Below are 57,935 nucleotides of genomic sequence, written 5' to 3'. Positions count from 1 at the left end.
CGCACAACCTTGAGGCAGATGGGCTACAACAGCAGAAGACCCCACCGGGTACCACTCATCTCCACTACAAATAGGAAAAAGAGGCTACAATTTGCACGAGCTCACCAAAATTGGACAGTTGAAGACTGGAAAAATGTTGCCTGGTCTGATGAGTCTCGATTTCTGTTGAGACATTCAAATGGTAGAGTCAGAATTTGGCGTAAACAGAATGAGAACATGGATCCATCATGCCTTGTTACCACTGTGCAGGCTGGTGGTGGTGGTGTAATGGTGTGGGGGATGTTTTCTTGGCACACTTTAGGCCCCTTAGTGCCAATTGGGCATCGTTTAAATGCCACGGCCTACCTGAGCATTGTTTCTGACCATGTCCATCCCTTTATGACCACCATGTGAGCAGTGCCACAGACTGATCGACTCCATGCCACGCCGCATTGCTGCAGTAATTCAGGCAAAAGGAGCCCCAACTAAGTATTGAGTGCTGTACATGCTCATACTTTTCATGTTCATACTTTTCAGTTGGCCAAGATTTCTAAAAATCCTTTCTTTGTATTGGTCTTAAGTAATATTCTAATTTTCTGAGATACTGAATTTGGGATTTTCATTAGTTGTCAGTTATAATCATCAAATTAAAAGAAATAAACATTTGAAATATATCAGTCTGTGTGTAATGAATGAATATAATATACAAGTTTCACTTTTTGAATGGAATTAGTGAAATAAATCAACTTTTTGATGATATTCTAATTATATGACCAGCACCTGTACAGTCACTGTCCGGGTAGTAGGTAGCTATGAACCATAATCCTGTACCTAAACATATCCCTATTGCCCTATGTGAAAGAACATTTGGTTACAAGTAATTTTGGTTCCAAGTAATGTGTACTGTAAGTACACAGTTGCACTGTAAACTAACATGCAAACAATTAAACGGTGTAAAAATGTCTAAAAAATAAACGCGTAAATAGTTTTATTTTAATACATTTATTTGTTTATTTTTGTTAATGTTACAGAAATGTGACGTAGCGGTTAATCATTTAAAATCTTATTCACAAAATAGAGCAAATTTACTACATTTTATATTACTTGTTGTAGATGTTAAAGGTTCAGCCCTTTAAGCTTACTAGAACTTTTCACTATGAATGCACAGGGCTAGAAATGGGGTGGGGGACGCAAAATGTTGAGGATTTACATCTTTAATCCGTGTAAATGCATCCAAACCCCATTTTCTCCATCTACTGCAAAAAAATGAATGTCTTTCTAATTTATTTTTGTTTCGTTCTCTAATACAAATAACTAAAAATTCTTAAATCAAGATACATTTTCTTCACAAAGGAGATATGAGGTGTTGTTTTATGAAAGAAAATATAAGAATGAAGATTATGTTTAAAACAGGCAAAAAACTAAATTATATAAATTATACCATTCATTATAGCGGAGAAAATAAATGATGAAAAACAGCTAGCACATAGCAGTGGTCAAATTTCGCGTATAGGTCTCAGAGGGCAAAATCATATTTCATTGAAAAGCATTAAAGAGCCCGAGAGTTGCTTGAGCGTTTACGCTTTCTGCTGCAGACAAATTTAGGTTTCATGAAAGGAATACGATTTTTTCCAATATATAAAAGACAGCTTAATGAACTACCTTATATTTTGCATTTATCAGTACAGTAGCGTATACGTGGTTTCGTTTTCCACACGTAGACACTTAGGCAAGCAGTATACGTTAATTTTATTAATTATAACGCCGTAAATTCAACATGTCCTATACATTCACACCGTTTTGCTTCACGTCATGTGAAGAAGACATGAACGCAATGTTTTAATTCAGTAACGCGCACAAACTTACCGTTCGCTCCTGCAATATTATGATGATATTCGGCCGTCGCGAAAATAAATATAATCAGCACATGCATGTCAACTTCTCCCGGAACGTTCAGATGGAAATTTCGCAGAAAGATGCGACATTTGTATCCGTGTGAAGGGAAACGCCACTTTGAGCTCACACCACCTTTCGCTTTCACTTGAGGTGCGTCCTTGAAGAAGACCAAACTTGCACTTCCTGAAGGAAACACAAAGCAAAACAGCAAGATTAAAGTCGTAGCTTAACTTTTATTTTCATTTCATGCTTTGGTTCTGTGTAAATAAAAAGAGCCGCTCTGCCGATAGCTACGCTTCGCATATAGGTTGCAAGGTTGTGGTTTAGATATGTGGTTTAGTTCTGTTGAACACAACGAAAGATGTTTTTTTACTATGGTAGTCAATGATGTCTCAGAAATGTCAGTTGCTAACATTTTTCCTAATATCTTTCTTTGTGTTCATCAGAACAATGAAATGTATACAGGTTTGGAACTATACCTTTAATGGTTCTATTTGTTCTCATCTGCCAATATTCCATCAACATTATACCCAACACATTACGAGCATAGTTTCCAGGAGTCTGATGGCTGGAATACACTACAAGATTTATAAAATCTGAACAGATTTTTTTTAATTAGACATCATACACTTGCAGACTTTTGGAAAGTTTCAGATAGAAACACACTAACTGATCAAATCTGCAGACTGAAAATGTGGGCAAAATCTGAGCAAACGTCTTGTAGTGTATTATAGCCTTAAGTCAAATTTGTCTAAACACGATTTGTTTAATATTATACAATATTACACAATATCTGTACAATAGTTGCCTTCAATGCCCCCTCAGTTTAGATTAAACCAAAATATGAGGCGTATCTATGGTAAAAAAATGGACAAGTAAACCTTTAAATGTGCCATTAGCCAATAGCCATGTCAGTTTTTTGGCACAACTGTACACACATTACATCAGTAACTGCACAGAACAATCAATAAATCTTGGATTTGACGGTTGCATATTAAAAAACTTCTGAAAAAATCTTTCTATGAAAATATTTGGGGAACATGCTTATACATGACAACTTTTCTTCAGTCTTTCAGATATAAACTTTGCGTGACACAGAAGCACATCTAAATGTCACCTAATACAGGTACAAAAAATCTCAGATTTAAAAGAATTTGGAAGTAAACACCATTGTACACTTCACTCCTATTAATAACTCCTGGATACAACAGTCAGAGAAACAGTTTTGTTTCTAAATGAAAAAAATATTGAAAACTTTTACAGACATTTACAGATATTGCAGTAACTTAAATAATAGTTAGACATGTGTTTTGTAGGACTATGTTTGCGGTAGATCTATATTAAGTACTTCTATACTGATATATCAGTAATGTATTTCCTGGAACTTGACCTTTTGTAACTTATATAACAGCACCTTTGTAGCTGGGTCACACTATACCTGCCCACGCTGTGTCTTGGGCCAAATGACGCATCTTAATTGAAATTTTATCATATACTTGACTTCAGGTTGTTCACCTATGCCAGAGATCTGCAACAAAATTAGATTCTAACACTTGGTTTTTGAAAAGTCCCATGACGGTCAATGACTTAATGGAGAAAATGAAAATAGAAGGCCACTTTTAAATTTCCTCTTTATCTTTCCTGTTTCTATATATTTAATGCATGTAACACCAACCAACACACACGACTACACACTTTGCTATTTATGACAATTATTTTTGAATTTAACCCACTAAATTCTAATTATAACATTCAGTGGGTTTTTTTGATAATGCGATGACCATGGTAACGCAGCAAAACAAGTCAATAGTCTAATAGACAATAGTAGCTATGATAGGGTCATTTACATTCAACCAACGCCAACAAACACTGTTTCTAAAAAATGCAAATTTGGAATGTTTAAAAGTCAGATTTTTCATTCTGCGCTAATGTTCAGCCAGACATGAGAGCTTAAATTGGCCACTGTTGCTGTGCCATTAAATTTTAGCAAAAATTGCTTAGTTCTGTGCTGTCTGTGGAAGACCTGATTTAAGTTTTTAGGGTCCATAAGAATATAATTCCTTCATCAAATTGCTGTCTTTGATCCACCATCTTGTTTCACCAATAAGGGCGAGGAATCATTGAGGGTTCTGTTTTGTTTTGTCATGCCTAGTTTCATGGCCTTCGTAGTCTTCTCATGTTACCCCGTCCTCATTGTATCCAGGTGTGTTTTGTTTCCCATGATTGTCATATGTATATCCAGGGATGCACATAAGTGGTGCGCAGGTGCGCATGCGCGACCAAAATTAAAAATGCTCTATGTAAATAAGTTTAGAACGCTCATTTGCGCACTGACATGGTTGAAACCTTTTGATGCACAATCACTGTTTTAGACCGATTAAATGTAATACTGGATAAGATTTCCGTTTGTACTGAATGCTGCCAAATCTACTGATATCTCGTTTGTTCCCGGTGATAAACGGGACCTGGGTGTAAATGATGAAAAGCGGAGTATTGGTAGCTCCGCCTTTGTTGGTTCTACTTTCGTTACTAGAGAAGCACGCGCTGCCTCTGTGAATGTCTGGAACTGCGCTGCACGTCTACCAAAACACCGCTTCTCTTAAACTCTCTAAAAGGACAAGCTGTGTAAACTTGACACTTGCACGCAGCTTGTGTTTCTCTATGCCATACTCGATCCTAGCTCCGCACCGCAAGTCTCCATGTGCGTTCGCAAGTGCACTTCCCAGCAACCTGACAAAAACCAAAAAGGTTGTCGTTTTAGGTTTCAAAATTGGTGTTGAAAATTAATATTTACTAATGTAAAAAGAAAAACAAGAAATACATTATCATTGTATTTTAAGTGTACTTTAAAGTAATATAAATATAGTATTATCCCACTTTATTATTTTGTTTATTGTTCATTAAAAAGTAACTACTTTTTTACTTTTATTTTTAATAGGTAAATATAATTTGTCACACTATGTGCAATGTGAGCACCAAACCGAATCTCCAGGTGCTCTTTTGAGAACCAGATAGAAAAACTTATGTGCACCCCTGTGTATATCTATATCCCTCATGTTGCAATTGTCTCTTTTCTAGCTTTGTTCAGTCTTTTGCAGGCGAGTCTCGTGTTTGCCAAGTTGAGGTCAAGTCTTTTTGTTTGTTTCGTTAAAGGGGTCTAAAACGAATATTATCGTTTGTTTTAGGTGTAATGCAATGCGTATACACGATTTAAGGTTAAAAAACGCTGTATTTTCCACATACCGTGCATGTTTGTATCTCCTCTTTGCCCCGCCTCTCTGAAACACGCAGATTTTTTACAAAGCACAACGCTCTGAAAAGCGAGGTGTGCTATGATTGGCCAGTTATCCAGTGCGTAGTGATTGGTCGAATACTGCAATCGTGTGACGGAAATGGCCCACAGGGGGCCCCAGTTTAGACAAAATCAGCATTAAAGAATTTTTTTTATTCATTGTCCATTTTGTGTTCAATAAACACTTTTCCGGTTAATATCAAGCTCTGAAATATTTTATTGGGTAGACATTTTCAGTTTTTGTGAGCAGGAGGGGGGGCTTTGAATATTATTGAATAAAATGGGGGCTTTGGAGTCAAAAAGGTTGAGAACCGCTGCGCTGCACTTATTTATTTACACTCAGTGCCCCAAAAATCGGGGGCAAATCCTATTTTTATGAACTATTAGGTGGCCCTATCTTAAAACAATTATATAATATAAAAATGAGGTGTAAAATTGCCCTTCTTTTGTTTATTTTAAAAATATCACAAAATTATTTTAAGTTCTATTGATGCCCCTCATGTTGGCGACAAGGTTAAAGATAAAACATCTCTAAAAAAAACACTTTAAAGACTTTCAGATCATAATCGTGCTATTTTAGGAAAGTATTTAACAAGAACTTGAAAGCACCAGCAAGCGTGCTGTTTAACAAGATCTTCATATTTATTTATTTAAAAAAATAACAAACATGCACAAATTACATTGCCAACAAAATTCTAAATTTAGTTTTCAAACAAAATTGCTCTATATTCTGTACAGAATATGCGTCCTGTCATGACGCGTGTTTGGCCACTGCTGATGACGTCATCGGCTTGCGACATAGCCGCAGCGCTCTCGTAGCATGTTGCGCTAACCTACAGTGCAAACATTTGTTTCGATTAAAGGTATGTTCATATCATATTTGACATTTAAGAATTTTAAGTGCGTTCATTACTAAACAATGACACGTAGCTTCAAGTAATACGGTGCAATAAGCTTGCCCACTCCCAGAGAACTGCGAATGTAAACGACGTTAGATTTAATGATAATCGTACTGCATTGTTATATGTGTATTTTCATATAGTTTTAGTATGCATCTTTTAACACCTGCTAAAGTAGATGAATGTGATTTTTATTTCACATACACGTAGACCTAAGTAACGTTACATTTATGCTGTACAGAATTTTTACAGCCTATCATGCTTGGAGTGCATGTTTTTATGTGTGTAAAATCAGTTACAGTAAAATGTATACATTTGACAGGGGATTTTTATGTATATTGTATGTATTTCAGTATTTTTGAGTGTGAAAGAGATATAATGTCTTTATACGACGATCTGGGAGTCGCAACCAGCGACACCAAAACAGAAGGATGGTCGAAAAACTTCAAACTGCTTCAGTCTCAACTGAAAGTGAAGAAAGCTGCACTGACACAAGCAAAGGTTGGTGTCATTTTTTATGTTATCATTCGTAATAATGTATATTATTAATACATTACAGTAGGCACGTTTCTTACGTACTGGACGTTTGATTCATAAGAGTGAAGAAGAATTTTTCCGTTTGTAAAAGATAAACATTGTTTTGCAGACTCAGAGGACGAGGCAGTCTAATGTTTTGGCCCCAGTTATTGATCTAAAGAGAGGAAGTACATCAGATGACAGACAGATCTCTGATACACCTCCACACATCGCTGCTGGAGTGAAGGTAAAAAGTGTATGAAATATTAATGCCATGTAGGGTGCTAAACAAACTTTTTGTCATATCTGCCACCAGTGAGTAATTTGACTATGTGCGGTTGTGCCTGTGTTAGGACTCTGTGTCTGGTGGCTTTTCATCGGGTGAGGTGCTGATCCCATTGGCTGATGAGTATGACCCCATGTTCCCCAACGACTATGAGAAAGTGGTTAAGAGACATCGAGAGGAACGACAGAAACAGAGAGAACAGGAGCGACAGAAAGAGATTGAGGAGAGAGAGAAGTATGTGGCATTAATACTCAAAGTGATAGCTCACTCAAAGACTGAAACCTCACATTGTTCCAAACCGTTTCTTCTTCTTAAAAACACGTTTTCCTTTAATTATGTTGTCTTCCAACGTGTGTTCACGACTTGCTGTGCTTGTGTTCACTACTCTCTGGATGGGTTAAATGCAGAGGTCATATTTCGGGTATGGGTCACCATATCTGACTTAGGGCTGTCACGATTATGAAATTTGACTGACGATTAATTGTCTAATAAATCATTGCGATTATGACGATTAATTGTCTGTTTTAGGGCTTTGACGATTATGACAATTAATTGTCTGTTTTTGAGCTATGACATTTAATTCTCATACATTTTTTATTCAGCGATGAAACGACCATATTGTTCTGAATACAAGACTATGTTTTTTTCTTGGAAATACATAGGAAAAAATTGGGTCATCATATATTTAAGGTTTAGGCTTTTACCTGTCAATAATACAACCGCCAAATACTTGTAAATGAAGTAAATTGATCAGGGGTGAATTGAAGCCACCATTAAAATGCTATCAGTCATAGAAAAGTTTCTAGTCTGTTTTTTTCTCACTTTGCAAGACTACAATAAAATTTTACTTGTGTGTTAATGAAATTTTGGTAGACTGGTTTTCACACTGAGATTTGCTTAAATAATATTTAATTGTACTGCAGGTAATTTGTATATGTTTTTTTTTTTAAGTGATTGTGTTTTGGTGGTACATCTTACAAGTACTGTATTACCATGCTTTAGTAAATATATACACTAAAATATGCAATATGCAGATGCACTACAGCTCCCCCTAGTGTCTTCTATAGAGATGTGCAATAATTGCGATGATCTGAAACCATCGTGATGAGACGATTATTTAATAATCGTGACAGCCCTAATCTGACTAATAGGTCACTTTCACTTTCCATGTGATGAACACTACATAGTTCACTAAATGAGAAAAGAGTACATTTCGAGTGCTACGATCAACACTATACACAGATGTTCCATATATGTGTTGTGTTAATGATAAAGCACTTGCAGGTAATTCAAATCTCAAAGTACAGATTTAAATCTTAAAAATGAATTTGATTTGGTTGATGTGATTTAGGAAACGTAAAGAGAGGCATGACGGAGGAGGTGGAGCTCCCAGTGGATTTTCACGTTTCCCAACGGAGGGCGATTCAGACGAGGATGAAGAGTATGAAAGAGAAAAGAGGAAGAGGAGTGGGTGTCCTTATTTTTTCCATTTCTTACTTGATTTCTTTCTCATAATTATATTGGTCATTTGTGTGTTCAATCATGTCATGTCTTGTCTGGTACACAGGTGTGGGTGGAGCTGCCATTGCCCCTCCCACGTCACTGATGGAGCAAAACTGTGAGTAAACCTTTATGCTCTTTCATTATTTTGTGTAGGTGGACTGTGTCTTTCTGACTGTATTTCATTTTTGAAATGTGAAAATTGTTTTTTTTACTAATGCGTGGTAACGATGGTTGCCAGAATGTGTTGTCGGTGTATCAAAACTAGGTCGCAGTATTGCATTCTTTAATCAGGATTTGGGATTGAAAGGGAACAAACATTGCGTATTTGTTTCTGCAACAGCATCGTTCTCATATGAAGATGATGGTCGCCAGCGGTCGAAAGCAGCGATACCACCTCCCGTGTTTGAGGATTCTGACAGACCCCGATCTCCACCGGGACCCACCAATACATTCCTGGCCAACATGGGGTGAGAGCGTATTTGTAGAATTGTAGAGTTGCAGAATTTGGGTTTAACTAAAGAGTCTCAATGTAAACAAAACATTTATATAACAGAGTTTTCGATTTTTGGATGTTGTCCAGAGGTTGTGAAATGTAGTGTGTTGCATTAACTCTTATGCAATGCTCATGTGTGATTGTCTTACAGGGGTACAGTGGCTCATAAAATCATGCAGAAGTATGGATTCCGGGAAGGGCAGGGCCTGGGGAAACATGAGCAAGGTTTGAGCACAGCGCTCTCGGTGGAGAAAACCAGCAAGCGGGGGGGAAAAATCATTGTTGGAGACTCGGCAGAAAAGAGTGAGATCACACACACTGACACACACAAAACCCACATGCAAGCCCACATTCTTGGTTTCTTCCTTTTCGTTGATTTTTTTACTATTTAGTTTTAATGCTTTTTTTTATGTCTTCATGTCTGTCATATTTGCTCAATCATTTGCATGACTTTGTTCATTCATGTTTATGTGTGTTTCAGCGGCAGGATCAAGTCAGAATGTGGTTGATCCACACGGATCAGGGGCATCAGGTTTGGCTTTGTTCTTTGTTTTCCATTTCAGTATTACAACATCGATTGTTTGTTCTTTTGGCATCTATTTATTTTAGTTTGTTATATCATGATCACCAACATGAATTCGCCGATGCTCTAACTTCAGTCAATACCACAGACACATATGTAACAGTAGCTAGCTTTCCTAAAAAGGGCTAATAAAAGTCACACAATCAATGATGATTGAAGATTTAGTGATAATGATGAATACAAATTTTTGTATGTTTATTTCAAAAGCGGACGCATCAAAGAAAAACGAAGCCAACCCCCTTACAGAGATTCTCAAGTGTCCTACCAAAGTGGTGTTGCTGCGGGTAAACTGTTTGTCTTATAATATAAGAAATATAGATATATAAAGGTTTCAGGATGGCCATACGCTATGGTTTAACAGTAGTGAAGTATTTAATAACTGACTTGCATCTGAACGCTACAATTGAATGAAAGGATCAATTTCCAATTGACATATCACCTTACTATTTATAATTTACAGGTCAGTACAGTGACTAAATCTGTACTTAATGTGATGTCTGTATAACTATGTAGAATAGAATAGAACAATATGACAGGGTTTTTCCTGGCAGTGGGTGGGGTGGTGCCATCCTGATCTTGTACACACACACACACACACACACACACGCGCGTAGGCCTACAGTACCTTTAAGTGGATTAACCAAAGTGACTTCGAGTTTGACATTATAAAATTTCTAATAAAATTAGATAAAAATGACAATTATTATATAAAACATTACTTTTATTCAACCAAACAGATATGTTTTTTTATCAAATAAAGCTTTTTTATCATTTCAACTAACTTTTCAGCCCACAATAGCCAACTGAATTAACCAGTCTTCTAAATGAGCAAAGCTCATTCACATCTTGCATTCTCTGTGGTTCACTTTAAATGATTCAAGGATCTCTTATATTCGCTAGTGACTGAAAAGTTCGATAGTTTAAATGAATCGGTTCAAATGAGTCGTTCGTGTGCGAGTCGTTCTGAACGCAATGCGCGTTCATACTGGCGAACTCGCTGTGTACAATATACGCTGATTCAACGATCCAACTGCACAGCTAAAGACATTACAGTGATGTACGTCATGTTAATTTAATCAATTTCAAGAAATTAAACGTACTTGGATGCAAAACAAACAGCCGTGAAACACAGGCTGGCTCTTGTTCTGCAACTCTTTTTAGCGGCTCAGTGTGCTGATAACGAAACAGCGCCTTCACTGTGGCGTAATGTCGCAACTGCAGTTACAAATGACTTAAAATGCACGCAGCATTCCTTGTGAAGACTCGCAACATAATTTTGGCGAGAGCCTGAGGCGGCACGACGCCTCCAATTTCTCTATGCAGGAAAAACCCTGTATGAGCAAAGAAAAATACAACACAAGTGTTTAAAATTCTGACCTGGTTGTTTGTAATATGTGATGCAGCTAATATTAGGGACACTTTAGCAGAAACAACTTGTTGGAAGTCATGTAGACTAGTGTTAAATGCATCTTTACATCAAAACTGTGTTTGCGCAGAACATGGTTGGAAGGGGAGAGGTGGATGAAGACCTTGAAGCCGAGACTAAAGAAGAGTGCGAAAAATATGGCAAGGTTATCAAGTGTGTCATCTTTGAGGTAAGTGGCTTGTCTTGTATGCAAATACAGAACTTGTCATTTGCTGATGCTGAGACTTGTATGTTTGACTTAAATTCAAGATCGCCGGTGTGTTAGAGGAGGAGGCCGTCCGCATTTTCCTGGAGTTTGAGCGGGTCGAATCGGCCATTAAAGGTAAGCAGTTAAAGGACTCACTTTGAGAGTGAATGTGTGTGCTGGTGGTCTTTATTTCTCACTTTTTAAAGAAGGTAAGTGTGTAAGGACCATCCCTTAAGTGTTCCATCACCTGACTGGTTACATCACGTTCTCAGGGGAACGCGTAGACTAAACTAGATTAATTCACTCGCTCATTTACTTTCTAAGGTTAACTGTGATAAATGAAAGTAGTTCACTTGAAAATTTAAAATCTGTTTTTGTCTATAGTGCCTTTTATAGTTTTGCATTGTTGCAAAGCAGCTTTACAGAAAATAAATTTTAGCACAATATTGTAGCAACATAAGACAGTATAGACGGTTTCATCTTTACAACATAAGCAAACGTTACTGCGCATGCGCACTTTTGTGACCCCACCTCAACTTCCGGTACACATTCACAAACAATAGAGTGCCTACAATAGAGTAGATTAGTTCTGATAACAACCAAAAGAAACCGAGAAGAACCGTTACTTGGCGAAACTTGTCTCTCCAATCTTTTGAATTTAGACTCCGATACAAAGCTCAACTACTACAAGATGTCTATGTACAATACGGTTTGTTTAAATGCGACCAAATTACAGGACCCATTCAACAAATAGTTTATTTAATAAAATGAACATACAACAAAATTCAACAAATCGATTATGTAATATACAGTAAAATAATTATACAAATCAATATTAACATAAATAAAATAATATATAAATAGTTATATTATTAGACACTAGCCAAACACAACGGAAGCTTACAAAACGGTCTGTATGGAGTATACAAACAGTATAGATAAAACATCTAAAAAACAAAAAGTTTGTAATAGTATGTGAAACATTTGCAATAAAATTATAAATATATTTTAAAATTATAAATATAGTTAACCCATGTTTTTGCAAGCTCACATTTATTTCCTATTCCTATTGCTTTCACAACCACATCTCACGCTTTCGACTTGATGGTTCAGAGCATATTACACAAACTACATGGTTTTAGTTGTTTGGAAACTTAAACTTAAAATGCTTTGTGTAATGTGTCGATGACATGAATTTTCATAAACTTGTACTTGTGAAACGGGCAGTCATGGTTTTGGTACAGTTTATACAGAGGACTGAAAGTTATTATTACACTTTCTGATTTCCTTTGGGATGAAAATAAATTCAAACTCTTCTTTATTAAATAACAACAGAACTACACTACACCTCCGGGGAGAGGAAATCATATTTAAAAATTAGTCACATTTTAAGTTTAAATGCACATTTGTTCACTATGTTGTCATATTTCTATGCTTCCAATACAGTTATTTAGACCGATAGTGTCGTTTAAAGGAAGATGCATTTTCATTCTCAAGACTTGTAGACAAAATTCTACATATGTCGCCGAGTACAAAATGAGTTGTGTTTTTCCTGATAAGAAAAACTGTAATGTTTAAATGTTTATAGCTTTTTTCCATGTTTTGAAATGCACTATTGCATACAGTAGATGACCCTTAAGTTAGCAGACATAAATTAAAAGGCGGAAAGCACAAGATTTAGGGATGTAAATATTGTTTTTCATTTATTTCTAATCCTGTAATTATAGGTCAGGCAAGCACCAAAGGTTTTTTTTAGTCTTATTCTTTGGATGTCTTATTCTTCCATTTCTACAGTTTTCTACCTGCAAGTCTATGGCAGTCTCGTGACCTATATCTTGAGCAGTTATATTTGGGATACTGATTGGGGGAAACGTCCGTATTGTAAAAATACAAAATCCTATTTCCCATTTTAATAATACAAATGCAACTATCAAGGTTAAGTTATAAGAGATTATGTTTGGAATGCTTTTTGTTGCCAAATTTGTAAATTTCATGTATTTATTTATACTTTTTTATTCAACTGTCAACTTAAACTTTGAACTACTTTTCCTGAATGTATTACAGATGATATATTCAAATATGGAGTGTGTAATCCACATGATGTTTTTTCTCTTTTTTCAGCTGTGGTGGATCTGAATGGGCGATACTTTGGAGGTCGGGTGGTAAAGGCCTGCTTTTATAATTTGGATAAATTCCGCATTTTAAATTTGGGTGAACAGGTGTGAGTGGGAAATATAGATTAGCACTACCAGGAAAGAAACGGGAGGAAATAATGCGACTGTCTGTAAATAGCATGAATAATTTTATACACCTTTGTGAGTGATTTCATCTGTTGTCTCAGATACAGATCTGTGAATCAATTTGTCTCAATTTGTCAGTTAAAACTAGCTCATTTTGTCCTTGTGAATAAGATGTACTGTGATGAAACAACCCAAAAATAAAAGGTGCTTTTGGGAGAAGAATGATTTCTAAAGCTGGTGTGTAATTTTTCAATGTTAAAATACTTCGTCCCACAGTTTAACGCAGATGGCTATATATACAGTAAGTCATTCGTAGGTTGACTTCCTGAAGAGTTTTTTCAAAAGAGTTTGAGTTGTCCATGTCAACGTCTTAACTAATGAAACCAAACTATGGCAAGCGTCCGGCATACACCTTCATTGTAACATTCAACTTTTATGGAAAAGAAAAAACTAAAATACATTTTAAAATAACCTAAGCTGCAACTCGACTAGAACACCAGCAAGCAACAGAATAAAACTTAGCATAGCTAATATCATACTATACACGTGTACTAAAAGGAATGAGTTTGACTGGGGCGATGATGATTTATATAATCAGACACGCTAGTCCCGTGCGACTTGTGAAAGTAGGAAACCTATATTCTTCTGTTGTGACATAATAGCAACTCCCATGAGCCCTCACTCTCTGATCCACACACTATTGAAAGACTTAAAGAATGAAACCTTAATGCATGTCTTGACCTGAGCAGAAATTGAGTTTTGTAAGACTGCGTTACTTAAAAAATGTGAAACTTTACTGCTTCAATGTGCACAAACTTATGGCTTGTGCACAAACTTATGGCTTGTCCACACCGGGACGATAATCGCACACGTTTATCGTCAACGTTTAATGCCTCGTGACTAAACAAAGGGCGTCAATGTGAGTTTGCACACTGACGCGCAAAACGCTAGGCGTAACAGCGTAATTTTTTTTAAAAGCCTCGGTCTCGTTTTTTTTGGTTTGATGCGCCGTGTTAAAAACTGGCCGACCAATGAGATTGGCGCTTTTTTTCACGTGCCTGGAGCTGCTGAAGTTACATTAAAACACAACTTGGTGGCGCTCGTGTACAAAACGGTCTTGCCGAGCACACATTGACGAAGAGGAAGCAAGATGAATTCTTCTGTGTGACAAGCGAGTGCATTTGTGCAGCGCCACCTTATGTACCGGGGTGTTTCTGTTTCTCATTAAGCGGCAACTATTTCAGGGAGTGAATTTGCACGTTCACTCGCTCATCGCCAGTGAAAATCGTCTGGGTATGAACACCGAAAAATGCTGGAGATAAGCACGTGCGACAGGCCTTTAAACTTAAAAACTGCAAATACAACTTGTTCCCCCAACAAAGTTAACAAAGAACTGTAAATAATTCATTTCTAGTATGGCAAAAGACAAAATAAGCATGCATCGACGACCTAGCATCATTGACACAATTTGTTGTTTAGTGAATGTCCAATAAGACAAGTCTGTATGTTGCTAACAAAGATTATTTTGTTGACTGGACTTGTTGACTTAAATACTTGAAGTGTTTTAAGCTAATATTTTCTAAAAAGATCATTGATTTAGGGAACTCTGCATTTGGCTGTTCATTTACAGTGTTGTTTTGGGGGCCTTTGTGTATGTTTGTGTAAATGGTGATGTCATATGCATGCTTATTTTGTGTTTCTTTATAAGCTGGTAGTCAGTAGAAAGGTTTCTTATACATTTATACTAAGTATTGTAACTGTGACCTTAGTTGCCCTCCACCTGTGAACTGTAAGTGCCGTTCCAGCAATCTAAAAATACATACTGTACCTAAAAAGATTTTTCTGAGTTTTTGTCCATTAGCACATCATTAAAAAATAATTTGCATGTATGACTGTATAACTATGCATTCATTATGCATGCGGGTATATGCATAACAGAATGTGTGTATGTGCCAGACTGGGTCAGTGATGGTGTGATGTTCTGGTTTGGTAAGAATGAGGGACTTACGCAAGATGAATGTGCTGGGAATAAAGGAAAGAATAGATTGAACTCCATGAGGATTTGCTTGAACAGGACAGATTGTCATTAAAGAGCGAAACAAGGCAGAACAGGGATAGGTTGTTCAGGTCTTAAAGATCAGTGATACAAATTAGGTGTTAAGTTAGTAATGGGTCTAAATGGATTTTGAGCATGTATGGACAGTTTATGGCATTGGTTTTCAGTACAGAGTTTTGAAACATAAAGATCGGTTTCATTCTTAAAGGAATAGTTCATTCAATAATGAAAAATCTGTCATCATTTACTTACCCTCAGGTTGTTTCAAACCTGTATAAATTAATTTTTTCCAATGAACACAGAGAAAGACATTTGGTAGAATGTTAGCAATTTTCAGTTCTGGGACAACATCCACTACCATAGTAGTAAAAATAGATTGTATTTTTTTGTTCTGTTGAACACATATTTCGAAGAATTTAGGAAAACAAAGAGTTCTCTGGCACCTTCTTTAATTCCCTGAAAATGATGACAGAATTTTCATTTTTGGGTGAACTATCCCTTTAATATGTCTAGTTTCAAGATGACCATCTATAACTTTCTAAAGAATACATCACAATTACTATTGCTTGCAGGGTTAGGGAATAAAGAAAATAACCTGCACTGTTTTGTGCCACAGACAAGAATGATGCACTTATTTTTAATTTCTAAGCAGTTGGACTTCCGATTTTTCATTGAAAGAGGACACAAATCAAATCCAGTATTAAGAATATTTCAGAGGCCTGGTTGTCTTGACAACTCAACTTTGAGTAGCTGCTTACAAAAAAAGTTTAACATCTCAACACATGCGGTTGTATTAGCAGGCAAATTTACCACTCGCATCTTCAAGAATGGTAAAATTCAACATTGTAGATGTTTTTTGGTATTAAACCATCTAAACAATGACATGTCAGGCTTTTGTTTTGCTGTCCAATGACATGTGGCCATACCGATGATTCATCTTGATGTGTGGGACAGTGTTGAAGGTAGAGGGAGTTTGTTCTGTGTTTGCGTTTCTGTATTCTCTTGCTATTTATAGTTGTGTGGGTGAATGTAGGAATTTTACAACAGACATTTTTAGCTTTATTTATTTAGTAAATGAGATAACGGACAGACGCTGTGCCTTTATTTAACCACTTAACAGACCTGAGCTGCTTAAATTATATTTTGGTTAAAATGCATTTTTATCCCAAACCAAAAGTGAAAAAAAAATTTTTTGCGTGCTTTTCGCAATTTTGCATTGAAAAATAAAATAGAGAACACATGGTATTAGAATAAATTATATTTTTCAAGTTTGTAATAGCAATTTTCTATTTGTAGTGCGACAAGTATCAAAATTCAAACGTACTTGGTACATTAAGAAAATATAGCACAAAAAAAATGTTGAGACTGAGATGCAGCAATTATAGAGTTATTTGTGTAATTTTATTAAAATATGTTTACAGTAAAACTAAAAGATGATTTTTTTCTCTGTACATATGTTTTCCTGTTAATTGAGACAAATTTGTTTATGTGTATGGACTTGTGTACAGTTTGTATATAGACCTTTGTACACTTACAGTATGTCCCCTGATGTGGATTGTTGTCATTTATGTTTTAGTGGTTGTTTATGTATATGGTTACAACTATGTGTTATGTGTGAGAATGAGGGGCTGGATTGTGTCTTAGCAGGTCGGTTAACAGACTGTAAACAGGACATCAGGAGATCATGTTGGTGGAATGCAAAGGGGGCTCACCATTCTGGACCCTGCTTACTGGAAATGACTGGTGGCATTTAAGTTTGACGTAAATGTATGATGTATGACATCTATTTATGACCTTCCTCTGGGCCATCACATCTGGGCGATTCTATGAAAACACATCTAAAGAGTACACATTGCAGCAATACCATGAATCGATTACCACATACATTAATTTCCATGTAATGTCGGTAACTACATTTATCTGAAATATTAATATAGTATTCCAATGAACTTGAACAATAAGAAAAAGAGAACATGACTCATTTACATCCCTAAAATCTCAGAAATCTGTGAAAGTGTGCACGCTTCTGCGTGTTTGTGATTCATGTTCCCTCCAGTCTATTCCTGGTTTTGACATCTTATCCTTGGGAAGTTTGGATGGCCTTCAGGATCACCGTGTCTCTTAAGGCTAATGTTGCTGTGCGTTCCCCTCAGCTCTTCGTCTGCTAATGGGAAATCTGCCAACACAAATACAGTTACAGTGTGTTACACAACAAAACTGTTTACTGTTGCATGCATGCTTCAGACTTGAATTGCTTGCTCTATTTCATGCACTGGAGTAAATGACTTGGACACTTGCACTTATATGTGCTCATAGTGTGCTTACTCAACAATATACTGACTATAGTAAACTGTAGTAAAATTCCTAGACGCTAGTGTTTTTGAGTCTTGCATAATAAATACTGAAGTATACTACCGTGTTAACTACTGTATCAAATTACTGTAAGTGATACTACAAAATATAGTGCACATTAAATAAATATAGGAATACTGTAATACTACAGTTCACTATAGTAAATACTAAAGTATACTACAGCGTTTTCATGCCATTTGTATGGTTGGTCTTCAGGTTTTTATAGCAGATTCTCAATAATGAAATATCCAACTGTTTTAATCTGTTTTGGAAATTTGGCTCATTTTGTAGACTTGAGCATTGTACAGCATCGGGATATTACATTATCCAGCATCGTGATACTGCTATTGTGATACTTCAGCCGTGACTACGTGTATGCACGGGTTAGGGTTGGGTTTAGGTCTTGACCCTAGTAATTACACAGGTACTCAGGAAGTGCATACTAGGGGTGGAACGAGACAATAAATACCTACTAAATTGAGTTTAACAGATTTTCTTGAATGAGTGGTCCCTGCTTGTGCAAAACTTGTCACCATGATGCTAGTTCATCGATAATTTGCAGTTGCTAAGGTACAGTTGGTACATTGGTAATAAGTTATTTGGGCTTTGCTGTGCTGTTGCTAGGGTGTTCTAGGTAGTTGCTAGGTGGTGGCCCCTTCAAAATCTATGGAAGTTTTCCACGTAGTATGAACTCTTAGAAACATAATTGATCTAGGGAGATTTGTGGTAAATTGGGTACATTTTGTTGAAAAAAGTCAAGATATAAAAAATGGTAATACTCAAAGTCCCAATGAACTAGAAGTTGCGATCGTTTTTACTTCCGTATTCTGACGTATTTCTGAGTGAAAAGCAATTTCAAAGTAGAAAATGAGTGGGCGTGGCTTGTGTTTTTCACTGCGAATTGATTGGATGTACAAAAACAGCCGTCGCATTGTGAAATTAAACTGGCTGCAGACTGACAGTTGAATGGGAGGAGTTAACGGATGCTCCGCCCAAGTCGTCTAATTTACATTATTTGAGATGGATAGTCATTTCAGGGCGGAAGTGCATTTTCAGATTTTAACTGAAGATTATGAGGGTACATGAATTTTAAAAAGAAAATGACCAACATTGATAAGCTATTTACTATAAACGCTGTAATATTTCATGAAAAAATAAGAATAGTCATTTTTTATTTCACTGGGACTTTAAGGGTTAATCCATAAGTAATAATAATTCAATTATTGAAATAAGCAATAAATACATTTTCTGGTAATAATTTTCTAAAGTCTGCCTATGTCATCCTCAAATATGAATGATAGCCTACAAAATCTTTGTGCAAATCTCAAAGTAAAAGTGGGTCATCACAGCAGCCTGATGTAAAACCGGTTCACCTTGCAGTATAACAAAGGCTTGAAAGGATAAAAAGAACCTCGAACATAAGAAATAACATAAAGGTCGAAAAAAATCAAGATGTTTAACTTACAATTAACTGTCCTTCCTTGTAAGGCATCACATTTATGGAGGACTAAACCTGCAAAAATTATAAATAAATAAATGTATAAATATATAAACGAATAAATGTAATAATATGAAAATAAATAAAGGAATGAATGGTTTGATAAAACAAAATAATTCGTTTTTAGCTATTATTGATCTTAGCTTTAACTTTTCTTTTCATTTTTTAAATTGATTTATTATTTTTTGTGTCCATTTTTAATTATTTATTATTATTATTATTTTTTAGATTATTTTATTTATCATTTCCTTTTATTTTTACATTTATTTATTTATACGTTTATTTATTTTTATATTTATTTATTATCGCATGTATTTATTTCCACTTTTATTTATTTATTCTTGAATTTATTCTTACTTTTCTGTGTCTTGTATGATAATTAGATGGGTTGGTCTTGCCTACTATTGGTTCAGCGTAGATTGAAGCGTTTGATCGATTACTCTTGACTTGTTTTGGACTAACGTCACGTCACTCACTGATCGTTTGCTTCGTGTATAACGTTAAGTAACTATGGCGGGCGCACAATTAGCTAGAGAGTTACAGCATTTAGCCAATGAAGTCGATAACCATGCATCAAATGACTATGTGTCATTCAGATTAGATGCATTTATTGATGATTTATTACAGATTGACGGCGAGATAAATGACAAAGTTCTCCCTCGGTTGTTAGCCTCTTTGCAGCACATTCAAAGTCTGTGCGAGTCAGAGGGTGCTATGGTATGGTGGCGTTACAGTTCAACTGGTGAAAATCATAAAGCACAAAATGTAATAAGGTTTAACTACACAGATGAGCTTGTAAACCGAAGTCGCAAGCTAACGCTTTGTCAAAGTGATAGTTATAAGCAGCCTTTCGGTTAGAAAAAGCGTAAAGATTTAATGTAACATGATGTAACATAATGTAAATGAATTGAGACATAGTGAACTTAAGTCACAAGTTAACACGGTAGTAATGAGCATCGTTCTTTCACTACAGGGGCCATCAAATGGAAACCATTCCTTCTAAAAAGACGTGGTTACTAAACGGTACTCGTAAACTACATTCCATAAGAGATAAATAACACAGAGGTCACAAGTTAAAACGGGCATATTCCCTTGATTCATCCAGCTGCATATTGTTGTGTGACATCTTGATATTATTGCAAAGATCCGCAGCAGCTAGCATTGCGAAATAGCTTAGTGTGATTGTTACCGTAGTGACACGCTGCCTCGCTTTATTGCATGGGTACGAATCCCGTGTCAAATCGCTTTATTTATTTTTTCACCTCGCTTCAGCCGTTACGGGCGATCATACCAATAATTTGCAATCTTAACAAGAATGTCAAAATCATGTAACAAGAAAGTCTGTGTTTATTAGACATCTTAATATCAAGTCGTCTTGTGCTTTCAGAATCGACGAATCTGCTGAGGTCGTTCATGCACCTCTTTGGCAGAGGACCTGTAACCGGAACTTGGTCACCACCTTAGCACCCCCTGACTCGCACAGATTTTGAAGAACTTTGTCATTTATCTCTCCGTCAATCTGTAATAAATCCTCAATAAATGCATCTAATCTGAATGACACATAGTCATTTGATGCATGGTTATCGACTTCATTGGCTAAATGCTGTAACTCTCTAGCTAATTGTGCGCCCGCCATAGTTACTTAACGTTATACACGAAGCAAACGATCAGTGAGTGACGTGACGTTAGTCCAAAACAAGTCAAGAGTAATCGATCAAACGCTTCAATCTACGCTGAACCAATAGTAGGCAAGACCAACCCATCTAATTATCATACAAGACACAGAAAAGTAAGAATAAATACAAGAATAAATAAATAAAAGTGGAAATAAATACATGCGATAATAAATAAATATAAAAATAAATAAACGTATAAATAAATAAATGTAAAAATAAAAGGAAATGATAAATAAAATAATCTAAAAATAAAAAATAATAATAATTAAAAATAATAAAAAATGGACACAAAAAATAATAAATCAATTTAAAAAATGAAAAGAAAAGTTAAAGCTAAGATCAATAATAGCTAAAACGAATTATTTTGTTTTATCAAACCATTCATTCCTTTATTTATTTTCATATTATTACATTTATTCGTTTATATATTTATTTATTTATACATTTATTTATTTATAATTTTGCAGGTTTAGTCCTCCATACACATTTCATATTGAGCTCAGGCAGAAACAGTTTCCCGATATCTAAACCTTTTAATACCTTCAAATATGTGCAGTGTTAGTGAATAGGTGCTAATGAACAGCCTCTCTTATCGTCAATCCGAGAAATGGACTAAGAAGAGAAGCGTTTTAACGGAAACGTACTGAACAGTTATGTTGGCACGAGAGAAGTCTGGTGTTAGGTGATGTCACGTCCTCCGTTTTCATCCCGTACGTGCAGATGTGAGTGTCATCAGCACGCATTTCAACGGAGAAAACGTGCCACCAAGGTTGTTGTTTTTCAGCATTTTTTGCGCATCTTGTGTATTATTTATACATCTTTCCGTCTCAAAATAAATGCTATTTATAAAATATATATAGCCTAATATCGAAGTATAGCCTATGTCAAAATGAAAAAAAAATCTAAACTCCAACTCTGAAATGCTGTTTGGGTTGTATTCCAGTAAAGTCATGAGATAAATTACTGTTAAACTACATAGAAATTAGTCACGGTATCAAAATAAGCTACTTTTTAATAATAAACTACAAAATAAACAGTTTATATATATATATCTTTTTTATCTCATTCATCTTTAAATATTTCTAAATATGAATCCATAACAAGTGGTTATTTATGTTAAATGTGTGTTAAACAAATATTCACACACCCGGAATTCGCATAGGCCTATTTCTATCATTTTCTTTTTTTATGTAATCATTCATTTTACAATTAAATCTAAAATAAAATTTCACAAAAAAATAAGAAAACATCTCCTTTTTGTTTTATTTAATAACTGACCAAACTGTTGCATTGACTTAGCCTACTACTTTAATAATTAGCCTATACAAAATAAAACTCGAGGATGCTTACTAATAATTCGGCTAGATGATTGATGGGTTGTTGAAGTGACTCCCCGCACGTAGGCATGTGTGGGGATGCCCACTCGACACGTGACACGCATCTTTGATTCCTTTTGTCCACTGCCCCTGCCCAGTCTGTTGTCTTCTAAAACATCTTCTAAACATTCAAAATTGTGCATTACAAAAACATATAGTGAGATATTATTTTATGCAATTATTCATGCATGAAAATTGTGCACACAACATTTATTATGTGTATTTTTAGAATTGATCAATGTTTCGCGTTTAACCACAGTGAGGCGCATGTGCGCAATCTGGGTATTACACACGCCCCTTTGATATTGCGTCACGCAGTCACATTGCCGGCTGAGTATTTAAAGGGCTGATGAGGAACCTCGTGATTTTACAGATTACCGGAACGCACGCAGTTACAGTGAGAGCGTTTACATTTTTTATCCGAGCTCGGCGCAAATCTTTACATAGCAAGCATCTAACAGCTATAAATTGCTGAGAATAATATTTTTATAATTTCTTTGCTAGTCTGGCCATTTCTGTAGCCGGTACAGCAGCTTTTGTCTCTGATATTCTACCATCTACAAAGGAATGCCAAGGGAACTAACCCAAAACAGGATCCAAAAAATCTGGATTCCCTTTAAGGATGACAAACCTTCAACGCCCCGCAAATGTAAGTATCTGCATGCAGAATACAGGTTAATATTCACATTTTGTGTATTTGATGTGTTGTAATGAATGGGGAGCACAAAACTCTATCTGATATATTGACTGATAATACGTTGATCTCACGAAAATTTTAAATTTGCTTGTGTTGAGAAACAAAATCAACTTTCATAATCACATTTCATAGACGATGCACACTTGTATAAAGTGATGGTCATCGGTAATCATAACAACTGCATAATTCGGCTCTGGACCTCAGATCTAAAGAGTCTACAGAAACGTGCCTGAAGAGTGTTAAGTGATTCGGTTGCCATGACAACCGACGCGCATCGTCTGTGTTAAAACGTTTGAACTCAATGACACTGATCACGACAGTGGAGGTATGCGGGAATCCTACGTGACCACTCACAGTCTGCGATGATTGGTCGAATATATTTGTGCAGATGCAGAATTACTCATCAAAACTGCCTACCTGCTGCATCCGTGACGTCACTGTGTCCCCCACGTAGCTCAATATAGCTATAGGATTAAGCTATTTTTGCTAAATAAATTTCGCAATTTATGCATTTTGGTTGATGCTTTTGTCCAAAATATCAGCTAATTAAATCTGTGCCTATAAATTATATGAACATTTTATAATCGATAAATATTGAATAATAATTGAATTATTAAATGATTAAATATTCTTAACCTTCTGTCTAGCCAGCAAAAAAGCTTAATGAGATCAATGTCTGTCTCTGCTGACTGACCGAATCTCAGGCTGTGTGTGTTTCCGTTAGGGATGTTCTTAAAGATTTAATCCGTCTGTTCGGGTTCACATGGCCACCTACCAATGGACGTCGATAATTCATTAAAAAAAAAAAAAGTACGTCGAGTACTTTGACCTATATGATGTATTAAAAACAAAACCCACATTCACAAATAAGAAATGGGTGTATTTATAATACACTAATGGACAAACGGACAAATACATGTATTTTATGGCAGACATGCACACATACATTTACTTTGTAGAAGATTTAACTGTGTATGCGTATGAGAAAGCGAGATTTTTGTTTGTCTTACCCGGTTAATGTCTTCTGGTGGCTGCAGAGAATCTGCATGTGCATTTAAGTGCAATAAATGTTTAGTTTTCGAAATGCATCTGTGTGCGTGACCCAGATCATGGCTGACTGATTGGTCAGACGGGAACGTTTCTAAAAGTCCACCGGGGCATGTGGTGATAAATCACATTGACAATAAAGGGAATAAAGCTCCTGTACTGTTTTTTCAACACTCAATGAGCTACATAGCCTACTCACCAACAGTGACCTTATTCTACGTGTTTGAAAGATATATCACTTACATGTGAATATAGAAATGCTTTCTGGGTAGTGTGTCTTAAGTATAGCACATGGAATATAAGTTACAGGCCTGTCCAGATACTGTTTATTTACATACAGTACTTGTTATGTACTAACGCTAAAAAAAGTGCAGGGTGTGATGATGTATTCGTTTTTGCACATCAGCAGTTGGAGGCCCCCACCTCGCCAACCCCCCAACGGTCATAGTGATGGTCGGGCTCCCTGCTCGGGGAAAAACCTACATATCGAGGAAACTCACGCGCTACCTTAACTGGACTGGAATTCCTACTAAAGGTATGAAAACAAACTGTGTTTAAATATTATTGCAATTTTACAAAAATGGGAATATTTAAAGGTGAAGTGTGTATTTTCAAAACCAATAATGGCACCGCAACAGCATTGCAACCATTTTTTGAAAGGTGTCCCTCGGTCAACAGTTAGTCCCACCCTAAACTCACGCCATGGGTTGACCCAATGTTTCTGTGTCTGACTGGTCAGGAACAAACAAAACACCACAGAGAAACAGTGTTTACACTTTTCGGGGGAGTCATCTTAGTTAATTCAGCACATCATACTGGGATAGGAAACGAGTGCTTTAAATTAATTTTGAACAACACACTTAACCTGTAACAACAATAAATAAACAACAAATCTGACAACATTGTTTCCAAACAACTAAAGAATAACTAGTGAAAACTATTCAAAAAATTCAATGTGCAAATAAAATAGAAATAATAAAAGATCTGAAATAAAGAAAATAATTGAAATGTATAATATAAAATAAAAATAACATATACTGTATATATATACAGTATATATATTATACAGTATGGTGTCAAAGTTTGGTTCCAAAATGAGATTTAAATGTTTTTAAAATGTTTGAAAAATCTACTAACACAATAAAAACATGATAACGCCATAAAAAACATTATTTTTTAAAATATGTAAAAACAGAGTTATCTCATTTTGGAACTAATATGAAGAGTTTGGTTCCAAAATTAGATTACTCGGTTTATAAAATGTTTGTTTTTTTATTGCGTTATCATGTTTTTATTGTGTTAGTTAGCTGTATTTTTTTAAGTTATTATGGCTTAAATCAAAACAAGCCAAATGCAGTTTGATTGATATTAATTGGAATGCACAATAAAAAAAACATAATTTTATATATACAGCCTTTTACAGCAAAGTTAATCCACAGTCATTACATTTGTGATTTTGTAGTCTTCAATGTTGGTGAGTATCGTCGAGAGGCAGTGAAGCACTACAGCTCCTATGATTTCTTCAAGTCAGACAATGAAGATGCCTTCAAAATAAGACAGTAAGTTGTACTGAAACTATACCATGTAATAACCAAGATGAAAAATAAATGTCATATGTTAAAATCTCTATTTTTCTACTCAAATGTGGTTATATACAGAGTAATCATTATGTTTTGTCCTCAGGCAGTGTGCTTTGGCCGCTCTCAGAGATGTCAAGATTTACCTTACTGAGGAGGAAGGTCAAGTGGCTGTAAGTATCTGCCGTAAACATTGAAAGAAGAAAACCAAGCAAACAGCCGCAGATTCTCACATGCACCTCTTTTCACAGGTCTTTGATGCAACAAACACAACCAGAGAGCGACGGGATATGATCTTGGATTTCGGAGCTGAAAATGGCTTTAAAGTGAGTCATATTTTATAGACAATTACTACAGATGAAGGTCACAGTTGATGAAGACCACTAATACAAATGTGTTTCTGTTGCAGGTCTTCTTCATCGAGTCAGTTTGTGATGACCCAAATGTAATCGCCTGTAATATTTTGGTAAGAAGCTTATAGTTCTTTAGATTTTCAGAGTTACCAACATAAAATAAAGAAAGTCTTTAAAGGGATAGTTCACCCCAAAATGAAAATTCTGTCATCATTTACTCACCCTCTTGTTATTTCAAACCTGCATGACTTTCTTTTTTCTGCACAGCACAAAAGAATATATTTTGAAGAACGTTGGTACACGAACAACGGAGGTACCCATCGGCTTGCCTTGGTTTTGTGAAAGGATACCGCCATTGTTCGGTTACCAACATTCCTTAAAATATCATATTTTGAGTTCTGCAAAAGAAAGAAAGTGACACAAGTTTGAAATGACAAGAGGGTGAGTACAGTGAGGGAAATAATTATTCCACCCCTGCCGATTTTGTAAGTTTGCCTGCTTACAAAGAAATGAAGGGTCTATCATTTTTATGGTATGTTTATTTTAACTGATAGAGACAAAATATTAAAAAAATGGGGGGAAAAATGTTATATAAAGGTTATAAATTGATTTGCATTTCAGTCAGTGAAATAAGTATTTGATCCCCGAGCAAAACATAAACTTTGTACTTTGTGGAGAAACCCTTGTTGGCAAGCACAGAGGTAAAACATTTCTGATAGTTGGTCACCAGGTTTGCACATGTGTCAGGATACATTTAGTCCACTCCTCTGTCAATCTTTATGGTTTCTTGGCTGTCGCTCAGCAAATTGGAGTTTTAGCCTCCTTCACAGATGTTCTATAGGACTAGGGTCTAGAGACTGGCTAGGACCTTTAATGTGCTTCTCCTTAAGCCACTCTTTGGGTGTCTTGGCAATATGTTGTGGGTCTTTGTCATGTTAAAGGCACATCCCCGACCCATCTTCAGTGATCTAGTTAAGGGGAGGAGGTTCTCGTCCAAGATTTTACGGTACACTGGCCTGTCTCTCAGCCCCTCAGTGCAGTGAAGTCATCCTGTACCCGTAGCAGAGAAAAAGCCCTAAAGCATGATGTTTCCAACACTGTGCTTCTCTGTAGGGAGGGTTTTTCTTGGGGTCATAGTCAGCATTTCTCTCCCTCCAAAAACAGGAGTCAATTTTGGTCTTACATCACTTTCTCCAAACCTTTTCTGAATCATCTCGATGTTCATTGTCCAACTTCAGATGAGCCAGGTGGGCCTTCTTGGTATGGAGGAGTACCTTGCTTCAGGATTTCAATCTATTCAATCTGGCATAGCGTGTTACCAATGGTTTGCTTGCTAACTGTGGTCCCAACTGTCTTGAAATCATTAACAAGCTTTTTCCGTGTAGTTCTGGGCTGATCTTTAACCTTTCTCATGATCATCTTTACTCCATTGGGGAAATCTTGCAGGGAGCTCCAGACCAAGGGCAATTGATAGTTATTTAGTATTTCTTCTATTTCCAAATAATCGCACCAACAGTTGTCTCCTTCTCACCAAGCTTCTGTCTGTAGCCTATTCAAGGTTTGTGCAGGTCTCCAATCTTGTCCCTGACATCCTTTGAAACCTATTTGGTCTTGACCATGGTGGTGGAGAGGTTGAATGGAAGATACAGATTCTGTTGGCAGGCATCTTTTATATACATAACAAGCGGACTTAAGAGTACTTTCTTAAAGTGACAGGACTAATCTGTGGTCCATATAGGCACATAACCAATCTTTGGAGCCAGAATTCTTGCTGGTTGGTAGGGGATCAAATACTTATTTCACTGACTGAAATGACAGAATTTTCATTTTTGGGTGAACTATCCCTTTAAGTTACTTGATAATAAAGTCTGGAAGACGTCTAAAAATGAAATTCATCCCTCCCAACAGGAGGTAAAGATATCATGCCCTGACTACCAAGACTGCAACAAGACAGATGCCATGGAGGACTTTAAGAAAAGGATCGAGTGTTACAAAGTAAACTACCAGCCCCTTGACCCAGACCAATATGACAGGTACCCAAACTCGAGTGCTCACACTTTATCAACATCGAAGCTTCTTAGATATCTCAATTATAACTGCATGTCTTGTTTGTTCTCGCAGGAATTTGTCTTTTATCAAAGTGATTGATGTCGGTCGCCGGTTCCTGGTCAACCGGATTCAGGACCACATCCAAAGTCGGATCGTCTACTACCTGATGAACATCCACGTGCAATCCCGTTCTATCTATCTGTGTCGGCATGGCGAGAGCCAGCACAACCTGCAAGGCCGTCTTGGTGGAGACTCAGGCCTGTCTACCCATGGTCGAAAGGTATAGAGCTAAATCTTGCCCTATCAACTTGTGAGTGTGGGAAAACACTTTTTAAAGGGATGGTTCACTCCAGAATGAACATTCATGTCATTCCAAACCTGTATGACACAAAGGAGATATCTTGAGTAAACTTGCTAACCAAACAACATTGGCCTCCATTGACTTGTATGGACACAAAACCTAAAAATTTCAAAATATCCTCTTTTGTGTTCCAGAAGAAAGAGTCATATACAGGTTTTGAACCACACGAAAGAGAATAAAATATTTTTTTGGCTAAGCTATCCCTTTAATGCTTCTTTCCTGGCCGTTTAAAAGACACATTCTTTGTAAGATGTCACAAACAGACAAGAAGCTCAGACAGATGCCAAGGACTGTATTTGTAACATCTAAAACAGTGTGTTCTTGCCAAGGACTACTAAATCTCTTATGTATCTACCTTGTCCAAACTCTCCAGTATAACAAACTCCCCTTCACTGTAGTTTGCAGGTGCTCTTGCTAACTTCGTAAAGGAGCAGAACTTGAAAGGCTTGAAGGTTTGGACCAGCCAGCTGCGGCGCAGCATTCAGACAGCCGAAGCCCTCAACGTGCCGTACGAGCAGTGGAAAGCCCTCAATGAAATCGATGCTGTACGTTCTCCAGCACAACTCTCTGAAATGTTTTGTCTTTACCTGTAATTTGTATTTGATCTTTTTATCGTTTTATCTAATATGTGGATGCTGTCTGCAGGGTGTATGTGAGGAGATGACTTATGAAGAAGTGAGGGAAAGGTTTCCCGAAGAGTTCTCTCTGAGAGATCAGGACAAATATTACTACCGCTACCCCTCTGGAGAGGTAAGAATCCAGATGTAAGAATTCACTACTATGACGAGGTAAATCAATCATGTTCATGAAATGCGTCTGTTTCAATAGTCATATCAGGATCTGGTTCAGCGAGTGGAACCTGTCATCATGGAACTGGAACGGCATGAGAATGTTCTCGTCATCTGCCATCAGGCTGTCATGCGCTGTCTCCTCGCATACTTCCTGGACAAAAGTGCAGGTGAGATTTGACTTGAAAACACATAAAAATGAATACGGAATGTAACCTGCAATAACATGTGTCAAACAAAGATGGCGATAGAACAGTTACTCACTGCAGCTTTAAATTTCTAAACTTTTACACTCGGGTTGCATTACATGTGGATCAAACCATTTATTTCCTTACAAACAGATGAGATGCCGTACCTGAAATGTCCACTACATACAGTATTGAAGCTGAACCCAATGGCTTATGGTAAGAAAAAATGTACTTTTCACTACACCCATAATGTATGATTGCAAAAAATGTATTTAGTTAAAAAATGTATAAGGTGGCGAGGGGGGCACGCAGTATTAATATACTGAAGTATTTGAAGTATAATGAAGTAAACAATCACTTTAGCGAAGACGGTACTATTTTTTGTTTACATAAATAATTATTTTTTGTTCAATAAATATACTGTCATTAAAATGTTAATATCACAATATATGAAAAAACAGAAACAAAATTATTCACAGGAAAATAAAATCCTTTGTGCCCTTGTGTCCTTTGGAGGCAGTCCCGTTGTACCCTATAATCCGAGACAATACTAAGATTTTGTTATTTTTTATTTCATAGGGTGCAAAGTTGAATCTATTTCTGTGGATGTAGAGGCAGTGAACACACATAGAGACAGACCAGAGGTAGGCACAAACTACGAACACACACAGCTGAACTATTCCAGGTTCTGATCTCTTGTTCAATTCCCCTTCACTCCTTCTAGGAGGTGAAAAGAGGCCCGAGCACTTTAATCCGGAGAAACAGCGTGACCCCTCTCACCAGCCCTGAGCCCAATAAAAAGCCTCGTATTGAAGGTCTGGATGAATCAATCAGAGAGATGTCTCCCGTCCCCTTAACCCTTTGTTCAACCTCACACACCACTCTCACCCTGTCGACACAGGTGAGTCTCAGTTACTGTACATGTGTCTGTGATATTAAATCACATCTTCATGCTCATAGTCACTTACAAAACTAATCATTGCATGGTTCGTCCATTCATGTCTTCCGCTTTCCTCCTGTCATCTGTTTCTCTCCATCCCTCCATCTTTCGCTATGTGCTACAGCACTGGCTTACTGAAGCCTGTCTGTAAGTATGTCCTCTTTCCTAACTAACCTTGTACCTTAACATACTTACCTCTTGCACGTCTATCATGTCCAGCCTTTTTAATTCAGAATTCAACACATTTAAATGGGTCCTATTAAAAGGTCCCTTCCAAGTCCATCCAGATCATTTATATAAATTCACATTTTCATATCAACAGTATTCAACTGTCTTGATTCATTCTAATGAGCAACTGTATAAATTGTGTCAGGACACGGATATTAGCCAATCATAATTAAATTAACGTAAAAATGTATTAAAGACGTAGTACAAAATATCCAAAAATAAGGAATAGCACACAAAAAATATAAATTTACTGTACTCCCACTCAGGCCATTCAAGATATAGGCGACTTTATTTCATTAATATAACAGAAAAGAAGATTTTTAACTTAACTGGTGGTCCTTTTTTATTTTTTGGGTGAACTGTCCTTTTGGGGACAGGTGATGGTCATGGACAATTTCGACTATTTTTGCTTAAAATCTTTAGAATATGGCCCTTTTCTATACAGTAGCGTGTGTTTATATCCATCTAGATTAGCGACCACTTTGGCATTGCTCTGCATATGGTCACTGTCTCTTTTGTTCATCTTTTGCATGTCTAAAGACGCACGTTTTTACATTACCTACAAGCGGTATCGGTGCTGTTCTTTCAGAGGTAACACTCACAGAATCTGTAATGTAGTTCAGTAGTTACTGCTAGCATAACAGTAGCAAAACATAGCAAAGTAGAATAGTGAATTATCATACCCAGTGAAATTGGCGTACTTTATTTGGGTCCATTTGACACATTTAACCAATCCATTTCGCAGAATGGATTAAGGTTTGTTGTGTTAAACAGTGCGGATAGTACAGTTATTGGTAGCTAAATGCATAAAATTAGTCCAAATATTTTAATATTAATTGTAGTTTCTGCGCCACTAGCATCGCTAAATAGAATTGTTAAAGGGTTCTTATGTTAGCTGGTCAAATTTTGCCCCAAACTTAGTCTATTGGCTGATGAAACACTCAAATTTGAGGACAAACAATCGGATGCTTTCCTAGACATAGCCTGTCAAGTGTTTTATTGTTAACCAAAAATGTTCTGTTCTTTTTCCCCTCGGAACCTGAAGAAATGCCCCGAAACTCCTCAGCTCTGTCTGTGATATTGTACAGCTATATCGCTTGACTCAACACGGAAGCATTTCCTGCCAAGCTGCTTCCTATTTTATTTCCATCTCCAAAAATGACAGCCGATTGCTACTTGGCTTTTGTATTCTCCCTTCATGAATTTGTCATGAATGAATGTCGTTTGTAATGGTATGTAATTGCATAATAGTTGTGTTTGTGTGTACGGTAAGAAGGAATATCCCGGTGGCAGGGACTATATGTTCAATAACTTTGTCAACTGCCCCCACATCTTTGGGACTTTTTGGGACACTTTTCCCTGTTTACGTAACAGGAAACCACTTTATATTGAACACTTTATATTGTTTTATTTTGGTTTCTGACATTTTGTTACACTGACGCCCCTAAACTCTTAAGGAGGATGTTAAAGCAGACCAAAGATCGCCTTGCAGAGACTTGCAGGATGATTCGTGTCTATTTTGCACTCACATTGCAACTCATGCTGCAAATAAATAGCAGATTTTAATTGCACATTTAGACATATATTTGTATTAATTGAGAGCAATAATGAATCTTACCTTTTTTAATGCTGCTGACAGTTTTACAGGCTGTTTAAACGTTCTCATGTTGTCTGTTGCTGTTTCAAATGATTTGTGATATGGATTGTGAAAATTGTGAGAGTGTTATTTGTGTAATTTTGCGGTTTTAAGGCCTGATGACGAAGTCAATGTATGAGGTTGTTGAAACAGGGTGTTTTATGGTTTGGATGTGACTAAGTGAAACGGTGTTTATAATTCTTGTTTATATTAAATGTCTAATGGCGTGACATGATATCACATTTTTATACTGTTCGGTTAATTCCCTAGAGTGCCTAGCGCTTGAGCTTTCAGGTCACTGCTGCTTTTTATATTCTATTATGAGAAAAAAACTTTTACAAAAATGTTTGATTTTTATTACATTTTAGTATCATTTAAATGTTTTTGTTAGCGTGTGTTGTTGGAGCGTGATCAAGAGATTAAAGTAGTGTTTGATATTGTACAAACAGATGCATTTACCCCTGTAAGCCAAATGTTTACAGTTTTAATTCTTAAAAAGAGTTTTAATGCTTAAAAATGACACTTTAACCCTGCAAATACCAGCTTTAACTGTCTACGTGTCTGGTTTTGTACTGAAATGTAACACATGTTGTTATGGATCATCACAAAACATTTTAGTTCATTACATACAGTGTTGTATATTGGCTCTTGTAATTCATTTGTTTGCTTCTGATACTTAAACCTTTTTGTTCAAATAATGCAAAGTAATATTTATTTATTTGTAGTCCATTGTGTATTCCATTGTGTTTCTATATTGTTCATTATAGAGATTGTAGAGCATAACAAGCCTAAATATCTCTTTCTGAAGAAGGTGATTTATTTAGCATATACTGGATTAATAAACAGTCTACATGAGAATTTGTGGGTGTGTATTTGTTTCCACACAATGTATTTCCTTGACTTTGTTTTCCATAAATGGTCAGAAAAAGGAAAGACAGTTTCCCATCCAGCTGAGCATCCTGCAGTGTTTGGTCATCTTACTGGTTTTATTTAGTCTCATTCTATCTACTGTAACCCACCACAACATCCTTCTTCAAATGAGTGCTATCTTTATTGTTATGGCCCTTGTCTGTGAACCTGTTGGAATGGATATTGCCAGATATTTTCCTCAGAGGAAACTTTGCTATTCAAATTAATGTAAAATGATGCAATTTGCATGTAATGCTTGTCACATGGCGACTATCACATGCCAAATGCTCCTGCAACAGTAAAGCAACAGATAACCATTGGTAGCATGACTAGCATTCTGTGTTCAACCCTAAAAAACTGGTCTTAAACAATGGTTAAATCTTACATTATAAAAAAATATAAACCCACTTCAGATGACGTAAGCAACGCTGTTACAAAGAACTTCCTGTTTCAGTTTTGTAATACTACAAAATTGCTTGAACAAAATACAACCAACAGAACATTTATAACCGAATCAAAATGTTAAAGAAATATACTGAAGATTTAATTATGTATGTAAGATTAAATAAATAAAAATGAAACAGGAAGTGCCTCTAGACCAGTGTTTACATCTTATGAAATGGTCTAAAATAAATATAACATAATACAAATATTTTAACCATCATTTATGATTTTGTTTTAATGAATAAATACTTAGGTTTTAACCACACAGAGGTAAGTTTTTGTCAGTATTTTATTGTTTACACAAATTGGCCCATTTGCTACTATTGCACTGACCTTGCATTGATCTTTGTAACTAAGAATTTTCTTGAAATACGCCTCCATAAGGTAACCCTTGACATTTAGAGGTGAAAAACATGACGTTAGCATTAAACTTTCCAATGTATTACACTTGAAATGATCACAATGGTGCAATGTTAATATTGCATTCACTATTAATGTGACTCATTTGTTATGAGCTTTATTTTTGCACAAATAATATAAAATAAAAGATTTTTATTCAACACTGTTTTCGTTTTGTGTTTAAAGCACTTTTAATTTTTTTTTTCTCATTTTCAGGCACATTCACTACGTGAGTCAATGACCCAGTTTCTGTGTCCCCTCAAAAACAGTTGTCAGGAGCTTGGTAGATAAAAAAATCTTAGATTTACAATGTCAACTGATATAACATTTATTTACATTTGAATGATTGTGATGACTGTGGAAACAGAAGAGGGATGTTACTTCAGAAGTGTATGTGACTGTGGACAGGGATGCCATCATGAGCTCTAGTGTTTATTTATAGCTCACGGTTGACTCTAAGCTCCGGGCTAAAAGGATGCAGAATGCACTTTGCAATCAGATCAGTAAAAAGTCAATCGGGTCATCGGGGTTACAGATTATCGAAATGAGATTAACTCAATGCTCCCTGTTAATCAGATGAAGATGGATGTACTGTGCAGTATAGAGACAGAGACAGTAGTGCATACAGTGGGATGGAAATATGCCACAAGCCTTTTCCTTGTGTTTTGGAAATGTCTATAGAATCTGTAGAGCGAATGCGTGACTGTGGAATGTGGCACACATTTAAAATGTCATAGTCATAATCGCCTATTATCAACACTTTCCTTTTGAAGTTTCGTAAACTGCAAAAGCGTTTTTCTTTTATTATTTTTTTATTCCAATCTGTAAGCAGAGAAAGTTGGATAATTATGCTCATGATAATACTAATGTCCCCACACTGCTTTGTGTATACAGAACTGACATAATTGTGCAATGGACAAGAAACCCGGCCCATATAGAACAAAGACAGCTCTAATTACTTTGGCAGTTTGCGCTTGTTCATGTCTGCTGCGGGGCGGGACATTTTTACAAATACGCTCAGAAATTTTGAACCTTGAATTGGGTTTTGTGACCCTAGGCCTAGACTCCGGAAATCTTCCATCAGGTGTTATTTCTAATAGCCCTATAAAGGCAGTAATGCAGACAAGATGTCAGCCATTAAATTCTTATGAAGAATTTACAGTATAGATTAGTGCAGCGCTGGTTTTTAAACATTTTAGAAACATTTTAAGACCGTTTTAGAAGTGATTAAATATCAATGTTATGATATAACTTGTGCTCTTGTATGTCTTTGACGAATTAGGCCAAATTGTTACAGTCTTGTCAACCCTGTAGATGTTCAGGACTGTCACGTGAATTGACCCCGCCCTCTTGTTTCCTTGCTAATTATCTCATCATTGTTTCATGCCCCGCACCTGCCTCATGTTATTATTTCTCGCTGTCTCTCTTATATAAAAGGATAGTTCACCTAAAATTGAAGAAGTCGGTCATCATTTACTCACCCTCAAGTTGTTTCAAACGTGTATAAAGTTATTTGTTCTGTTAAACACAAAGAAAGATATTTGGAAGAATGTTAGTGATTTTAGGTTCTGGGACATCATCCGCTACCATAGGAGGAAACGATGTGTTTTTTTTGTTCTGTTGAACACAAAATGAGATATTTTGAAGAATTTAGGAAAACAAACAGTTTTGGGGCACTTTTGACTAAATTTTTCCTACTATAGTAGTCAATGATGTTCCAGAACTGAAAATTGCTAACATTCTTCCAAATATATTTCTCTGTATTCATCAAAACAAAGTAATTTATATAGGTATGAAAATACATGAGGGTGAGTAAATGACATTATTTTCATTTTTGGGTGAACTATCCCTTTAAGGGGTAGTCGTGGCCTAATGGTTAAAGAGTCGGACTCGTGGCTTTGAGCAAGGCACCTTACCCCTACTTGCTCCCCGGGCGCTGCAGTGATAGCTGCCCACTGCTCCGGGTGTACGTGTGTTCACTACTCTCTGGATGGGTTAAATGGAGAGGTCACATTTCGGGTATGGGTCACCATACTTGACAAATAGGTCACGTTCACTTTAATGCTGCCTTCACCAGCTCTCAAAAATGAGATAATTCCCACTTCAACCCGAAAATAATTCATGGAACGGTGCTCTTTTAATGTTAGCAGATCATTAATGTTTAAGTGTTAATTCTGGGTTGAAGTGGGAATTGTCAAATTTCCGAGAGCACATGAAGGCAGCATTAGCAAAATTGAAAGTATTTAGTAATATTAAAACAATGTTACTAATAATTTAGTAGCATTAAAATATTACGCCCCGGTTTCACAGAAAAGGCTTGTCCCAGACTAAAAGGATATTCTGTCTTAACTGAAAATATCTTGCCTGACATATCTTAAAATATATCAGTGCCATTGTTTTGTCTCAATATGCACACCGGTAATGTTGTTTCTAAGGCATTTTAATAAAAGCGACTAGCCTAAATTAACTAAGGCATAGTCCTGATTTAGGCCAAGCCTTGTCTATGAAACTGGACCTACAAGTATCAGCTCACATTAAAAGAGCACTGTTCCGTCAATTATTTCCGGGTTGAAGTGGGAATTATTGAATTTCCGAGAGCACGTGAAGGCAGCATTATTCCCTTGTGTTTGCTGTTGTTGGGTTGGAAAAAATAACGCCCGGGATGTTTGTTTATTGTGGGTCCAGTACAGTGGGAGGTTAAAGGTGGCCCTGATTGGTCAATTTGAATGTGTCATGTTAATTTTAGTCAAATGGTGAAGGAAAGGATAAAAAGGAAATGTAAGATACGGTGTCTCTTCTTCTCACTGGAAGCTCCTTTCTGGGAGCTCTGGTTCTTTTCTTCTCCTCTGACTCTTCTTCTTCTATACTTTCTCTCTTTTCTATCCTATTTTTTATCCTCTCAGGTAATATCATACATTTGGAAACTGTTAGTTGTACAATTTTATGCAATTACTTTGTAACCATTTTACATGAAACATCAATTTCAGTTATAAAATACTTTAATTTATAAATCTGCAGACTAGTTGTTAATATTTAAACGCTCCATTGCAATACAATATAGTCATGTTATAGCAACGCTCTCCCAAATATACGTATAGCTATAATCACTGCGCTTATTTCCGTCGTTGGTATAAGTGGCAAAAGGTTGGAAATTGACAAGAAATACACAGTTTCATACCATCTTGCTGTTAACGTTTCTTTAGTCATTTTGGCATCCCTATAGCCTGAACCACTAGCGGAACCACCCTTATGCTGTCATGTGTTGGGTTCGTTGTGTTTTGTGTCTTGTTGCCCAATCGTGTCAACAGGAAGTCAAGTTTATTGCTTTTATAGTTTCTCCTTCATGACCCTGCTGAAAAACAACCCTGCTGAAAAATATCAATAGAAACCATTAAAGAAGTTATAATGGTTTTAATGGATTTGTTTTGGTTTTAATGGAAACTGTAATGGTTTGTAACTGGTATGTGATGGATTATATTGGTGGGATGTTAAATCCTACTGGAATAATGCCCAAAAACACACTACAAAAAGGTATTTTGTAATGGTTTTAATGGAAAAAGCTAATGGTTCATAATGGTATTTTATTGTAAACCATTAGAATTTCTGTAATGGTTTCTGTTGGGGTTCTATTGTTTTTTTCAGCAGGGTGCCCAAAACACAAAACAATTTAATGGATTTGCTGGTTATATTGGGAATTATATTAGTTTGATTGGAAACTAGGTATGGTGTCTATGTGATGGATTTTATTGGTTTGATATTAAATATTTTGGCGAAAGCTAATGGTTCATAATGTTTTTTAATTGAAACCATAAGACTTTCTGTGACTTGGGTTATTATAGTTTTTTTCCAGCAGGGCAGCTTTTTTGAGCCAGTCAGGTTGACTGTTTAAGGTTTTTTTGTGTTTGCCTGGTGTGTTCCGAGGACATTGTTTATAGCCCAACAATATAAATAAGCATGAAAAATGCATTATGCTTTGACAGTGTCTGTTGCGGAAATGTATAATTGAGGATAATATTAAGATCAGCTAAGTCTCTTACTTTCCCCTATCTGAACAACAAATATTACAGTAAAATAAATTGCATTGGGTATTTAGGAACGTGGTAACATTGCATGTGGTGGCTCTTTGTGTTTTGCTCCATTGTGTGATCTGGTGGCCATTTGCTCATGACTCGGTCAAATGTTTGAGTCAGCAGTGAATGCCAGGCCTAATGTGTGAACTCTTTTTTTTACTGAAGTGGTCTCAGTGAGACAGTTATGTTGATTGGATTACTGTAAGTGTTAAAAGTGTTAAACTCCAGGAAATGGAGTGGTCTTGCTACTATGCCTCCCTGCATTGTTTAAAGTTGTCACCTAAGTGACTTCTCTGCAATAACCTCTCAAGGAAATCCAAGTCTCCTGGTCTTTGCTGGAAAAAAGTTTACAACACTGTCCACAATTTTTGGCACACATCATGTGTTAAGTCATATTTTATTATATCATGCATGTGCACCATGTAGCAACCTGCGTTGTCATAAAAGCAGAATTTGCTAAATAAAAAAGATCAAACTTTATTGAATGCACGCATACCGACTCTATGAGCATCTGTAGGATGTTAGCACACGTGTCATGGCCGGCAGCGTGTGTCTCTAGGCTCTTAAAAACGTTCTCTGACGCAGCTGAAATAAACATAGATGCTACACTGGCTGACATGGCACAATCCTGCTAAGGGTTTTGTCTTTAAATAGAACTGTAATACTGCAGAGATTAGTTTACTGAGGTGATTTAGCATGGCAGTGAAATGATGAGCTTACAAAAACACTTTTAAACAAGTTCCCAACAGTCACCCATTTAGTACCGCATTAGTTAATCATGTTAATCAATTAGCATCAATGGCTATTGTGCTTTTGGGAGCCAAAGTATTTGTGCTGGACTGTTTTTGCCACTTAAAGTGAATCGCTCGTCTGTACTCATAAAAGGGTACGTTCGGGGTCAGGCTAATATGATGCGAGGGTTTGGGTCAGAGTTTCTTGTAAAACCCTGTCTTACAAATTTGTCTTGACGATTAGTATACTCACAAAGACAGGAAGGCAGGTTTCTAATCCTATCAGTTAAAGCTCACCCATCATGCACAGATTAACTTGCGTCACAGTGCATAAGAAGACAACACTACATGCTCTGAGGGGCAGAAATATCTACAATTACATTGATAAACATGACGGAGATTAAATTGCACTTTCAACTCGCAATTTTACACAAAATTCTCCCAGAGTCGGTTAAACTACTGTCCCTTGGTTTTAATTATTGTTTTTGTGCAATGTGTGCATGCTACAAGTCACCACAAAATTCATAATAAAATTCATTTCATGAAGAAGTATGTAAATGTGGAAGATAAAACATCAGTGGTAAATTGAGTCCAGGGGACACGTGACGCATATCAGTGGCGTGAGAAACTCGCATCATCTGCACGGGAATCTGTTATTAGTAAAACAATGACATTTTTATGCCTTTATGGTCTAAACAAGGTCTTAATTTAATTACCAGCACACTTGGCTGATGAGCATGAGCCAAAATGGAAAATAATTCGTGAACCTGATTAGAGATTGAAGGTTTGTTCATGGATTGTATGAACATATAGTGGCACTGTAGAGTTGCTAATAGGACATCCGCCACATGATGATGTCATCATCTTTACTGAATAAATTGTTTTTTGTATTGATATTGTTTGTGCTATATTTATATTTGTTTATAATGTTTATATGTACTGTAAGCCTATATTTTTTTTTACAATTTACAATTTTAAGCAGAAATCTTTAGAGAAATGTCAAGGACATCCTTCAAGTTCACATGTTGATGTCATCATCTTGTTCTAATTAAAATTGTGTTTATATTCATATTGTTTGTATTATATTTATGATTTTTTACAATTCATTTTGTTTTAAAGCAGCGTTACAGAAATGTCTCAATGTTTCAGTAAGGCCATCCTCCACTAGGAACCAATGACCACATGACAGTAAAACTTATGCTAATGTTATAAGCATAATAGACCAATAATAGTTCATTATGTGTATAATACAATCATGTGCAATCCAAAATTGTATTGTACCCTCATCCAACACACCTAAAAAAAATGTAACAAAAGTGTTCAGGATTGTTTAAAAATGATGAACAGGTGTTGGATTAGGGCTGGAACTAAACTACTGTATGCAGGACACAGGCGCCCTAGCCCTGATGTATCGTGCTTGATAGCATTCTGCAATGAAAATGACAATGATGCAAATACAATTTGAGATATTTTTGTAAAGAACATATCTTGGCATATTTCATAGCTAGCTTTTTATAAATACACAATATTTATTTTTGTACTTTGATACGAACTGTCATTTGTTTATTATACAAATATATAATACATAAAATACAAAAATATATTTTTTTTATATTTTATATATATATATATTTTGTTTATATTATCATAGTTTAGAAAATGTGTCTTATGATCTGTTCTAAAAGTCTTATGAAACAATATAAAAACAAAAAAATCCCCTAGGTAAAAGTCTGTAGAAAAAGCATCCATAACTGAAATGTGTATTGCGATATCATCAGAGATGGCAAACTGGCACAGTTGTCCTTGTGTGGCACGCTGCTCCCTTAAAAATGTGCCACTCCTCATTTTTTCTCTTTATCCCTCACTCACGGCTGAATAATTCATCCCAGAGTATGCTGTGTTCAGACTCACGTACACATCTGCTGCCTCTCTCACCCGCTTTCACACATGCATGCTCATATTTGCCAGCAAAAAAGCCAAATGGAAAAGCAGCACTTACTCAGCATCCCATTTATTTGAATGTGGCTGCATATACTTCCATACAGTTGACATCTTTCCTGGTTTCCATGGGGTAGCGTTACACCAGGGTTTACCACTCTATCCAAAAATTTTAAAATGGGTGATGTTTTGAAAAGTAAAAGAAAGAAACGTTTCTTTTGTTTCCTCTCCTATCAAAAATTAAGCATTTTAAATATAAAACTCGACATCAAAGCTTGCAATAACACATTTTGCTTTATTCTTTTATTTTTCCTTTCTTTCTCTACAGTGCACAGAACAAGTCACTACGGTTTGTTCAGTGGAAGAAGAATAAGCTGGGCGGAGTGAGAGACGGGGTTAGAGATGGAGTGGAAGACAAACATTCAGGTGGACGTGAGACTCCTCACATTCACCAGACGGGGCAACTGACTCACATCCAGCCTCATGAAGGAGAGAGCGTGCATCAGTAAACCTAAACCAGTGCCTGGATGCCATCCAACAACTGTCCCTGGAGTCCTGAGCAGCCAGAACTCAGGTGAATTTAGGTAGCTTTGTTATAATTAACTTTTAATGCCATAGGACTGACTCCAAGTATTTAATCTGGGTTACAAAATATGAGAATCAGTCATCCCCAGTCACAAATTAAAGGGATATAGTTCACCCAAATATGAAAATTCTGTCATGAATTATTCACTCTCTAGTTGTTCTAAACCCGTATAAATGTCTTTGTTTGGTTGAACACAGAGAAAGATATTTGGATGAGTGCTTGTAACCAAATAGTTCTTGGACTTGTTCATCAGAACAAAGAAATGTTTACAATGTACAGGAAGTAAGGCAAACAAACATATAGGCCTACATGTTTACAAAGGCTTAAGACTGACATTTTCAATAATCTGACATATTTTCAAAGACAAAGAAATTCATTTCAGAGACTGAATGATTAATTTATATAATAATATTGTAAAAATGACATGGAAGTCAATGTCTGAGTTTGTTAAAGGTCTTTCGGAGTAAATTTCCTTCCTCCGTGATGATGTCATCGGAAAGGATAGAAATCCATTGGAGAAAAACAAACAAGTGCTGCATTTTGCCAGACTATTACATCACAATCACAAGGTTACTGGCAGTGTTGTGACAAATATGGTGTGCCAGCATTCCTGACTTTAGAAATTGTGAAACAAAATGGACATTGTGATGGAATAAAGTAAAAAAGATACCAATGTGCATGCTGTACTTTAGATAGACACTTTATGACTACATTTGATTACTTTTAAAGTGGTACTTTCTGTCAACAATGTCACCATGATGCAAAAAGTGCTTGTCAGATCTTAAATAGATGAAAAGCAAACAAGTTCATATTTATGTCTAAATTTATGTCTATTTTTCATAACTTTAATGCATCTTTGCATTTTCTCAGTCTTTAACAATGTTGAATGAATGTATTGTTTATTGTCCTTGAGGAAAATCTCCTTGTATCTGTGGCATCCTCCAGTCATCAACAGCATTTGTCAATTACAAGCAAACATATGACATAATATTTAACAACCCAAAACAAATACACCTAACATTAAAACACCAGACCTCCCATTCCCAACAGCAAAATCACACCGTAGTACACCTGTGGTATCACAGAGATTTATTTAACAAAGCTATACTGGAAAATATAAAAGATCTTTGTGCTCGGGCAGTCCGTAGCAACGGTACCCTATATCTTCGCCCAGATGGTAACACTTCATATTCACCATAAAGAGGATGTAATTCATCCCGGAGAATTATAGGCTATGGCTTTTCCTCACAACCCGAGATTCACATAATGTTGTCATAGCATGTTGTACTTGACCTGCAATCGTACTTGCCATATTTACAATTTTATTCAATTTGTTTCAAAATACTCTCCACAAATGAGCGATAGAAAATAACCATTATATGTGTATTCACACCAAACTGCTAGGTTGGGTGACTTTATGTCCCTTCTGAGGTTTGTTTCTGTTGAAATTCAACAGACACTAGACTGGACTTGCCACAATACATGTAGAAATGCAGAATAAAGACAAACTGGAGTGGTCTCTTAATTTTTTCCATCGCTTTAATAATTCACATCACATGTTTACGCAAAACTTTTATAAATGATTACAATAATATTTTTTTCATTTGCAAAAATTGTTTTTAAAAATGTTCAAAAATCATTTTTTTAAACCAAACTAGGTCAATTAAGTAATAATAATTAAAAAAAATACAGCTCACTATTACACTACAAAATGCATTAAAAACATGATAACATAATAAAAAACATATTTTTTGAACAAAATTTTTACGTAATTACGTAGGCTAAATATATTTTTGCGAAACTTTAACGGAGTTTTTGCAAATAAACTCTTCAAATGAATACTCATGTCTTGTTCAAATAGTACAAGTGGTGCCTTAGCAAACAGACAGCAAAGGTAAATTTCCTTTTCTGCAATCAAATTTGAAAAAAAGTACTTTCCAGACCCAGAAAAAGCAAGTTATAAATGAAAGTTAGAGGTCACACCATGTGTTCGTCAGGACCTCTTTCAATACTACCAAAGTGTTTCAGGAAATCCCAATCCCATCAGTATCAGTCAGGAGTTAAACTCATGTTCCTCTGTTTATAAAGTTGCTAATAAGTTTGTTCAAAGTTGCCACATGTGGTTCGTTCCTGGTTTCATGTACACGTCAACTATAAAGTATCACAATAAGATGAGAACACAGTTTGCGAGAACAACATTTGAAACTTCCTGTTTTCTCTTTTGTCTATGTATCTACTTTCACAAACAGTGATCTCGCACAGCCTTTTGAACTTTTTGTTACATTTGACAGACCCCGTTATCCAAAGCAGCTCATTCAATCTATTTGTTTTTATCAGTATGTGTGTTCCCTGGTATTGAACCCATGACCTTTGCGTTGCTAACACAGTGCTGTTCCAATAGAGCTACAGGCAAATACAGTAAAAAAAGCTTTTATTGTGACCCTAAATAACTTCAAACTGCTGTCTTGAGTGTGCTTAGGGATTTTAAAGTTTCAACTGACCAGCTTGCTAACCTTGTACTGTATCAGCCAACTTAACCTCAACCCTAATCTTGTTACCAAATCAAAAAGAGGAATAGATCCTTTCCTATACTTGTCACATCAAGCTATTGCCTATTGGACAGTGCATCAGCCTTACTATAAAGACCCCATAATCTAATTGCGTTTTCTAGTTTTGTCATTTTTAAAAAGTGTAATCCCATTATTGGCATCAGAACTGGTACAGTTTAAGCATTGAGACATCACTCTCTAATTCCAAAGATGCTGAAACTTGTTTGCCAACTAATGATTTTCATCAGATGGACGATAAAATCCCATAAAAGTACATTAAAAAAGGGATTTATGTAGGGATTGTTCTTTTTTTTTTCCAAGCCGTGTGAAACCCATCTTTGCCATTCACCCCTTCAAAACACCTTAGCAACCAGACAGCAATGCCTTGGCAACCAACCCCACCCAGAGCTCCCTAAAATAACAGTGTGTCTTGACCCTAAACTTGACCCTAGATCCCATTACATTACGCCGACCCTAAATCCATCCAGATTAATTTATTTTCAATGCTGCCCCAAGCACGTTGTGCACTCGAAAAGAAACCCAAACCTCCGCTCAGGTACACGAACACTGACATTGCCATATGCAAATCGTGTACGTGACACTTTCACGTAGACACTAAGTGATACCAACCTGCACAGAAAGCCTAATCCCAAACTAATGCTGCCCATACAGACAGACAGAATGAGAAATAAACGACCAATTTATTGACTGTACTTTATCCCTTTCCATAACGTTCAAAGTACTACAGTTACGGTGACATATTCTTGATCATTGATCAAGGTATGCATGTGTGTATATTTATGATGTATTTGAATATACAAGCTGAGTGATCGGCTCACATTAAAATAGGTCAATTACTCTATTACTCTATAAAAGGCGTTTATTTAACATTAGTATGTATCCAAAGATCTTTGCTATGCACGAACGTTAACAAACTTTTAAACACTGTAAACTGAAGAGCACTTTGAGCCTGTAGTTTTTAGGAGTCAACACATATACAGTATATGCAAATAGACACACACTTGATGAAAACACAAGCAGAAATTTACTATATGCAGTTCAGGGCAGGTATGCAGACATATGAAGCGAAAATTGAGGGCAGCGCAAATAATGAGACAAAACCTTTTCTAAATATTTTATTATTATAACAATATTAAACGTTATTATAATCGTTTATTTATTTATTGTTGTTTAAAAGACATCTGCATCCTTAATTGTAACCATAAGAAAAAAGTAAAAATAAAAACATAAAAAACACTAGAGACAAAAGCATGTGAGTGATAACCATTTATGGACTTCCACGCGCACATCATAAAGATGGCTATGTGTGTATGTGTAGGGTGTGTAGTGTAGGGGAAATGTCACAGGGAAGATTGTGCTCAAGATGATGAAATATGTTGTCTGAAGGTGAAAGATAAAGTGGTCTGTCTGGTCAGGGCATCATATGATACATTTGAGACATTAGTTCATTTTCACTTTGATTAACAGCACACAATAAATAAATAAAACAAATAAATGAATACTATAGAAAGTCATATTTTCAAGACATCCTGAACCGACCCTGAGGGTGATGGACAGGAAATTACGTACTATGTTATTTCACATTGATACGGTACAACTACACTACTGACTCATTTTCCTAAATTTGATGACTCATTGGTCATGTGCAGGACACCTTTGTTCTTGTTTCCCGGCTCCCTTACCATTACCATTAAATAGAAAACACTAACCTCTAGTGGACATTATGTGTAATTGCGAATTTTAAGGTAAAATATGTAGGATTGGATTGACTGTTACACTGGATTAAGCATTAACGCGACTGCTCATGCAAAGTTAACTTGGAAATCACTTAAAATGTTAAACCATGCTTCTCATTTGGATCTAAATAATTATAATAATAATTCAATAAAAACTTGTGTTGCACTTCACTCAATGTTGTCCCTACTAAAATAAGACGCCTCGTAGCCAGCCCAATAATGAACCGGTATTATGTAAATATTTTATTTATTTATTAAACTAGTGTTGTTGATTTTAAAACAACTTCAGACATGATTGCAACATTTGAAATCTTTAAATAGAAAGTGTTTTGATAATGCGTAATGAGTTTAACACCTGTGATAGGCAATTAGCATATCCAGGCTGTCTGAGCATACGAGTTGATTAGACAGTAGGCTTGTTCGACTTGATGCGGCGCCGCAAGATCTGACAGGCTGATGACATCAAAGTACCGCGAGAGCGATTCGAAAGCAAACTTTTTTATCGTTTTTCGAGTCGCTCTCGCGGTACTTTGATGTCATCCGCCTGTCGGCTCTTCGGCGCCGCATCAAGTCGAACAAGTCTATTGTATTTTACGTCAGACTCACCCCAGCAGCGATGTTTACGCAAAACTCTATAAAACATCACCTTAATTAAAAAAAGAACACCCCCAGTTAACCGAGTTAGAGGGCCTTTATTGACGTGCAGGTGTATTTGTGTGTGGGGCAGGTAACAGCTCAAGAGCAGGTAAGCTAGTTTGCTGGTTTGTAACGCCCGCCGTGGCACATCGATCTAGTCTGTATGGTTGCTGTCCGTGGTTGCGCTGCTGTTTGTTGATGCACCACTGCTAAAAGTTCATGTATGAGATTTCTATTGAGATTTGTTATTATATCAGATGTGCATTATTGGCCTGACGTGAGAGATTTCCTACCCGACGTCAACACGTCGTAGCTGTTGGCTTTTAAATGCTTGTGTTTTACTAATTATGTTTAAATGCAAAAATAACACGAACAAGAATGAAATATTTACTGCACATTAGGTGAGGCTGTGATTGACGCTTTAATACCCACTCTAAATACAAACGGTTTTACCTTTCTGAAATGTTCAGGGACTTTTAAAGGAGCGGTATGTGATCATTTTACTGTATTAAATCAAAACAATACCTTAATATGATCGTAGACATTTAGGAAACATGCTAAGTTCATATATTGCTTTGTCCAAAAAAAACAACGCTGTAGCCAGTTATTCCACGCTGAAATGTGCGTTCAGGTTTTGGTCCGTGTGACCCCGCCCACTGACGATTTACGCACTAGTGTACAGTGTTGCCAACTTAACTTTTTTTTGCTAGATTTAGCAACTTTTCAGACTGCCTTGGCAACTTTATTTTCAAAGAGCACCTAGCAACAAATTTTGCTATTTTTTATTTATTTGGCAACTTTTGAAAAGTGACTCAAATAATAAAACCAAGCATTTTCTCTCAAAATTACACAAAATAATTATCTTCTCTGTGACTCACTGTTACTTGTATGCTTGGCTGCAAAAGTCTATAGACAAGTGGTTCCCAAACCAGTCCTGGAACCCCAACTGGCTACTGCACATTTAGGTTTTCCTCATCTGACACATCCAGTTCAGATCTTTTAGTCTTTGCTAATGAACTGATGAGTTGAATCAAGTGTGTCAGATGAGGTAGACATAATGTGCAGTACTAGGAGCTTTAAAGTATACAGTATGTTTAAAGATAGGCTACATTAAGGTATGCTAATGTGATTGTCCACCATCAAATGCTCTTTACACCGATTTCATCAACAATTTTCTATATTTAAACAGTTTAAACAATTCACCTCAACAAATTTGTATGACTTAGAACAAGTAAGCCATATGTGGTATATATGCCGGTTTGACTTCACTTTACATTCAGGAAGAATTCTGAGTAATGTTTAAATACTGTTTTGATTTTTAGATTGTCATGTAAGGTAAACCCACTCACTTCTAAGTTGATTACATACTTTTGATGATCTTGTAAACATTGTTATGCAACTACCATGATTTTAAAACAATGTGTATTTTCTCAGTTTTGCAATGTTACGTAACAAAGTCATTACGTAATGACATCACAATCATTAGCAACATTTAGCAACAAATTGAACTGCCTTTAGCAATTTTTCCTGAAAATGAGTTGGCAACAGTGCCAGTGTATTTCGACAGCTCGGTTGCCAGTTGGCGACAATCACTGCATATTGCAGCAAATAAACGATCTGGGTCAAAGCAGATTCCACCGTTCCGGTACTATTACGTTGCAAACTTAGAAAGGATTACTATGTTATTTTACAACGTATGAGGAGTAACATACAATTTTATTACGGTTATTTAAACGAGAACAGCAAAATGGCCCGTAAATGCGACCTCTGAAACAAGCTGCTGGTTGAGTTATATTTGCAAACAACAAATCCACTGCAAACAAAAAACTTATCAGATAAACTTAGTGTAAGAGTTTATGCTTTCCATCACACTCCTGTAAGTGTCCGGCAACTCCTGTGAGTGTGGAGTCTGAGGAGGAGGGGCGGGGAAAACCCCTCGTCAATATTTTGAATTTGGACTGTGATATCAAGCTCAACCGCTAGGTGTCAATGTTACATACAGCTCCTTTAAAATGTGGCTCAGTTTGGTTCTTTCAGCAGAACAGCCACCATGATTCTTAGTATAAGGTGTGTATTTTTGTATGTCTTTTCATTTATCTAATCACGCCACTTGGAACAGTAATGATGTGGTTTCCCGGGGAATTTGAATGCATACTTTCAAATGCATGAATTAAAAACAACTGTTATCATGAAGTCAATAGTTATTGTCTGTTGTAATTAAACGGGGATGCAATGTTTAACATGGTCAACGAGTTGGGCGTATGACGTTGTACTTCTGAGCTAGATACACTCCACAAGTTTCCTACAGGTTTTGGAAAGTTTTTTTCGAACATGAAATTCCCTTACGTAACAACTTTTCTTAGTCCCTTATTGGGCAATTCTCCCGGAAAAGCACACCCACGCGTCAACCAGTGAGAGCGGAAGAAAGAGCACGCCCACGCGTCAACCAGCGAGAGAAAGAGCACGCCCATCAATGCGCTTCCCAGAAGTTCAGCTGTGTTTGTTGTTCACTGCAAATCAAACTTTGATACTTGCTATCTCATTTCTGGTTTTCACAGGCAGGGTCACATAGATTAGTACCCCACTTATCAGGTTTTTTGGTTACACAGGAAGCATGAATTTAAAATAATATGCTGTTCTCTTTGAATGTAGTCTTTATGCACCCTACATACGTTTGAATAATTCATATATAACCTTGTACAGTCCAATAAGCAACCTACATTTTGTAACATTACACATTTGACACTTTACACTTAAATTTCTATAAAAGGACTTCTCAATGCGGTATTTAATAACACATTACAAAACTAGTTATTAAAGATATGAACACAAGCACATTCACTCTGAAAAGGAAAAATAGGAACAGACTGTTGATTGCCAAAAGTTGTGACACTAGCTCACCTCTGAGATAAGGAAGTACCAAATAGCATAGGACTACTTTTATAAGATTTCTACCGTCCATAGCACGAAATGATGTAAGACTTATTTGTTGTGCTCTAAAGATGAGTGTTTCTTCATGTTTCTGAACTGTTCACAGTATGTTCACAAATGTCTTTAATTAATGTATAGGTCATTGGTTCTTGAGGCGAGTCATAACAGGGTTGATGAAGGAGAAGTTGTTGAACATGCTCTGGTCCACGCTGTTGATAAGGGTACGATCCGCGATGGAAAGTCGGGGCTTCTCGCTTATAAACTCCTTATCAAAGTTACTGCAGTCGCTGGGTGATTTCTGTAAACATACAGGTAAAATGTGTCATTCACTATAATGTAGTGTAGTCACTGTTCAAATAAATAAAACAAAGTGCTTATGATCTTACCACAGTGGGTCTGAAGGGCGGCTCCACCTGCCGATTTTCCAGCGCATTCCAGTCAGTGTCTCTGAAGAACGCATGCTGCCGTATATTTCCTTTCACACCCAGACGCCGTTCTGGTTCCCTCACGAATAACTGCGACCAGGCACAAAATTAATAAGTAAGCAAAATACTTAATGTGTCATAAAAGTGGTCCATACTATATTCCAAGTGTTAAAGGTCCAGTGTATGAAATTTAGTGATGTGGTGAGGTTGTGAATCACAACCAATTGCTCACTCCACCCCTCCCCCTGACCATTTTTGGGTGAACTATTCCTTTAAAGTCCCCGTGAACCGGAAGTTGCGACCGTTTTCACTGCCGTATTCTGACACATTTCCGAGTGAAAAGGAATTTCAAAGGAGAAAATTAGTGGACGTGGCTTTACTGCGAATTGATTGGATGTGTAAAAACAGCTGTTGGATTGATTTTAAAATGAAACTGACAGTTGAAGGGGAGGAGTTAACGGATGCCAAGTCTAATTTACGTCATTTGAGATGGACATTCATTTCAGGGCGGAAGTGCCTTTTCAGATTTTAACTGAAGATTATGAGGGTACATGAATTTAAATTTAAAAAAAAGAAAATGACCCACATTGATAAGCTATTTTCTATAAACACTGCAATATTTCATGAAAAAATAATTTCATTTTTAATTTCACTGGGACTTTAAGATATAACATTTTTACTTGGATTATATGAAAAACTATTATTATTATTATTTATATGAAATTCTTCCAAAAATCAAATTAAATAAAGTGGTTTTGAGGCATGGAAGATGAAAATTTCTGTAGAATCTTAATTTTTGTGAGGCTCACATTGAAGAGTTTGTACCTTAACAAGAAGGTCCCGTGTGTCTCTAGTCAGCCAACGTGGGTAGCAAGGGTCATCGGTGCGGATCGACTGAAACAACTCTTCCTCATCGTGTCCATGAAAGGGGGACTGGCCAATCAACATCTCATAAAGAAGGACACCAAATGACCACCAATCCACAGAGGTCCCATATTTCTGCCCGAGCAAAATCTGCGAAGAAGTGGTTTCTTGAGTCTCATATTTCGCATCTTTGAAACAACACAACTTCCACAACTACAAAAGACGATCACCTCAGGAGCAATGTAGTCTGGTGTTCCACAGAAGGTGCACGTTCTAGCTTCTTCAAACATGTTCTCTTTACACATGCCAAAATCTGCAATCTTGATGTGGCCTTCAATGTCCAGCAAGATGTTATCCAATTTAAGATCTCTGCAAAAAGCGAAAACACAGACATGGGATTTCAAAACAGTCTCAACACATTCGTCCAATAGCTTACATTATGGTGTATGCTTTTTGCAGAAACACACACCTGTACACAATGCCTTTAGAGTGTAGAAATTGCAGCCCACAAATGATCTCTGCAGCGTAAAACCTATCATGAAGTGGAAAGAAGAGAAGAGAGGAGGTGGAAGATATTGAAAAACAGATTTAAGAGTGGGCAGAGCTTTTAAAATGTGTTTGTGGAGGCTGTATATGAGTCTCACGTGGACCGTGGGAGGTCAAATCTGTGGCAGGTCTGGATGTGGAACATTAGGTCGCCTCCATTTAAATACTCCATCACAAAGAAAAGATTTTCCTTGAGAGACCAACACAGAAATGGATCAATTCAGACCAGTCAATCAAAACTATACTGTATGCGGTGTAAAATTTTACAACTATGTGTTTTACCTTGGTTTGGAAGGTACAATAGAGGTGTGTGAGGAAGGGGTGTTCCCAGGCTAGAGATAACACTCTCTTCTCCACCATAGTGCATTCAACATCATCATCCATCAGAACCACATCTTTTTTTAGGGCCTTCACTGCAAAGAACTGCCCAGCGCCCTTCAACTCGGCAAGAAACACCTACAAACACACACATTTGTTTAGATTAGGGATGCACCGATATGTAAATTTTGGCCGATAACGATAACCGATCATTCTTGAACACTGGTAGCCGATAACCGATATATTGGCCGATATACGGTTCCTAAATATTAATATAACATTTTCTGAGACTGAGAATCATGTACCAAGCCTACTTTACACTAATTAAAACTTTAGTTGAACTTTTAAACTTTTCTGGTGTAATGTTTATTTAATAAACAAATAAAGATGTTCTTCCAGAGCAACCCAGAAATGTGTTCTCAAAAGCCACAAGTCTAACAGGTCTCAAGACCGAAAGCATTCAGACACCAGTCGGCTTCAAACAATATGCTTTTGTTCTTATAATTTACATATTCATAAATATCTACATACTACATCAACAATGGTTTGCTAATAGCAGTAAGTGAATGATCATGACAGAAAGACAGTACTGTACAAGATTTTAACTGAGCAGCGTGCAGCTGAAGTGGTTCAACCAGAGGAAATGATTCATAATTAATCGGCTATAATATATCTGCCTAAATTCTATTATCGGCAGATACCGATAAAATTAAAAGTGATAGCGATACGGCCGATAATTTATCGTGCATCCCTAGTTTAGATGTAGTCATGCTTAGGACCACAAAAACTGTTTTTTGTTTTACCTTTCCAAAGCTACCCTTGCCCAGCATCTTATGCAGAATGAAGTTGTCAAGGGTAAACTTTGCATGGTGCTCTTTGCGTGGGGTGGCGTACAATGGCTCAGTCTCTTCGGGAAGACTTGGCCTCCGACCCTCTGTCGGGGTATCCCATGCGATACCCTGTTGCTCTATAGGGGGGACCAGAAGAGGGTTCGACATCAATGCATGTATTGGAACTGTGTTAACTCTGCTTTAAAATGTAGTGGGCTGCTGTCCATTTTACATATCATAAGTACATTACAGATATGAAAGTTGTTCCAAACAGTAAACTGAAAAATGGTTGCTGTCTTATAAGATACATTACTTCAGTCAAGTGTGGCTTAAATTGTATGAAAGTAGGACCCTGCCTAATGTTGACTTGTAAATGACCATTAACGTGAATGCATCAAAAGCTAATTTAATTATTTGCTGAGTAAATTATATACGAAGTCAAATGAAAGACAAGCGAATGAAAGCGAAGAGAAACACAAAGAGAGACACGAATTAGTTGATGTGAATTGGGCGGCGTGGTTTGACACAGGTGGATGTGTGAAGACACTCCTAATCGTGTGATGGTGCAAGTGACACAAAAAAGCTGAACAACTAAAGTTGGTAACTAAAATGCACTTTACAATTGCCTTTTAATGAACACACATATTGTTTATTATGATAATTGATAACTGTTTAAAATGTTTTAAATGTTCTAAGTTTATTTAATTCTTTTAAATTTGGGAAAATAGCAACTTCTAAACCATAACTATAACTATACAGTATTACTGTTATCACATTCAGAGTGATTTTTTTCTCTAGCTGGTGAAAGGTAAAACATTGATCATTTAAAATCCATTTGGATTTCAAGGATGTGTGCATTTGAAATATAAAACCACAACACACAAGCTTAGAATAAACATTAGATTATCCATTGGTGTGGATGCCAATATAGTTATTGTTATTGTAAATGGGCTTTTAGACAAGTTTCTCGCACATGCCACCTATTGTGTAAAGGTAATTTTAATGAAAATGTTAATAAAGCATAATAAAGCAGAAAGAAAGGCAGATCACGTGAGTTTGGAACAGAGCTTACGTTTGAAAGTACGTACGACTTTGTGATCTTGTCGTATGCATACTGTACCTTTGCGTGGTAGAGCTGGGGCAGGTGATAAAGGAGAAATTGGTAAGCAGCCAGAGGGCTCTCTGGTGACCCCTGCCTGACTTACGGCCACCGGCCCTTCACGACCAACAATTTCATTACTTTGAGAGCTCCGAGCCTGTGTTGGACAGAAACACACATTCACACACATACAGCACAGCACACCCATAGAATTCATATAAGATTATACAACCTGTACCGCATAATGTATGTCACTCGCATAACTAGCATACTATATATACGGTGAGTTACTAATAAGCACAGACTACTTACAGATTAAAGGGGTCATATGGCGCGAATACGTGTTTTTTTTGTGTGTGTCTTCGGTGTGTTATAAGTTGCCCATGCATGTATTAGACTCGTAGAATTGCAAAAATGAAAGTGTCGGAACAAAAGATGCATTCTATCTAAAAGCGAATGCTCACCCAGACCTGCCTGAAAATTCTCGTGTAACCACACCCCCACAAATCTACGTCAGTTCGTGGTATGAGTTGACTAAGACCGCCCAAATGTATACGCAAGTAAGGTGGGCGTAACTGTCAGTACAATTGCTTTGGAACCTGATGTTCCAAATATGGTAAGAGGCGTTACATTTCCGACACACGCTTGCACTTTTCGACCAATCCCTACGCACTGGTTAACTGGCCAATCATAGCACACCTCGCTTTTCAGAGCGATGAGCTTTGTACAAAATCCACGCATTTCAGAGAGGCGGGGCAAAGAGGAGATACAAACATGAACGGTATGTGGAAAATACAGCGTTTTTGAACCTTAAATCGTGTATACGCATTGCATTACATCTAAAACATACAATAATATTTGTTTTAGCCGTGTTATATGACCCCTTTAACACAAATGTGCTGTGTTTTGCAGGGGGTGTGGCTTGTGTCAATCTGTGTAGTGTTTGTGTCACAGCATGTGTTTTCTCTGACCTGTTGAGTGCTCTCAATCATAGCCAGAGCTTCTGCCATTAGCTTCTGGTTGACGCCACAAAGGTTAGCAACTTTCCTTTGACATTTATGGTGAACGTTCATGCCACACTCTGTAAATGAAGCACATTTAAGTCAGTACTAACAAAAAAATGGGATGTTACGAGGCCATACTTATATATCTTAACCTGTAAGCCATAACTTTAGCATCTATATCGCCCCCTCTGTTCTAAACTTAAAATTGCAGGTTACTTTACATACTTTTACACAAAATATAATTTAATTTAGTATTTTGTCTTTATTCTCTTTAGGCAGCATATATTTTTATAAGATTTTATAAGATAGCGTTATTAAAAACACCAGTTTGTGCATCAACCCTGTTACCATCCTATGAAATATGCAGCATGAAACTAATTTATAGATTGACATTTATAACAGGCAAATGGTTGTGTAATGGATCACCTTCACATTTAAGGCCCTGGCGAGCGATACCCCACAACAAGGTGCCACAGTGCTCGCAGAACGTTGGACTCTTGTAGTTATAAACTTTAAACCTGTGTGGCATGTCAATCTTAAAGCGCTCTTTGTGGATCTGGAACACACGCATACATACACAGATTTACTTTAGACGTCATTCAGCACATACACACATTGCATGTTTTATGGGGACTTAGACATAATGTTTATGTCACCCTACCTTTAAACCTAACCCTTACAAAAACTTTTTGCGTTTTACATTTTCAAATAAACAATTTAATTTAATTTATAAGCGGTTCTCCTCATGGGGACATTTTTTGGTCCACATGAGGAGAACAGCTTATAAATTAAATTAAATTGTTTATTTGAAAATGTAAAATGCAGAAAGTCTAGAATGATCTTTTACCTATTTTTGTGGGAACATTTGGTCCCCACACTAGGATTTACCCGAACCAGAGACGTACAGACAAGTAACCATGGAAAGTGTCTAAAACGTCATCCAACATTTTCATTGTGAATCAGATAAGGGTAGCGAAAGGGGTCATAAATTTTCTCAGTAATTACTAAAAAAGGAAGAAGCTGAAGTATGATTCATTTTCCTCATTTCATTTTCACAATACATTCAGAAAGTTACTTCAGCTTTGCTGGATCCATAAATAGCCTACAGTCACACAAACAGTCCAAAGGTCTCTTACTTGAAACCAGGTCAAGATACTATTGTGGACTGTAATTTACACTGAGGAGTGTAGATTACACACTTTCTAGATAATAGTTATTCTATAATTGGACAGGAAAAACTCTGGATGTTTAATATCGTGAACTGCAATTCGTATTAAATTCAACTCAAGTGTGGGTCAATAAATACTATCATGATGCCTAAATATATATTCCCATGTATACAGTACACAAAATAAGATAGACACTGTTTACTCCAAAGTACAAATAAATAACACAACAGTTCATGGATTTAAAGTAAATGTAGTTACCATGGTTTCTTTACTGTTTACGGCCGAGCCTGTGCATTTGGCGATGACTTTGTCGATACACTTTTTATGAATGGCAGCATTGCATTCTGGAAAAATAGAAATAGGTTTGTGGGAAGAACCGTGACACAAGTATGGAAACGCTTTTTGAGAACTGCAAAAGCAATGAGGATGTGAAAAAATGACTTACGTCGACACTGATACCCCTGTTTATTCAGGCCCCTGGAAAAGAAATATTTAAAGAAAATGATTTTATGTTCTAAACAAATCATGATGAATGAGATTAGATCTTATTGTGTGTTTCACTGTAGATGCACATTACAGAAGCAAAATGTCTTCAGAACGCAATTGGCTTTAAAGACCCATTGAAGTGCCTTGAAATCTGCAGCTTTGTTTAATGCAGTGATTTCATTTCCTCTGAAACAGGAAATCAGGGCTGGACATATATAGCGGGTCTTGCACTTTCAAAATAGCCAATAGTGGGGACAGACACTACCATCTCTAGATTCTAGAAAGATTTTTATCGGTCAGAAAAACTTGATGAGAGCCTGAAGTGCAGAATGATGTCATTAAAATTGTTAATTCATTTTGGTGGAAGTAAGACACCATAAATTTGGAATGCTTATATCTTTGTGAATTTTGTCAGTGTTTTGGGTCACACTAGTTAAGGATATCCTTAAGGCTAACATATACATGCTAAAAGCCAAAAAACTCGAGCTTGGTTTAGAATGGGAACAGTACCAGACAAACTCTTTGCAGACCGAACAGAAAGTCGGCTGAGGGAAAAAGGTGGCGGTGAACTCGTGACATTTGACCACGTGAACTTTGGCTTGTTTGATGGCACCACGTCTGTGATGCAAGGCGAACGTCCCCTCTTTTTCATGCTCGCTGTCTCCATCTCCTTCACCGTGCCCTGCAGCATCTAAGAACAAATAGACACCCACACTGAATAACCAATAGACATTTATGCATTCTGTGCTGTCTGATATGTGTGGGCTGTTACAATACATGATTTCTGTCTGCATTTTACCAGATGTTCAGTTCGCAGAATGACACGTTTCAAATAAAATAGTTAAACAATGCATGTCTCTGGATTAAATAAACACTCACCACTTCTCTCCAGAAAATACCGCGCTTCCATTAGTAAGCGACCCTGTGGTTTCAATTCCACCTGTAGCACAGAAAATCTTATCACTTGATTCAAAACAAACAATTAAATCCATGTTGTATGTATCCATTTTTGTGTTACCTAGGTTACCTCAAAAGTATTTTTTTTTCAGGTGTGAGTGAGGTGTGCAGAACCAACAGAATCACACTCATACGCTTAGTTTCACTGGAAAATATGTCTGCAGCAAGACTTTCACACATGCTCACCCAGATCTCAAGTTTGCCGTTCTCTTTCTTGCAGCGTGATGCGAGGGTGTCCAGCTGGATGGTGGCCTCTGTCTTTAACTCGGCCGTTTTGTCCTTGACCACCACGTGCATCACTCGTCCCCTGTGGACGTGAGCGTCAAACGTGCTGCTCCAGGGGGGATACATAGTGGGTCGCTTCTGCTTGTACACCTGACCTTTTTCTATAGATAAATGCATACAGATAAGCCATCAAAAAAGTTTCACTATGCATTTTACAGGATTCAGACTAGATTTACGGAAACTTATGTCTTCTGTAATGATACAATGCACAATGCTTTGATAGTATTTAACATTTTCCAATCTTAAGTTATTCATTAGTGTACTGTACACTGTAAAGAAAACGATTTTCGCTAGGGCTGTCACGATAAACCGACGATAAATATCACGTGATTTATGCACAGCTTTTGAGTGAAATACGGGAAAATGCTGCTGCATCCGAAAGCCAGAGGGTGCTCTCGTGCGGAAACTCCAAATACGCACAAGAAGACCATAACACGTTCTAGAATCTAGGAAATGCCTATGGACATCTTTTTATCACTGTTACTCAAGCCTTTTTATGATAATAAAGTATATTTATAATGATCATGTTTGACGGGTGTTGCTTTTTCAAATGCACATTATAAGCGACTCAAACTCGCACTACTTTTAGGTCGAGCTGCATTTCCTACTGATCCCAGAGCCGTGCTTCACAGACAAGCTATGCATTAAAAAAAATATCGACACATTGTATATCGCAGCCAGCTCGATTACAATAGGATTTAGTGGTATCGCGATAAGTTATCGTGCAGCCCTAATTTTCGCTGCCTTAAGTTTTTGAGTATAATCAAATTGGTTTTACAAAGCATTTCAACTTATTATTTCAAGTTTTGTCAATGTCTGTGTACTTCAACTTATAAAAGTGAGTTGAAATTGCTTAACTTATTTTGATAAGTTACATCAA

General features: G+C 36.6%; 4 protein-coding genes across 7 annotated transcripts in view; 2 read left to right on the top strand and 2 right to left on the bottom strand.

Moving 5' to 3' along the window:
* Positions 1 to 5,179, bottom strand: part of il15ra (interleukin 15 receptor subunit alpha) — a 17,396-nt gene extending 12,217 nt beyond the window's left edge. For both annotated transcript variants that reach the window (XM_057327809.1, XM_057327810.1), the window contains exons 1-2: positions 5,119 to 5,179; positions 1,846 to 2,058 (exon numbers count right to left, since the gene is read on the bottom strand). In XM_057327809.1, the coding sequence (XP_057183792.1) occupies positions 1,846 to 2,058; positions 5,119 to 5,125 (220 nt within the window). In that variant the 5' untranslated portion in view covers positions 5,126 to 5,179. The remainder of the gene's footprint in view (positions 1 to 1,845; positions 2,059 to 5,118) is intronic.
* Positions 5,180 to 5,937: 758 nt separating this feature from the next.
* rbm17 (RNA binding motif protein 17) lies at positions 5,938 to 13,552 on the top strand. Of its 2 annotated transcripts, XM_057327807.1 has the most exons (13): positions 5,938 to 6,030; positions 6,420 to 6,567; positions 6,713 to 6,829; positions 6,936 to 7,102; positions 8,220 to 8,335; positions 8,436 to 8,486; positions 8,712 to 8,838; positions 9,016 to 9,167; positions 9,346 to 9,396; positions 9,655 to 9,731; positions 10,944 to 11,042; positions 11,123 to 11,195; positions 13,182 to 13,552. In XM_057327807.1, exons 2-13 carry the CDS (start codon positions 6,445 to 6,447, stop codon positions 13,283 to 13,285), a joined length of 1,257 nt encoding a protein of 418 aa, XP_057183790.1. In that variant the 5' UTR covers positions 5,938 to 6,030; positions 6,420 to 6,444; the 3' UTR covers positions 13,286 to 13,552. The 2 variants fall into 2 exon arrangements, with proteins under 2 accessions (XP_057183790.1, XP_057183791.1); XM_057327808.1 differs by lacking the exon at positions 9,346 to 9,396.
* A 9,015-nt stretch (positions 13,553 to 22,567) lies between these two features.
* pfkfb3 (6-phosphofructo-2-kinase/fructose-2,6-biphosphatase 3) lies at positions 22,568 to 32,973 on the top strand. 2 transcript variants are annotated; one of them, XM_057327805.1, is made up of 16 exons: positions 22,568 to 22,907; positions 24,409 to 24,537; positions 25,465 to 25,561; positions 25,686 to 25,752; positions 25,831 to 25,905; positions 25,989 to 26,045; positions 27,841 to 27,965; positions 28,054 to 28,261; positions 28,741 to 28,887; positions 28,988 to 29,092; positions 29,171 to 29,300; positions 29,472 to 29,534; positions 29,898 to 29,962; positions 30,043 to 30,219; positions 30,383 to 30,405; positions 31,027 to 31,521. In XM_057327805.1, exons 1-16 carry the CDS (start codon positions 22,826 to 22,828, stop codon positions 31,079 to 31,081), a joined length of 1,605 nt encoding a protein of 534 aa, XP_057183788.1. In that variant the 5' UTR covers positions 22,568 to 22,825; the 3' UTR covers positions 31,082 to 31,521. The 2 variants fall into 2 exon arrangements, with proteins under 2 accessions (XP_057183788.1, XP_057183789.1); XM_057327806.1 differs by lacking the exons at positions 30,383 to 30,405; positions 31,027 to 31,521 and adding an exon at positions 31,532 to 32,973 and having other exon boundaries at positions 22,577 to 22,907.
* Positions 32,974 to 46,161: 13,188 nt separating this feature from the next.
* On the bottom strand, positions 46,162 to 57,172 carry prkcq (protein kinase C, theta). Its single transcript, XM_057327803.1, has 16 exons — positions 56,957 to 57,172; positions 56,693 to 56,753; positions 56,324 to 56,504; positions 55,773 to 55,804; positions 55,586 to 55,671; positions 54,585 to 54,714; positions 54,126 to 54,235; positions 53,176 to 53,311; positions 52,029 to 52,192; positions 51,190 to 51,363; positions 51,006 to 51,097; positions 50,831 to 50,893; positions 50,592 to 50,730; positions 50,323 to 50,511; positions 49,459 to 49,587; positions 46,162 to 49,370 (listed from the first exon to the last, which is right to left on the bottom strand). Exons 1-16 carry the CDS (start codon positions 57,170 to 57,172, stop codon positions 49,212 to 49,214), a joined length of 2,061 nt encoding a protein of 686 aa, XP_057183786.1. The 3' UTR covers positions 46,162 to 49,211.
* Positions 57,173 to 57,935: the final 763 nt, after the last annotated feature.

The sequence above is a fragment of the Triplophysa rosa genome, unplaced genomic scaffold (assembly GCF_024868665.1).
Source record: "Triplophysa rosa unplaced genomic scaffold, Trosa_1v2 scaffold29_ERROPOS1970104, whole genome shotgun sequence".
Lineage (NCBI taxonomy): Eukaryota > Metazoa > Chordata > Actinopteri > Cypriniformes > Nemacheilidae > Triplophysa > Triplophysa rosa.
Note: the sequence above shows the minus strand (reverse complement) of the source record. Positions and strands in the feature narration are given on the sequence as shown.

Bases quoted from the DNA above. Each gene is read 5' to 3' on its own strand.
- rbm17 (XM_057327807.1), top strand. From the start codon at position 6,445: ATGTCTTTATACGACGATCTGGGAGTCGCAACCAGCGACACCAAAACA. The intron at 6,830-6,935 runs GTAAAAAGTGTA...TGCCTGTGTTAG, and splicing joins ACATCGCTGCTGGAGTGAAG to GACTCTGTGTCTGGTGGCTT. The intron at 9,732-10,943 runs GTAAACTGTTTG...GTGTTTGCGCAG, and splicing joins CCAAAGTGGTGTTGCTGCGG to AACATGGTTGGAAGGGGAGA.
- pfkfb3 (XM_057327805.1), top strand. From the start codon at position 22,826: ATGCCAAGGGAACTAACCCAAAACAGGATCCAAAAAATCTGGATTCCC. The intron at 29,093-29,170 runs GTAAGAATCCAG...CTGTTTCAATAG, and splicing joins ACCGCTACCCCTCTGGAGAG to TCATATCAGGATCTGGTTCA. The intron at 29,963-30,042 runs GTAGGCACAAAC...CACTCCTTCTAG, and splicing joins CACATAGAGACAGACCAGAG to GAGGTGAAAAGAGGCCCGAG.
- prkcq (XM_057327803.1), bottom strand. From the start codon at position 57,172: ATGCATTTATCTATAGAAAAAGGTCAGGTGTACAAGCAGAAGCGACCC. The intron at 56,505-56,692 runs GTGAGTGTTTAT...ATTTGTTCTTAG, and splicing joins GTATTTTCTGGAGAGAAGTG to ATGCTGCAGGGCACGGTGAA. The intron at 53,312-54,125 runs GTCAGAGAAAAC...TGTCCAACACAG, and splicing joins TGATTGAGAGCACTCAACAG to GCTCGGAGCTCTCAAAGTAA.